Here is a 72,089-nt window from a genome sequence, read left to right as displayed (position 1 = left end):
TCACCGATTTTGTGTCTACTTATTCTGACACCAAATTACCAGTTTCATACTTTTCAACAAATATTAATTATGATTTTTTTTCCTATTTAGGAAGATAAAAAAGACTTTAGAAAGGTAACTCATTTTTGTTTGCTGGGCAATATAAATTTATTGAAAATAAATCTCCTATAAAAGTGCTACAAATTCACCTTCAACATGGACTGCACCAACAAAGCACCTAAACACATTATAGCTAGAGTTTCAGTCATGCAAAAGCTACCTCATTTATTTACCATTTTAAACATCACACATACAAAAGATTATCCAGCATACTTAAGAATGATAGTAACAGATATGAGATCTTGTTAAGAACATAGAATTGTTCCAACAAATGCTAATTAATGCATGAAGCTTTTTTTGGGACTTTTTTTAGGGGGAGTTCTATAATATGCTGGCACAGTTAGAGGGAAAAACATTTGTCTGATTCCTTCAGAGTATATGTAGGGGAGAAGAATACTTGATGCCACCTGAAAAACATGAAAATATTTTTATTAATATGATTCTATATCATAATTATATTTAAGATCTTATATATTTATATCATGTTAATATATAAATGTTTGGTAAAGATACTGACCCAAAGCAATTTAGCCCCATCCCACAAGCGTTTGGGAGAAGGAAATGGAAGTAACAACCGGCCAACGCCATACATTGCAATGAATAAGAAATGAAAGGCTAAGCTTAATGGACGAGGGCATAAACCACAGAGCATAGCGGATGCTCCATATGAAAACATCCCTCCAAGTCTCATATACCCCAAAAAGGTGTGCTGCAGATTCTCCATTGCAGGATTGGACGAGGCACTGAATATTTTCTGTAGGACATTAGCCAGTATATTTATTGTAGATGACATTGGCTGCATGTAGTTAAAGGGAAAAATTATACCTTTTTCATCATTGCCATTCACTTTCAAAATGCATATAAAACATCAAACCACAATACCTTCCTCAGAGTATAAAAAGATTCGAGATATTTGGAAACGGTGAATGCATCGGATAGATCATGCAAGGGTCTTATAAGATCCCTAAGTATTACAACATCAGACAGAGCAACAGTCATTCCCCCTCCGGTTATAGCGTGCCGCATGTTGAGTGCATCTCCAATCAAAAGCGCACCAGGAGTCAGGTGTGGAGCAGCAGCCATGATTTTATTCGGCGATATTCTTATGTTACCCTTCTGTTGAAAGCTGGACTGCAATGCAACATGGAGCCAAAAGCTTGCTACTGTCGAGACCAGCAGCTATCGAGCTTAGCTCATTTTGCTTGGTGCGTACGAATGGTTTTTGAACCGAATGAAGCAACCAACTTTGCTGCTTTGTTTTGATGTAATTTGGTTCAGTTCAACTTTAGTTTGTTTGTAATGCTAGTTAAACTTAAGTTAGTGACAAGATCTTTTGATGTAATGGCTGATTGGTCAGCTATGTTTGATTATTTTTTGGCTAGTGATTAGGTTTGTATTAGTTGGGGCAGTTAAATACATTAGGTAACTGTCAATGTACAATGTAACTCTTTTATATATTTCAAGTTGAATGAAAAATGATGTGTGTTCAGTCACAACATTGCTGAGTATTTTGATTTTTGACCAAATTTTTGCTTTGCTTTGCCTCGATTCTTCTTGCTTCAGTCTTGCAAACACTGAGTTGCAACTTTGTTTTGATGTTTGCTGCTGCCATTGTTCCAACAAATGGTATCATGAGCCCGAGTCTTTGAGGGGCCTTTGTATGCAATCTGTTGTGTTCGAATCAAAACCAACAACAAGTTCAAAATTTGGTAAGATTGAAGCATTTAAAATCAGTTTAGCAGAATGAGTTTCACTCCACCACCTCCACCAGTGTTCACTGGAGAAAACTATCATATTTGGATAGTTAAAATGAAGACTTATCTCCAGGCACATGATCTTTGGAGTGTGATTGAGAATGATGCTGAACCACCTCCATTGAGAGCCAATCCCACCATTGCACAGATGAGGCAACATACTGAGGAGCGAGCCAAGAAGCATAAGGCTATGGCCTGCTTGCAAAATGGAGTCTCTGATGTGATATTTACTCGCATCATGGCCTGTGACTCACCTAAGCAGGCTTGGGAGAAGCTGAAGGAGGAGTTTATGGGGACTGATAAGACAAGGCAACAGCAAGTAATCAACCTCAGGAGAGACTTTGAAAATTTGAGGATGAAGGAGTCTGAGACCATCAAGCAGTACTCAGACAGGATAATGGCCATTGTCAACAGCATTAGGCTCTTGGGAGTGGACTTCACAGAGAGCAGAGTTGTTGAAAAGGTTATTACAACTCTCCCTGAGAAATTTGAGTCTAAAATCTCTTCACTTGAGGACTCGAGGGACTTATCAGCCATTTCATTGTCTGAGCTGATAAATTCCCTGTATGCACTTGAGCAAAGGAGGGCAAATAGGCAGGAGGAGAATCCTGAAGCTGCTTTCCAGGCTAAAGCCAATGAAGGCTCGAGTGTGAGTGCAAAAGGCAAGAAGCCTTGGCACAATAGAAGGGTCAAGTCAGGAAGAGATGAAGCAAAAAGGGTGTTCCCACCATGTGTTCATTGCAAGAAGACAACACATTCAGAAAAGTATTGCTGGTTTAGGCCAGATATTCAGTGTAGAAAATGCAAGCAGTTTGGCCATGTGGAGAAGGTGTGCAATGGCAAACCAAGGGAGGCTACTCTGCAACAAGCTAGACCTGCTGAGGACATTCAAGCTCAGGAGGAGCAAGTGTTCACAGCAACTTGTTTTGTTGGCACAACCAAGGCCAGCAATGATTGGCTACTAGACAGTGGCTGCTCACACCATATGGCAGCAGATGAGAAGCTGTTCAAAAGCCTAGACAGAAGCTTCCACTCGAAGATTAGAATTGGAGATGGTAGGCTGATTGAGGCTAAAGGCAAGGGCAGTGTGTTGATTAGCACTGGTTCAGGTAACAAGCTGATTTCAGATGTGTTTTTTGTACCTGACTTAGACCAGAATTTGCTTAGTGTAGGCCAATTAGTTGAAAAGGGCTATACATTGGTTTTTAAGGATGGTTGCTGTACTGTTCAAGGCATGAATGGTCTGGAGTTAGTCACAGTCTCTATGACTGATAGGTGCTTCATGCTGGATGTTAGCCAAATAGAAAGAAAGGCATACACCAGCCTTGTTGAAAGCACTGACTTGTGGCATAGGAGACTAGGCCATGCAAATTTTAGATCCATCGATCTGTTACATAGGCTGAGTCTGGTTGATGACATTTTAAAAATTGAAGCTAGTGGGAATGTTTGTGAGGTTTGTCAGCTTGGTAAGCAGGCTAGACTGCCTTTTCCTGCTGACAGTGCTTGGAGAGCTCAAGACAAGCTCGAATTGGTGCACTCTAATATTTGTGGCCCTATGAGAACACCTTCAATCAGTGAGAACAGGTACTTTGCCTTGTTTATAGATGATTTAACAAGGTTGTGCTGGGTCTACTTCTTGAAGCAAAAGTCAGAAGTGTTTGAAGCCTTCTGCAAATTCAAGGTTTATGCTGAAAATCAGTCAGGCTGCAAAATTAGAGCCTTGAGGACTGATAATGGCTCTGAATATGTGTCTGAGAAATTTCAGAAGCTTTGTGACAGTGCTGGGATTCACCATCAGCTCACAACAGTCTATACCCCTCAACAGAATGGAGTCTGTGAGAGAAAGAATAGGACTGTACTGAACATGGCCAGGTGCCTCTTGTTTCAAGGCAAGCTTCCAAGTCAGTTTTGGGCTAAGGCAGTCAACACCTCAGTGTATCTGCTCAACAGACTGCCAACTAGAGCAGTCAAGGATAAGACTCCTTTTGAGGCTTGGCATGGAGTCAAACCTGTGGTAACACACTTAAAAGTGTTTGGCTGTGTATGTTATGCACTTATTCCAGTAGAGAAAAGGACCAAGCTTGAGAGCAGAGCAACTCCAGGAATCTTTGTTGGCTACAGCAGCAACAAGAAGGGCTATAGAGTGTATGATCCTACAGCAAAGAAGGTTTTAGTAAGCAGGGATGTTAAGTTTGATGAGGAAAAGGTGTGGAATTGGAATGGTGTTGTGGCTGACTTGTCTGAATTGGACCAGTTAGACTTGGTTGCTGAACCTGCAGAAGAAGGACCAAGTAATGATGCTGTCAATGATATACCAGTGAGGGGCACCAGAACTTTGGCTGATGTCTATCAGAGGTGCAATGTTGCTGTGATTGAGCCCTCAGACTTTGAAGAGGCTGCTAAGAACAGAAGCTGGATGAAAGCTATGGAAGCTGAGTTGGAAATGATCAACAAAAATCAGACTTGGGAGTTGGTGAGCAGACCAGAACACAAGAGGGTCATAGGAGTTAAATGGGTGTATCGGGCCAAGTACAATGCTGATGGCTCACTGAACAAGCACAAGGCCAGGCTTGTGGTGAAGGGCTACAGTCAGCAGTATGGTGTTGACTACCTAGAAACTTTTGCTCCAGTGGCAAGACTGGATACAATTAAGCTGCTGTTTGCTTTAGCAGCTCAGAAGCAATGGAGAGTTCACCAATTGGATGTCAAACCAGCATTCCTGAATGGTTTTCTCAAGGAGGAGATCTTCATCGAGCAACCTGAAGGTTTTGAAGTTGTTGGACATGAAGACAAAGTGTATAAGTTGAGAAAGGCCCTCTATGGCCTGAAACAGGCACCAAGGGCCTGGTATGACAGAGTTGATGCCTACCTGACCAAACTTGGATTTGTAAAGAGCCTTAGTGAGCCTACTTTATATGTTAAAAGGTCAGAACATGAAACCTTGCTGATAGTCTCCTTGTATGTGGATGATTTGCTTGTGACAGGGAGCAAAATCGAGCTCATTGATCAGTTCAAGGTCCAAATGCAGCAAGTGTTTGAGATGACAGATTTGGGGATCATGACTTACTTCCTTGGCATGGAAGTGCACCAATCTGATCGAGGTATCTTCATCAGCCAACACTCATTTGCTTTGAAGATCCTAGACAAATTTTGCATGCATAACTGTAAAGCAGTCAGCACACCTGTGGCTCAAGGAGAAAAGCTGACTAGCAGTGGTGATCAGCAGAGGGTTGATGAGAGGCACTATCGAAGCCTAGTTGGTTGTCTGTTGTATCTAACAGCAACCAGGCCAGATATCATGTTTGGTGTCAGCCTGTTATCGAGATTTATGCATTGTTGCAATGAGGCACATTTGAAGGCAGCAAAGAGGATCCTTAGATACATCAAGGGCACTGCTAGTTTTGGTGTAATGTTTGAAAGTCAGAACCAACTGAAACTAGAAGGCTACTCTGACAGCGACTGGGCAGGATCTCTCGATGACATGAAGAGTACCTCTGGATACTTCTTCACACTTGGATCGGGCATGTTTTGCTGGAGTTCTAAGAAGCAACAAACTGTTGCTCAGTCCACAGCTGAAGCAGAGTACATTGCTGCAACAGGAGCAGTTAATCAGGCCATTTGGCTAAGAAAGCTGCTTTATGATCTTAATGAAACTCAAGATGAAGCAACTGAAATCTGGGTGGACAATCAGTCTGCAGTTGCAATAGCCAAGAACCCTGTGTTCCATGGCAAGACTAAGCATTTTAAGATCAAATTGCATTTTGTTAGAGAGGCTGAACAAGCAAAGGAAGTCAGCCTTGTGCATTGCAGCTCAGGAGCACAATTGGCTGACATAATGACCAAGCCCTTAGGGGCTGCTCGATTTGAATCTTTGAGAAGTGCAATTGGAATGTGTTGCATACAGTCCAAGGAGGAGTGTTGAAAGCTGGACTGCAATGCAACATGGAGCCAAAAGCTTGCTACTGTCGAGACCAGCAGCTATCGAGCTTAGCTCATTTTGCTTGGTGCGCACGAATGGTTTTTGAACCGAATGAAGCAACCAACTTTGCTGCTTTGTTTTGATGTAATTTGGTTCAGTTCAACTTTAGTTTGTTTGTAATGCTAGTTAAACTTAAGTTAGTGACAAGATCTTTTGATGTAATGGCTGATTGGTCAGCTATGTTTGATTATTTTTTGGCTAGTGATTAGGTTTGTATTAGTTGGGGCAGTTAAATACATTAGGTAACTGTCAATGTACAATGTAACTCTTTTATATATTTCAAGTTGAATGAAAAATGATGTGTGTTCAGTCACAACATTGCTGAGTATTTTGATTTTTGACCAAATTTTTGCTTTGCTTTGCCTCGATTCTTCTTGCTTCAGTCTTGCAAACACTGAGTTGCAACTTTGTTTTGATGTTTGCTGCTGCCATTGTTCCAACACCTTCTTCTCTATTGCAGATATAAAGGAATCGTACAATTCAGGAAGAACCTGAAGCGTATTATAAGCCATACAGTTAGTCCATAAATTAAGCCAAATTCCCCTAATGAATGAATAAAAGAAAGATCTAAATATACCTTGGGAGCCACCTGAGTTTTCAAGTAACATGCCATTTCACCATTGGAAACTGAAGGTACCTGTTCACTAGGAACATTCACCATGCAACGAATTTCAGTGCTGCTAATGGGAGAGAATACGATTGGTGAAGGGTGTGCTACTATAATAGCTCCATAATTTTTAATTGGTAGGTTACAGTTCGTCAGTATAAAACCAACAAAATAAGAGGGTATATCAACCTGCAAAAATAATAAAGACCTTTATATATTTTCTCAAAGCATAGAATTTAGGATTTAGTCCCTCTATCATCCTAAAATTAAAATTTAATCTCTTTGCTTTAATTTGGAAAAAAATGATCTCTCAATGTTATTAGTAGGTATCATTTGTAATAAAAAGCAACTAATAATATTATCAATTTAGACATACATTAACATTATAAAATAAATGGATTTAAATTAAATAAAAATAAAGTAGAATGATTAAATATAAAATCTTAGCATAACAGAGAGACGGAAACCATAATTGAACAAATTTAACAAGAATTCCTAAGCATTTTCACCTTAGGAGAGCAAAGAGAGCGTCTCAAATTTGAGAAACAACCATCGCATATAATTGTGAGAGAAGCGTCAGCTGTCAACACTTGACCACTCTCACTTTTATACTGCACTCCTTTGACAATACCATTTTCTTCAATCAGAGATGTTACTGTCCCTTGTTCTAAACTTACGCTACATTATCATAACATCAAAGCATCAAATTGGAGCTTCTAAAGAAAAAGTATAATTTCAAATGTACTCTTTCTAATAAATTGTTGTAACAAGTTAATACAAAATAGAAGTGAACTTGTCAATGTTAACTTAAGCCTAAAATATAACTTGATCAATTCAAGCCTAACTTAGCTTGATTTGACTATAAATGGTCAACAACATAAATCCCTCTAAACCCAACCTCATTTTACTCTAACATAAATTGACCACTCAAACCCGAAATAATCCAAACAAGTAAGTTGAAAATATAAAAAATCGAGGTGACTATAACCTAAAATGACATGAACCTATCATGAGCTGACCTTAAAAACTCGAGCTTCAAGCCCTATTGACCTAAAGCCGAAAGGAATCGAATCCAAACCTGAAACGGTCCAAGTCAGAATTTAACCCAAACCTGAAATGACTAGAATCTAAACTCTCTAAAACCGAATTTACGCAAAAAATTGTAGAACTCAAATGACTCGATCTAGATTGACTTGATCCAAAATCGACTCGACTAGCTCAATTGACAGGTCTAAACAGAAGCAATGAGTTAAAACAAACTAGAAATCACTTAAATCCTTTAAGATAAAATGTTCTGGCATCTTATGTTGATATTGAAGAATGATTGAGAGGAGGGAGAGAAAGTACTTGTGAAGAGATGCAACTTTTTTCCGCAAGCTTTGAACGAAACGACCATTATGAAATGTTCTTCCTGCAACATGAGATTGAGACTTTTCTAAAGGAAAAGATACGTGAGCCTCCTTTCCATCCTTGTATAGAGTATAACCCAAAAGTCGTTGCGCACCAATCTCATCTACACAATCTATAGAACCAACACTCGAAGTAAAATAAGTAATTTTATAAAGAAATAACATTATAACATTATATTACATCTACTATTTAAATCCATGATTTTTCTTGTTTACCCTCAAGGCCTAATTCAATTAACTTTAAGTAGCCCCCTGGTATTAGACTTTCACAGGCCATTCTATTAGGCGCATTTAAGTCCCTTTCTATCGCTCGTACTCGACGTCCATCCTATAACATGTAAGTTGTTAAGAATTGTTACATATGGTATCATATTGAAATCCAAATTTGAAAGCCAATGAAATTCTGGCATTGTTGCTTAGCGCAGAGATTTTGGGTTCTTAAGCACTTAAGTTTGAGTTTTATCATACGTAATTGAGATATATAAATTTCTAATTCTTATTGTGTTTTTTCCCAGTCTTTTTACAAGCTTGATTCCACACTATAACTACTTTGAGCATATATTTAAATAAAGGACATACAAAATCTTTTTTAACTTGCTTATGATTTTTTTTAATTTCACTGGCAGTATACATGACAATAATTCAGATATTTATATGCATTTATATTAAATAAAATCAAATTGGACTGTCAAAATAGATTTTATATTTTTTTAACTACTAATTGGTATTACACAGTTATCAATTAAAAAGAGTCAAATATATATTTTTGAATCGAATCGATAATTAAATTGATTAAATCATTAATTTTTGATTTAATTCGTTCATTTTATTTAAATCAAATAAATTATTAAAAATAAAAATATAAAAATTATAAAATTCGGTTCAAGCCAATACTCTAAATCAAATTTCAAACAGCATTTATGTCATTTTACCATCAAATTAAAATTTGAATTTATTATAAAAAATCAACACAAATCCACGTGAATTTAAATTAAGTTGTTGAAATATTATCTTACCATGTAACACTTCAACCAATAATAATAAAATAAGAACTTAATTAGCAATTGTTCTTTTTAAAAAAATTTGGTAAAAGTATCATGGAGGCCATTGTACTAAGAATTGGATTGCATTTTATTCCTCTACCTAAAAAATAGTAAATTAGTCCCATTATATTAAAAAGTAAACTGGTTCTCAGTTAAAAATTCTATCCATCTCTACAATTTAAAATCGATCCCTATAAGTTAGCATGAGGTACACATGATACACTATGTGTAATTGTCTGGTCAGTTGCACCAATTTTTAACAGTAGAAATGAATGAAATTTTTAACAATTAATACCAATTTTCTATTTAATCTAACATACAAGAACTAATTTACCCATTTTTTGAGTAAAAGAAACAAAATGTAATCTGATCCTAGTACAAGAAATTTACTAAGAACCTCCATGATAATTTTACTAAAAGAATTAGTAATTGTTATATGCTAGAAGAGGAAAATAAGATGATTAAACTATGGTAGAACAAAATAAAGAAAAAATTAGAAATTATGAGACCTTTCCAAGAGAATAGGCAAGAGCAGCACCGGCAACACCGGCGCCGACTATGATAATATCCGCAGTGCCAACACCCTCACTTCCAGTTTTGTTTACACTGTTTTTCTTTGGAAACTCCATTGAAGCTGCTCTGTTTAGCTTCCTCTGTCCCCTAAATCTGATTAGGGAATTGCAGTACAAGAAAACAAACCCCAAAAGAGAGGCTATAACACCTCCAATTACTCCAACCATGTACTGCTCAGCCATTGATTTAAGAACAATGTACGGAAGGAAAAATCAAGAAGAATATCATTTATAGAAGAAAAGCGTGCAATGGCATATAATAATCACCACAATTGACAAATAAGATATTTCAATATGTGCATAATATTTAATCATGTTTACAATACATACCAAACATTTTAAATTATTGTGAGCCCTCTCATCTATACCTCATAAAATCTTAAATATGATATTAGTATTATTATATGTGGACTGTGTCTCGCATTTTAGATGAAATAGGATTGATGTCAGGATGAGGAAGAGACAAGGTTTTGATGAGGGTCACGATGTGGCGACGTGTTCTCTACTAAATCGAGTTTCATCTTCTAGTTAAACTTTGCTATCTTTTTCTAGTTTAGTTCTAATTATTTTGAGGATATTTTAGTCATATTTTCATACGAGTTTCAACATATAAATATGACTTTGAACAACACTAGAGAGATCAATTTAAAAACATAATTAAGAAAGAGTTTTGTGGGAATTTTGGAATAACTTTGTATTTTTGGGTTCAAGTTTGTCTTTTTTTTCTCTATCTTGTACTCCTATTCAATTATTTACCCTTTTAGTGAAGTTTTTTTTTATCCGTAATTTTTTATCCTTTTAAAAGGAATTTTTTTCACATAAAAATTTGTATGTGATTTTTCTCTATTTATTTTTATTCGTTGCTTAACTCGAGTTTACGCCAACATTATACTATATATACCATAAATATAGATAATAAGCAATTAATTTTTGTGTCCTTTCGTATGTCATTTAAATTTAACTAAAAGTAGTGATAGACGATTTCTTTTGGTGCATTACAAGTTAATTTCGGAAAAATACAGAAGCATTGGCAAGTATGAAATCTAAGGAATTTTTGCAATACAGTGATGATGTTATGTGGATGGAAGAATACCCTCTTTTTTTTCCTTGAAGTTCTAATTGCTTATGCTCTAAATGATTAATGAAATGAAGAAAACATTCCTTTAAAAAAAAACTATGATTGATGACTGAAGTACATCCACCACACGTTATGGAAAAAAAGGATGCATTATTATTGCAAAAAGAAAAAAAAAGAGGGAAAAAAGACAAATTAAATTATTTATTTTGTGGGAGTAAAAAGGGGCAAGGCCCTAAACTTAAGAAGCAACCAGTACTAAATGTGGGGCGTTCTGCAATTCGCACATGGAGAGTGTAAGCTTGGAGCACATGAGAAAATTTTCCATATCGGTTTTAAAGGTGATCATCATTTTCGAAACTATTTTTTGAAATCGACTTTTTTATTTTGAAAATAAAAATGAGAGTCGCCACCAATCCTTTTTATACGAAGTGTGATCGGATTACCTCAAAACTTGATCTTTTTAATAAAATGTTTAATTTATTAAAACAATGTTTTTCAGTCTACAAAAATTCAGAAAATGGGTTTGGGAGTCAGTTACGCAAGAGGAAGGATTAGCACACTCATAACGCCCAAAATTGGTACCTAGTTGATTACTTGATGTCTTAGTGTCAAAAATTAAAAATTTGAAGAATTTAAAATATAATCCCTCTTTGTATTAATATATATATTTTTAGTAAAATCCCTTAAATAGATCAAAACATATGTAAAAGGTTTTCTTATCTCGAGATAACAAAAGATTACATCCCGTAAGTTAAGACGCGACGTCTCGAATTCTCAAAAATAAGCTTGCCTTTTATTTTTTTATATTAAATCTCACGTATCTTAATTTTAAAAGGATATTCAATCATCTAGGTTCAACAAGAAAATCGAAACCCTGTAAGTCAGGGTACGACTTCTCAAATCCCGAAATACGAAACATTGCCTTAATTTTTAAAATTTCTTTTATGCATCGCGCAAAAGTTAACGTGACACTTAAATTAGTATTTTAGTTTATTCGGGTATGGTGTAAAAATGGACAAATATGTTTGAATGTAACACTTAGCACAAGTATTAGCACAATATAAAATAACGAATAAAAAAGATGACATAACAAATGGATAAATCATTAAAACGAAAATATTATGCTAGTAAATAATGATAATGGACTATAATGATGATAGAATAACTAAATAAAAAATAACAATTTAATAATAATAACAATAATTATAATATTAACATAAATAATAATAATAATAATAATGTGTAATAAGATGGAATCAAACATTATGAAAATAAAATAAAGGTCAAATAAATAATAAATAAATAATAAAATAATAAAAATGAAAAGTTGAAATTAAATAAATAAAGGAGTCAATTGGAATTAAAATGAAATTAAGGGTATAAATTATAAAAATAAGTAAATAAGTAAAAATAAAAAGATTCATGAAAGGCTAAAATTTCAATAATAAATGAACAAATAATAATAAAATAAAATAAATAAATCTCATGAAAAGCTAAAATTGCAATAATAAATAAATAAATGAATAATAATAAAATAAAAAATTTATGAAAGACTCAAAATTAAATAAATAAATAAGTAAATAATAAAATAAAATAGCTTGTAAAAGGGATTGAAGTTAAATAAACTAAGGATTAAATTGAAATTAGAATAAAATTAGGGAGTATAAATTGTAAATAAAAACTAATAAAACAGAAATAAGGATCAAAATAAAATGCGTGAAAAGAAATAGGGATTAAATGGGAAATTATCCTATTTCAAAATGGACCAAAATGGAAAAAGACAAAATTAAATGGTAAAATTTAAAAAAAGAAAAAAATAGGACAGGATTGGAAACCGCCTAAAAAGCGAAAGGACTAGGGTTTCAATTATACTCTAGTCACAAAAACATGTGGATCCTGAGGTTATTGGGTCAGGTAATCAGGTCAGCCCCCCAAACAACGCCGTTTTGGGCGTTTGGGGGGCTGAGTGAAACGGCGTTGTTTCATTAGGCTATTTAAGCAAAAATTTTGAGAAAAAAAATCATTTGTTCCATGCTTTAGAAAATAAAAGTTTATTCTTTCTATTTCTCTCTGGGCAAAGCCCAGAATTCGGCTATGGCTCCAGATATCGGCCACTGTGGCAGTCACTGGTCACCGGCGATGGTGCCGTCATACACGATGGTCGGAGAACCCCAAAAAATAGTTTTAGACCCCTTTTTGACCCCTCTATTTCAAAAAAAGTAAAAAACACCAAAAACTTTTGATATCCCTCAAAACCGTTGCGCTGAACCTTAATAGGTTCTAGGTTCTCGACACCGGAAAGGGCTTCCAATGACGGAGGGAGACAAAATATCCTAGGTAAATTTTTATCTTATTTCTTATTTTTTATAAAAAATAAAAGATTAAAAACAAAAAAAAAATCATCTTTTTGAATCTGTATCCTTTGTATTCAATTTTCTCTCTTTTTTTTTGTATTCAATTTCATGTTCTTTTTTTTAGAATACATGGTGAATTTGGCTTTTATAGCCGAATAATACATTAGATTTTAATTTTTCTAATGTTTCTACTGTTTCTGCTGCGCTATTCCTTTGTTGTTGTTGTCATTTTTTGTTCTTTTTGTAGGTACCGGCGCGCTATCAATTGAGAGGATAGAAGGGCTACCTTTGCTGTTTTGGTGCAATGACGGCAGGGGCGTCAGGCCTCGGGACGAGGTTCCTCGAGCGACACAAGAGCAGCGGCAGCTAGGTTTTTTTGTTTTACTGGAAATAGTTTAGGTTGTGGGCCATTTGGGCTTTAGGGTTTTGTATTATTTGGGTTTGTAAATTTTGGGCTTTTAGGCCTTGTAAATGGACTTTGGACTTTAATGGATTTATTATTTATTATTTTTATTTTTGGTTTGTATTTTTTTATTTAGTGGGCCTGGCAAATTTGGGCATTTACAATAATCTTTGGTGATGATTCATCAAAGATAAAAAATCCTTTTAGAAATACTTACTGCTGCTTTTACTATTTAGTTAGCTAAAAAATTTCTATCGAATAATATACTTAAGCTCGTAATGTGTCACGATTCAACTTTGTTTACTCAATTGTAAGTTTGTGTGAAATCTGGATGGACGCTTCTGCTCAAGTCACCCATATAAAAGCACCCCATCATCTAGAAAAGCCCTCTCCATCACAAGAGAAATGGGGCTTTAGGATATACGCTAAAGTTGTGCCAAAATGCATTAGTCTTTTATACACCATTTTTAAACGACGTGCAAATCATCCCAACTTTCATGTTGCAACAACAACCACTACAACTAGAGTGGTTGCTTCCCCATATTTGTGCAGTGATCAGAAGAAATGCTAGTGGTTTAACAAGAAAGGTAATTGTCTTGGATTTTTTATCTAATCTTCAACAAAGTTTTATTTGTATAAGCTTTTGTTGAGGATCAACCCGATTAAGTAATGAACAAGTAAAAAATAGCGGAGGAAATTAAGAAATTGAACACTGAAATTTAACATGGAAACCCCCAAAGACGATAAAAAACCATGGGTAAAAATAATTTTACTATAATGACAAAATAAAAAAGAGTACAAAAGATGGAGATAAAAATTAAACCTCGAATCTCGAAAACAAAGAACCCACATAAGCACAAAATTCTCCAAAAGTGTTATGAGTCCTAATCTTTTATGAGTGTATTTTCTAAGGTTGTAAGAGAGGCTATTTATAGGCTAAATTCGTAGGTCAAATAAAAAAAATAATCTAGACTAATCAAAGTTCGACTGAAACAAATAAAGATTATTTCTCAAATTTGACTGAAATATGAGGCATACTTAACAAATCTCCATATTGACTTGTATTTCCACAATGCCATCTTTGCCAAAGTCCGCCACGGGCCTATCTTAAACTATGCAGGGAATTAATTGAGTCAAATCTGTGCTTAGAAGCTGAAAGACTTTTAGCCTTCGACTTGTGCACTGCCAAATCAAAACTAACTCGGGTCTGATTTTCATAAACACACTGCCCTAATTTTTCAAAAGCTCTAATTTTTCAAAACTTTCATCCAAAAGAGAATCTCTCTTCAACGAAATGGTCATATAATTTTCCCTCCTATGACCAAGTTGTCTCCGCCCCAAATGAGTTGACTTTGACTCCGTAATGAATGAGAGATGTCCGGTTTCATCGATCACTGTAGAACCTTCCAGAATATAAAGACTGCTGATCCTTTTACTTTTTAACAAAACGAGAGCATACGAGACACCTTAATGCCGCTTGACTCGATGTTGATTTTGCAACCTTTCGAGTCTAAAATACTCAATGAGATGAGATTCTTTTGTAAATCAGGTACTAACCTGACATCTAAGAGTGTCCTAATCATCTTATCGTGCATCTTAATTTTAACAGTACCAATACCAATTACCTTATTGGATGAATTGTTTCCCATGTGCACAACTCCACCTTCAACTAAATTGTATATGGAGAACTATTCTCTATTGGGACACATGTGGAAAGAACATCCCAAATCTAGGATCCACTTAGACGTAAGCACGAAGCTATCGCTTGTTGACACTGACAAGAAATCATCACCACTTTCATTGGCCAAATTAGCACCAGCTACATCTTCCTTATTACTCTCAACAACCATTTTATTTTGCTTTATAACAATCTACTTTGATGTGACCTAACTTCTTATAGTAGTGACAACTTTTGTCTCGCTTTTTTGATGCTACCAAAAATGAAGCTTGCCTGTCTGCCTTATTATCCGAACCAAACTTATTATCAAGTTTGTCTTTACTCAACAAAGGACCCTTCACATTTTCAAACGAAAGTTTGTCTTTGCCATAAATCAGGGTCCCCTTGAAAGACTTATATAAAGAGGGTAAAAAACACAATAATAGTATAGCTTGATCTTCATCGTCAATCTTAACCTCAACATTTTTTAAATCAATCAAAAAAGTAATAAATTGACTAATGTAATCTCTAAGAAACTTACCTTCATTCATGAGAAACGTAAATAAACGTTGTTTTAACACTAAACGGTTAGTCAGAGACTTAGTCGCATAAAGAGTTTCTAACCTTTTCCACAAGGCGGATGAGGTTTTCTTTCATCAATACGTTCTGCAATACCCTATTTGCGAGGCACAACTGAATTGCAGATGTTGTAGGCCAATTTTAGCCTACCATTACAAAAGGCCCGTTTACAACCTTAACCCATCAAGCCCAATACCCATTACAAACAAACTAACCCACTAACCCAACTTACAAAGCCCAATTACCCAAACCCACTTGAAACCTCAAACCCAAAACAGAAAACACCTAACCCTAGCATTCGGCGCCGAATTAGCCTCCCCACCCAACCACTCCACTGGCCACTAGCCACCAGCCACCTGCCCACTGCAGCACCGCCCCATCACATCCACCACCCTTTACACCTGCAAGACAGTAAAGAGAAGAGACAGAAATGGCAGAGAAAAAAAAAGCTTATAAAAATATGGGCTATAAAGAGCCGAATGTAAAGCAGTTTAAGGGGAATGAAAACATTAGATTTCAACTACCAAAATTAGAAACAATAATTTCACAAATACGAAAGCAGCAAATCAAGGCATTTGAACATCGAAACAGAATCAGATTCGTGAATAAAGGTGATTTTATTATTTTAAATCTGTTTTTTTGGGATACATAGCATACATTTTTAAATCTACCATAAATATATATAAAATAAAAACAAACAAAAAAATAGATTTTTTTACCTTTTCGGCCACCGTGTACGGTGGTCGGCGTCGGTCGTCAGCGGCGAAGGAGGACGCCGGAACCTCACTTGAAATCGCAAAGGCTGAGGGGAGGGGAGAGCTCTCAAACTGTTTTTTTTTAGAAACAAAAAAAAATGGAATTTTTGTAAAAAATTTTGCTTTTATAACATTACAAAACGACGTCGTTTAATTCAAGTGTAAAATGCCCCAAAACGGCGTCGTTTAGGCGCCGACCCGCACGTTGACCCGACCCGCTCCAAGGATCCCCGTGTTTTTGCGGAAGGGTCTAATTGCACTTTTAGCCCTTCCACTTTTCCAAACTTCGACAATTAGATTTTTATTTGTTTTTAATTTGACCCCATAATTTTTTGCGTTTTTCAAATTAGCCCCCCTACTGCGCAGCGTTTTAATAATCTGAAATATTGTGCTTTTGATCCCCCATGGTTCTGTGCGTGTTCAAATAAGCACTCCTCTTTTGTTTTATATTTTAAAATCTATCCCGAACTTTCTATTTTGTTATCGATTCAATCCTTTCTATCATTTTGACATTTTAATAATTAATTTTGTCATTCATTTTTTATTATTACGTTATCTATTGTTATTATTTTTTTTTACGTATATGATATTTATATTATTATTATAACTCCTATTATTATTTCTAATATACATATATTACGTACATGTATATATATAGTATTATCTTTTATTACTTTATTTTTATTATATATATATAGTATGGTTTTTAATTACTTCATTATTTTTATTATATTTTATTATTTTTTTTGTATTTTAAAACCATTATTATTATCATTGTTAATATAGTGAATACTTTGTTATATGTATATATCTTTAGTATTATTACTTATACGTTTTATACTAGTTCTTGTATATGTTCTTATCAATGTTAGTATGTGTTCTATTTTGTGTGTATATCTTTAATATATATGTATGTAGTCATGTATTAATATTAAGAGTTGTCTTTTAGCATTATTTTTAATATGTATATACTATGTAAATATTTTAACATTTTATATATATTGTGTGTATGTATCTTTAAATATTGCATTTTTATATATGTTATGTATATACCTCTAATGCCATATTATTTGTATATTTTTATTTTTCATATCTTCTTGAATAATATTACATATATATATCTCTTTTTAATACCACATCATATATATACTATTATTTTATTTATTTTTATTCCTAGTATATTTATTATTAATATTAGTATACGTATTTTATTATGCATATATATATATTTTATAAATAGTATTATTTTCATATATCCTTCTACTTATTATTTTATTCTAATATTACTAAGTATTTGTTTTAAAATATATGTATATATTTGTGTAGTATTGTTAATGTATATAATTTTTATGTTATTAGTATTTATAATGTATCTTGCATATGTTCATTTTTATATATTATGTAGGTATATATTACGTATGTATTTTAGTATTACTATGTATACACTTTTCACTCTTATCATTACACATACTTTAATATATATATATATAGCACCATTAGTATTTTTAATATTATGTTTACGTTACTTCATTTATTATTATATGTTTATATATATTCATTGTTTTTATTTCGTGTTTGATACTATTATTACGTTTAATATCGCACACATTTTTATCATTTTTTAAAATTATTATCACATTTATTATTTGCTTCAATATATTCTTTCATTTATTTATTTTTATCAATATTGCTTTGCATTACTTCGAAAATCATGTTCTTGTTTTCTAATTAATTTTAATAAATGAGGCAATGTACCGATTTAACATTAAGCCATAGATTTCATCGCTATGTTGGATGAAATTTGTTGACTCGTGTTAAAGATGGAACTACCTTTCTAAAAAATCGAAAAACTAAAATTTCTCATCTTTTCAATCGGATCACGATTAAATCTTACATTGAACTCGTATTTTGAAAATTAAGACAACACTTGTTTATAAGATACCAATTTTGGGCGTCGCGAGGGTGCTAATACCTTCCTCGCGCGTAACCGACTCCCGAACCCAAATTTTTCTCTGGATTTTAACGTAGACCTAAACTCAACCTTTATTTGTTTTAATAAGAGATCTAATAGGTGTTTGATCACACCTAGGAAAAAGGATCGGTGGCGACTCCCTATTTACTTCAAAATCAAACTTCAGTTTTTCAAACTTTAACTAAATCGCCACAATTAGCGACCCCAAACCAATAATTTTTTTTACGTCGCTACAGCAGACAAAGCCTTTTCATCAAGCTCTTCCCATTTTGTCTGATTTAGATTCCTATTTTCATCAATACCTTATTCTCAACATAAATCTATCGGGTTATAGTCAAATATAATAGGAGAATCCATAGCACGAATTAATGATGGTCACTAAACTAACTAAAATTACAACAAAGATAAGCGCACCTATCGAATAATAGTATAACTATGGTGAGTCAGGAATATCGTATCCACGAGGACTAAAAGTACTAGTACTTATTATTTTTCTATTATCTAGTCGATAAATTGAAGGAATTGTTTTTAATCTAAAATTAAGTAAACTAATTATTAAGAACGCAACAGAGAATGAATTAGGAAAAATAATCAAATAAAACCAATGAGATAGGCAATACCCAGGAAAAAATCCACTTAGACTTCACTTATTATTCTGAATTTGAATTAAACGATTTATTCACTTGCGCCTTGATCCGTAGAAATTCCTAAATTATGTTAATATCTCTTTTGAGAGTAAAAACAACTAACTCTAGGTTGATTAATTGAAATCTCTTTCTAATTTAAAACCCCTATTGTCGCATTAGCTCGATCTATGGAATCTACTATTAGATTTGACTCTAATCCAGTAGATTTATGTCGTCCTATTTCTAGGATTGCATGCAACTCCACTTAATTATACCAGATCTACTCTTAAATAGGGACTTTTGCTCCACTGAAATAAGCACATTAAGCATGAATTAATATTCTGAAAATATTAAAACATGAAATAAACATACATAATTGAGACCAAGAATCAAGTATTTATCATGTAATTCAGAAATCAAATAATGAGATTCATATAGGTTTCATCTTCCTTAGGTATCTAGGGAATTTTGTTCATAATCTGGAATAACATCATCTCAAAGTTAGGAAAACAACAAGACATAAAGAAACCCAATAAAACTTCTAAAGAAATTAAATGAAGATCTTTAATCTTGAAGGAGATCCGCTTCTGAAATGAATCTAGTGGCGTTCTTCGAGTCTTTTCTTCATTCTTCTCTGCGTGCCCCATTAGGTCCTCTTCTAGTAGGTATTTATAGACTTTAGAATGCTCAGAAAGCCTAAAAATTGGGTTTTTCTGTGTGTTTGGGAAACAGGGAGCGATATCGACACGGGCTGGCACATGGGCATGTGCCCAGCCCGTGTGAAAAATGCTCAGGCTGTTTGGATCCAGAAAACAGCTTTTTTTGTCCAATTTTGGCCCGTTTTTCGCTCCTTTCACTTCCTATGCTCACTGTCGAAACCATTTTTTTCGTTTTTTTATTTAAAAATGATGGATCGACTTTTCGGAAAGCGAAAATGGAGTCACCATCAATCTTTTCTTGTTTAGGTGTGATCGGATCACCTAGAAATTTGGGTTGTTTTAATAAAACATTTTGGTTTACTAAAACAATGATTTTGGTCTACGAAATTTTGAGAAAAAAGGTTCGGGAGTCGGTTACGTGTGAGGAAGGATTAGCACCCTCATTACGTCCAAAATTGGTACCAAATCGATTAAGTACTGTCCTTATGTCTAAGTTTTAAAAAATGCTTTTGAAATGTGATTCCTTTTTGATAACATTTGAGTAACTCAAGTTAGTCATCAAAATTCTATTGCCTAAGAGGAATATAGCATCACATCCAACACGATAGGACATGATCCTTTAAGCCCTCGAAAACATGATGAATTTTGACTTCAAAAATTTATATGTTGAAAACCGCAAAAGGATGCCCAATTATTTAGTCCAACGAGAGAATCGAAACCCAACACGGTAGGGCACGGTTCTTCGAATTTCCAAACGTTGAACATTGTCTCGCTTCAGAAAACGTGAATGAAATTTAAAGGGATATTCGATTATTTTGCACAAACGAGAAATTACAACCCAGCACGATAGGGCACGTTTCCCCGAATTGCCGAACGTCAAACATTTCCTTCGTTTTAAAATTTTTTTAGAAAACATGAACGAAATTCTAAAGAGACATCCGATTATTTTGGGCAAACAAGAAATTACAACCCAGCATGATAGGGCACGATTCCCCGAATTGCTAAACATCGAACATCGTCTCCGTTTTAAAGAATTTTTAAACGAATAATTATAAACCAGCTTGGAATACACTAATTTAACTTGAATTAGATTTAGAGAATTAGAAATCATAAAGTGATATTTGTAAATCGAAATAAAATAAAAACGGGATAATATACATGAGCATAATAGATGCATTAATATAAAATAAAATAAGAGACGAGAATAACAAAAATTAGCTAACACGCGAAATAATCACAGATCAAATATAACGAAAAGTAAAATAAAAACTTAAGTAAATGATATATATGTAAATAAATAAATAACACAAACAATGATAAAAATAATAATAACAACAACAACAACAACAACAACAACAACAACAATAATAATAATAATAATAATAATAATAATTAATAATAATAATAATGCAATGATAGTAAGAAAGAAAAAAGTGATAACAATAATATGTCAAATAATAAAGATTAATAATAATAATAAATATAGCAAAGATAATGGTAAGAATATATAATATATATAGTATTAGAGGTAAATACACAATACATACATATTAGAAATAATCATAAAAAAAACAACTATTAATAACTATATAAATAGATATATAGTACTTGTATATACATGACATAGTTTAAAAAAAAACATGAACATAAGATAGTATGAGAAATAATAATGTATAAATGATGCAGTATTAAGGTATATGCATAACAATAAAAATGCAATATTAAAAGATATATACACGTAATATAAAAATGTACCCGCATTAAAAATATATACATAATAAAAATGCAATCTTTGAAATATTTACATAGTATATACATGCTAAAAAATAATAAAAAAGATATTAATGATATTACATAGATATATACATATATCAAAATGAACACATGATAGTACTCAAAGCATGTACACAATATATAATATATAAAAAATATATAAATATAATATTTATAAAAAATACATATACGGTATAATGTTAATATGTATGCATAATATGGGGTATGATATAATATTTAAATGTGTATACATGAAATATATATTAGGAATAATAATAATAATAATAGTAAAATCAAAGAGCATCTAAAAAACATAAATAAATGAACTTTTTAGTATAAAAAGTTAAAGGAATAAAGAAATAAGTAGATGAACAAGATAATAAATAAAACAATTTAGTTTGAAATTATAAACAGAAAATAAAATAAATAGAACAAATAAGACAAAAATAATATTGATGGAGCAAAAATGACAACGTGATAATGATATTAATAGTAATAATACAATGAGCAGTTGTAATAAGCCATGAATGTAAAAATAAAGGCAAAAGAATAGTACAAAACAATGGTGAAATAAAAATAAAAAAAAAACAAAAATGGAAACTAAAAGAATTTGAATTAACATAAAAAAATGAAGTCTAAGGCGTAAAATATAGGTAAATTAATAAATATAAAAATAAAATAAAATATAAGGGGTTGAATTTAAAAAGAGTAAGTAAATAAAACACTAAAGAAAAAAAAAATAAAACCAGAATATTGAAAATAATAAAAAAATGAAAAATAAACAAGATTAAATGGTCAAGGAACCGAAAATAAAAAAAAGAAATGAACTTTAAGGGATAAATTAAAAAGTTAGAATTTGAGCTAAAATGAGATACATGTAAGGGAAGAGGGACTCATATTGTAAATAATGAAAAGAAGGCCATCAAGGATCGAAATGAATCACGCTGAAACAACGAGGGACTAGCTGGAAAATATTCCTAGCCTTTTATGCGCAGTGTTTCGAAGGACCCAGATGTAACCCAAACGAAATCTAAGAGCTAAATTAAAAAAAACAAAAGAAAACAAAAAATGGGGCCTGGTCGAATAGAGTTGCAAAGGAGAATGAGTAATCTAGCAAATCTCCCATTTAGGGATAATGCACACCTCACTCCACCAAACACACTCTTTCATCATCATCATTTAAACCAAAAAAAAAAACTTTACTTTTTTTTATTCTATTACCAACTTTCCCTTTTTTATTCCATTACCAATTTTCCCCTTTTTTATTTTTTATTTTATTATTTCATTACCAACCTTCCCCTAACTTTAAACAAAAAGAATAGAGAGCTTCCCTGCTCTCTCTCCCTTTCCCTTCTCTTTTATTTTCTGCCAAGGTTTCAAAAAAACCCATCATTGCCGCCCTTCAACCGCCGCGCCACCGCCACACTCGGTGGCCGGCGATACACCAAAATGGGCTCCTTTAGCTCTCCCCTTTTTTACTTGTTGGAGGCTAGTTCCAAAAACGAAAAGACAAGGGTTCAACCCCCTTTTTAGACTCAACCATGCCGAACGGAGGGGAAGGCTCCGATAACGCGGCGACGGGGCCGGATTTGGTGAGAATCCTTCCTCTTTCCTTTTTTTTTCTTTTTTGTATCTTTGTTTAATAGATTTGTATAAAAAATAAAAGAAATATTAAAGAAGCAAGAAAACGAAAAACGAAAATAAAGAGAACAAAATCGGAGATCAACCTTCTGTGTGTTTTTTGTTTGATTTCTTGAAAAATACACGAGTGATACAATTTTTGGATCCTCCCTTTTACTATGAAAAATTGAAGGTTTTATAGCCAAAAACCATACATTTTCTACCTATTTCTTTGCTCCAATTGCAGGTGTTGAAGTTGTGGAGAACGAGGGGCGTGAAACATTGGCAAAAACATGGAGCGGGGTATACGGGGATCCTGTCTGGAGTGCTGACGTGGGGGTTGAATTTGTAGTCTGCTGAAAATTTTTGAGATAGTGGGCTGGTAGGGTTAGTTTAGGTTGTGGGCTGATGGGAGTTTTAATTTGGGCCATGTATTATTAATTGGACTGTTTTATTATTATTTTTGGATTTTTTTTATTTGGGCTCGGGCTAAGGTTGAAATTAGGTTTGGTTTTATTGGGCCTCAGGCAAAATTTGGGCCTTACACTCACCTAAGTATAGAAACACGAATTTAAAGGATTAGGGGCATCAAATTCATTAATTTATATAATAAATCATCCAAAAACGAGTCAAAAATGGGATTAAAAACATGTTACTTTTATGGTTTATCAATTAATGTGATAATATGAGTTTTAATTAGAAAGAAATTTTAATTAATCAACCTAGAGTCAGTGCTCTTATGCTCGAAAAATATTTGTATAATTTAGGGATTTCTATGTATGAATATACTAAGTAGAGAAAGCTGACTCATTTTTGTTTACTCGGCAATATAAATTTATTGAAAATAAATCTCTTATAAAAGTGCTACAAATTCACCTGGACTGCACCAGCAAAGCACCTAAAGACATTATAGCTAGTTTTTCAGTCATGCAAAGGCTAACTCATTTATTTACCATTTTAAACATCACACATATAAATAGCACGAACACAAATGATTATCCAGCCTAATAAAGAATGCAAGTAACAGATATATGAGATTTTGTTATGAACATAGAATTGTTCCAACAAATACTGCTAATTAATGCATGAAGTTTTTTTTGTCCTTATTTTCAGGGGGAGTTCTATAATATGCTGGCACAGTTAGAGGGAAGAACATTTGTCTGGTTCCTTCAGAGTACATGTAGGGGAGAAGAATACTTGATGCCACCTGAAAAACATGAAAATATTTTTATTAATATGATTCTATGTCATAATCATATTTAAGATCTCATATATTTATTCCATGTTATTATATAAATGTTTGGTTAAGATACTGACCCAAAGCAATTTAGCCCCATCCCACAAGCGTCTGGGAGAAGGAAATGGAAGTAACAATCGGCCAACGCCATATATTGCAATGGAAAAGAAATGAAATGCTAAGCTTAATGGAGAAGGGCATAAACCACAGAGCATAGCGGATGCTCCATATGAAAACATCCCTCCAAGTCTCAAATACCCCAAAAAGGTGTGCTGCAGATTCTCCATTGCAGGATTGGACGAGGCACTGAATATCTTCTGTAGGACATTAGCTAGTATATTTATTGTAGATGACATTGGCTGCATGTAGTTAAAGGGAAAAATTATACCTTTTTCATCATTGCCATTCACTTCAAAATGCATATAAAACATGAAACTACAATACCTTCCTCAGGGTATAAAAAGATTCGAGATATTTAGAAATGGGGGATGCATCGGATAGATCATGCAAGGGTCTTAGAAGATCCCTAAGTATTACAACATCAGACAGAGCAACAGTCATTCCCCCTCCGGTTATAGCGTGCCGCATGTTGAGTGCATCTCCAATCAAAAGCGCACCAGGAGTCAGGTGTGGAGCAGCAGCCATGATTTTATTCGGCGCTATTCTTATGTTACCCTTCTTCTCTATTGCAGATATAAAGGAATCGTACAATTCAGGAAGAACCTGAAGTGTATTATAAGCCATACAGTTAGTCCATAAACTAAGCCAAATTCCCCTAATGAATGAATAAAAGAAAGATCTAAATATACCTTGGGAGCCACCTGACTTTTCAAGTAACATGCCATTTCACCATTGGAAACTGAAGGTAACTTTTCACTAGGAACATTCACCATGCAACGAATTTCAGTGCTGCTAATTTGATAAAATACGATTGGTGAAGGGTTTGCTAATATAATAGCTCCATAATTTTCTTTTGGAAGGTTACAGTTTGTCAGTGTAAGACCAACAAAATTAGAGGGTATATCAACCTGCAGAAAAAAAAACTATAGACCTTAAAATATTTTCTCAAAGCATAGAATTTAGGATTAGTCCCTCTATTATCCTATAATTAGAATTTAATCTTTTTTCTTTAATTGCGAAAAAAAAATATCTCTCAATGTTATTAGTAGGTATCATTTGTAATAAAAAGGAATTAATAATATTATCAATTAGGACATACAATAACATTATAAAAATAAATAGATTTAAATTAAATCAAAATAAAGTAGAATGATTAAATATAAAATTTTAGCATAATAGAGAAACAGAAACCATAATTGAACAAATTTAACAAGAATTTCTAAGCATTTTCACCTTAGGATAGCAAAGAGAGCGTCTCAAATTTGAGAAACAACCATCACATACAATGGTGAGAGGAGCGTAAGTTGTCAATGGTTTACCACTCCCATTTTTGTAGTGCACTCCTTTGACAATACCATTTTCTTCAATAAGAGATGTTACTGTCCCTTGTTCTAAACTTACGCTACATTATCATAACATCAAAGCATCAAATTGGATCTTGTAAAGAAAAAGTATAATTTCAAATGTACTCTTTCTAATAAATTGTTGTAACAAGTTAATAAAGTAGAAACGAACTTGTCCGTGTTAACTTAAGCCTAAAATATAACTTGATCAATTCAAACCTAAACTTGGCTTGATTTGACTATAAATGGTCAACAACATGAATCCCTCTAAACCGAACCTCGTTTTACCCTAACATAAATTGACCACTCAAACCTGAAATGATCCAAACAAGTAAGTTAAAAATATAAAAAATCGAGGTGACTATAACCTTAAATGACATGAACCTATCATTAGCTGACCTTAAAAACTCGAGCTTCAAGCCCTATTGACCTAAACCCAAAAAGACTCGAATCCAAACTTGTAACGGTCCAAACCAGAATTTAACCCAAACCTAAAATGACTTGAATCTAAGCTCACTAAAACCGAATTTACGTAAAAAAATTGTATAACTTGAATGACTTGATCTAGATTGACTTGACTCAAAATCGACTCAACTAGCTCAATTGACAGGTCTAAACAAAAACAATGAGTTAAAACAAACTACAAATCACTTAATCCTTTAAGATAAAATGTTCTGGCATCTTATGTTGATATTGAAGAATGATTGAGAGGAGGGAGAGAAAGTACTTGTGAAGAGATGCAACTTTTTTCCTCAACCTTTGAATGAAACGACCATTATGAAATGTTCTTCCTGCAACATGAGACTGAAACTTTTCCAAAGGAAAAGATACGCGAGCCTCCTTTCCATCCTTGTATAGAGTATAACCTAAAAGCTGTTGCGCATCTATCTCATCTACACAATCTATAGAACCAACACTCAAAGTAAAATAAATAATTATATAAAGAAATAACATTATAACATTATATTACATCTACTATTTAAATCCATGATTTTTCATGTTTACCCTCAAGGCCTAATTCAATTAACTTTAAGTAGCCCCCTGGTGTTAGACTTTCACCAGCCATTCTATTAGGCGCATTTAAGTCCCTTTCTATTACTCGCACTTGACGTCCATCCTATAAAATGTAAGTTGTTAAGAATTGTTACGTATGGTATCACAGTGAAATACAAATTTGAATGCCAGTGAAATCTTGGCAGTGTTGCTTAATGCAGAGACTCTGAATTCTTAAGCACCCAAGTTTAAGTTCAATCATGCACAATTGCAAAATATAAATCTCTAATTCCATCATGTGTGTACGCCATGTATGTTTTTTATTTAGATTCATTCTGATTGTTTTCTTTTTGTCCTTTTACAAGTTTAATTCTACAATATAATTACTTGAGCATATATTATACTTTTACATTTACTCTATTTGTAATAATAAACTTTTCAAAAAAAATTTCTACAAGTAAATATTATCAAATTACCAAATGCGCTTAAATTACATTTTAAAAAATAAGAACTAATAAATAAAGGACATACATATTACAATTTTATATTTTAAATTACATGCATAAAATCAAATTGGACTGTCAAAATAGATTTTATATTTTTTTAACTACTACTTGATATTACACCGTTATAGTTATTATTTTTAAATCGGATCGGTAGTTAAATTGATCAAATTATTGATTTTCAATTCAATCTGTTCATCTTATTTAAATCAAATAAATTATTAAACCAGTATTTTAAATTAACTCCCAAATTGAACCGATCCAATTTCAAACAACATTGATTATTTCATTTTACCATCAAATTAAAATTTGAATTTATTATAAAAAAATCAACACAAATCCACGTGAACTTCAATTAAGTTATCGGAATATTATCTTCCCATATAACACTTCAACCAATAATAATAAAATGCGAACTTAATTAGTAATTGTTCCTTTCAAAAAAATTGGTAAAAGTATCACGGAGGTTTTTGTACTAAGAATTGGATTGTATTTTGTCTCTCAATTTAAAAAATAATAATTTAGTCCCATTAGATTAAAAAGCAATATGATTCTCTGTTAAAAATTCTATCCACTTCTATTACTTAAAATTAGTTCTTGTACGTTAGCATGAGGTACACATAATACAGTGTGTGTAACTGTTTGGTTACACCATCAACCACGCTAAATTTTAACAGTAAAAATAGATGGAATTTTTAACAGAAAGTACCAGTTTATTATTTAATCTAACCTACAAAAAGTAATTTACCTATTTTTTAAGTAAAAGGGATAAAATACAATGCGACTCTTAATATAAAAATTTACTAGGAACCTCTTTAATACTTTTACTAAAAAAAATTAGCAATTGTTATATGCTAGGAAAATAAGATGATTAAATTAGGGTAAAACAAAATAAAGAAAAAAGGAGAATTTATGAGACCTTTCCAAGAGAATAGGCAAGAGCAGCACCGGCAACACCGGCGCCGACTATGATAATATCCGTAGTGCCAACACCCTCACTCTTTCCAGTTTTGTTTACACTGTTCCTCTTTGGAAAATCCATTGAAGCTGCTCTGTTTAGCTTCCTCAGTCCCCTAAATCTGATTAGGGAATTGCGGTACAAGAAAACAAACCCCAAAAGAGAGGCTATAACACCTCCAAGTACTCCAACCATGTACTGCTCAGCCATTGATTTAAGAACAATGTATGGAATGAATAATCAAGAAGAGCATCATTTATAGAAGATAAGCGTGCAATGGCATATAATAATCACCACAATTGACAAATAAGATATTTCAATATGTGTATAATATGTTTACAATATGTCAATATCAAGCATGTTAAATTATTGTGATTTGCAAATCTGATTTGGGCCCTCGCATTTTAGATGAAATAGGGTTGACGTTTGGACGAGAAAGAGACAATGTCTTGAGGATGCGAAGAATGACGTATCGACAAGGCAATACGCCACATCACAACGTGACGACATGTTCTCTACTAAACTAAATTTTATCTCATAGTTAAACTCTGTTATCTTTTTTTAGTCTAACTCTGATTATTCTAGAGATGTTTTATATTTTCTCACGGATAAGAGAGAGTTTTGTGGGAATTTCGTAAGAACTTTGTATTTTTGAGTTCGAATTTGTTTTTTGTTTCTCTATCTTGTATTCCTCTTCAGTTATTTGCCATTCTAGTGAAGTTTTTTTTTACCTGTGACTTTTTATCTTCTTAAGAGAAGTTTTTTCATGTAAATATTTGTATCGGATTTGTCTCTATTTATTCTTATTCGTTGCTTAACTCGAGTTTTTTTTTTCTTCATTTAAAACCGCATTGTTGTCAAAGAAAATACAGACTAGCAACCAAACAATTCAAACTTACAGCAAACAGAACTTAGAACACAGACCATGAAAAGATATAAACAACCCGCTAATTCTACAAAACAAAATTTCACCACCAAACTTTAAACATTTGCGTCCGATTAAGACCTCCCATCGCCAAAAAAAAAGCCATATCGTTACCATTCTTACCGTTCGTTGCTTAACTGGAGTTTACCCAACATTATACTATATAGATAATAAAAATAACCTCTCCAAAAGTAATATATTTATATAGGCAATTACTTTTTGTGTCCTTTTGTATTTCATTTAAATTTAACTAAAAGTAGTAATAGACGATTTCTTTTGGTGCATTACAATTTAATTTCGGAAAAATACAGAAGCATTGGCAAGTATGAAAGCTAAGGAATTTTTGCAATACAGTGATGATGTTATGTGGATGGAAGAATACCCTCTTTTTTTCATGAAGTTGTAATTGCTTATGCTCTAAATGATTAATGAAATGAAGAAGACATTTCTCTAGCAAAAACTATGATTGATGACTGAAGTACCTCCACCACACGCTATGGAAAAAAAAGGATGCATTATTATTGCAAAAAGAAACAAAAAAGGAAAAAAGACAGATTAAATTATTTATTTTGTGGGACTAAAGAGGGACAAGGCCCTAAAAAGACAATCACTAAATGTGGGGAGTTCTGCAATTCGCACAGGTAGAGTGTAAGTTTGGAGCACATGAGAGAATTTTCCATATCGGCTTTAAAGGTGATCATGGTCTTTGATGATGATTCATCGAAGATAAAAAATCTTTTTAGGAATACTTAATGCTGCTTTTACTATCCAGTTAGCTAAAAAAATTTCTATCTAAGAATATACTTAAGCTCATAATGTGTCACGGACTCAACTTTGTTTACTCGATTGTAAGTTCGTGCAGAATTTGGATGGGCGCTTCTGCTCAAGTCACCCGTATAAAAGCACCCCCTCATCTAGAAAAGCCCTCTCCATCACAAGAGAAGAGGGGCTTTAGGATATAAGCCAAAGTTGTGCCAAAATGCATTAGACTTTTATACACCATTTTTAAACCATGTGAAGCACCACTGCAAATCATCCCAACTTCTATGTTGCAACAAGAACCACTACAACTAGTGTGGTTGCTTCCCCATATTTGAGCAGTGATCAGAAGAAACGCTAGTGGTTTAACAAGAAAGGCAATTGTCTTGGATCTTTGATCTAATCTTCAACAAAGTTTTATTTGCATAAGCTTTATTACTTTTATCATTAATATGCAAATGTTGATAATGTGATCATCCATTAATTCTTGTTATCACACTGTTTTGATGCATGACTTTGCTTGAATACTGCATCTTATTGAATTTCATTAATGTTTAATTGGCACATTTTCTTATAGAAATTAAATGATATTTATTTCTTGCTTATGTATTGCAAAAAGTTTGAAACTAAATTTTTTCAATGAATGTTTGATTGAGGGTAATCATATTTTGAAAATTTTTAAATGATTTAAAAGGGAATTTTTGAAATGTTATTATAATTTTTTAATTAATATTAATATAAATACTATTATAAAATCATAATTATTTATTGATATTGCATTAAATGAATTATTGTTTAATTATTAGTTTAAAAAAATATTTAGATATATTTTAGGGTGTAATTTATCAATTAAACCTTTTAAAAAATAAAAATTAATAAATAAAGGACCTACAAAATTTATTAAACTTATTTATAGATTTCTTTTAATAATCTCATTATAAGTTCTGATTATATATAGTATTTTTTTGAAACAATGCTTAGAACCAACTGTAATGGGCCATTTTTACCCGACCCATTAGAAACCCAAAAAAAAAACAAAACAAAAAATAAAAGTCCAATATTAAACTTAACCAAAATCTAACCCAAATACAAGACCAAAAAATTCAAATCATAACAATCCAGTTTACTATCCAATTACAAAAACTTGTGGCCCAACTGCAAGATCAGGCCCGAAAAGCCCAAAATGTCAAGGTTTCAGAAACCCTAGGGCCCTCTCCCTCGTGCCGCAGCCAAGCCCCAGCCCTCGCACCGTACGACGCACCAACTACCTCTGTACGCCTCAGCAGCCCCCAGCGCACAACCCCCGTACGCCCCACGCCAAGCGCCAGCATACCCCGTACCTGTAAAAGGACGAACACAACAGCAGCAAAAAAAGAAAGAGAAACATTGCATTTTGTTTTATTCTTTTTCTGTTTCGACTATAAAGCCAAGAATACAGCGATTGTAAGGGTCTTCCTTTTTTTTTACGCAACACACGCATATAGAACAGAGAAAAAGAAATCAAAATAGTAAAGGTGATTTCAAGCTTCTTTGTCCCTTTTTCTTTCGATTTATTTTTTCTTTTCATTGGCTTGATTTCTTTTTTAACATGTGAATCGACACTGATGAAAGGCCAAAAACTTCTCGAAAATACAGAGATTCGGGCGAGGGTCGAATGTTTTGATGCTTTTGAATTTATGCTTTGTTTTTAAAAGGAATAATGCATGACTTGAGTTTTCTTAAGAAGAAAAAGAAAAGGAAAGAGCTTACCTCCATGGGCGTGTACCAGATCTGGCCGTCGTTCGCGCCATTGGCCATCAAGTTAATGGAGGTTTAGTGGCTGCGCAATGAGCCAAACCCTAGCAGAGCAGGGGTTCTCCTTTCTTTTCTTTTTCATCTGCGTTTTGGGAAAGAAAATAAGTGGGAGTAGGAACCTTTAACATTAAAAAAAAACTGTTGCAGGCCAATTTTGGCCTACCACAAATTAAACCCATTTACAACTAAAAAAAAAAACCACCTAACTTACCCAAACCTCAATCAGCCCACATCCATCTAAATTAACCCAATTACCCAAACCCAAAATTAAAAAAAATATAAAAATTCCTAGCCCAATAATATAGCCCAAATTAGAAAAAAAAAAAGAAAGAAGGGAAAACCTAACCCTAGCCTCAACTTTCGGTGCCACTTGCCTCTGACAACCCCACCTGTCACTTCCATACCTTGCAAAAAGTAAAGCAAACAAGCAAGATAAAAAAAAATAGCAAAAGTAGTAATAAAAAAACTTGTAAAATGGCTATAAAAAGCCAAGCAAAAAGAAAAAAGGGGAGGATTTTTTTAGTTTTGATTTCCTTTGGTTGTTGTTCTGTTTTGAAAAAAAGAAAAAGACTGTTAGACAAATGTATTGAAAATCAAAAAGCAAAACAACAGAAGAAAAAAGGTGGATTTTAATCTCTATTTCTCTTATTCCTTTAGTTTATTTCTTTCCTTTTTTTTTGTTTTCTTTCGATTCAATCTCATAGTTTTTCATTATAAATCGTTTTTAAATAAAAAGAAAAAAGAAAAATTTACCTGGATCTTGGTGGCCCTGACCACTGTCGACGGTGGAAGCCCCGGCGACTTCAAAGAGCCACAATGAAGGCGGCAAAAATGAGTTTAGAAACCTTAACCGAAAAAGGGGAAAAGAGGTAGGGTGTTCTTTGTTTGCTTAAACAAAAATGAAGTAAAGAATAAAAAATAAAAAAAATAACAAAGATGAAATGGCGTCACAAATACTAGGCCAAGCATGTTTTTGCTTTTGGGACAAATTGTGTAAATGGTCTCTCCTCCTTTCTGGTCCTTTCAAATCAGCTCATTATTACTTTTAAATTCCGCCCAAAATATTATTTTAATTACATTTTAGTACTGGTTGGAGTGGCACCGTTTTGATGGTATGGGAATATTCCCAATTCGGTCCTCCACTTTTGCGCTTATTTCATTTCAGACTCTTTTTTTTTGTTTATTCATATGTTTGTTACATTATATCCCTCACATATATATTAAGGACTTTAATGCTTACTTTCTAAATATTTGTTGTTCTTATTATCTTCATTTAAATATTTGTTATTTTATCATTTTCACGTTGCTAATATTTATTTATTTGTCTATCCATCTATTATTTATTTCCTTCTATATATTTCCCCGTATTTCCCTTTCATTGTTTTCCTTTTACTTTACTATTATTATTATCATATTATTAAATTAATTAGCTTTGCATTATTATTATTATTACTATTATATTTCTTTTGTATTTATTTATCTATTCCTTTTTTTACATACATTTATTTTACTTTGTTTTACCATTTGTTTATGTCCCTTTATGATTTTAAAACTTTGGTTATTATTAATTGTTATTTTTCTCAACCTTCACATATTATTATTATTATTTTTACTATCTAATATATTATTATACTTATTTTTACCCCTGTTATATTTATTATTAATATTAGTATATATTTTATTGTACGTATATATATACTTTTATATATAGTATTATTTTTATATATCATTATATTTATTATTATGCTTATTATTTTCACTATTGTTACTTATTATTTTATTTTAGTATTATTATGTATTATTTGGTATACATACATCTTTCTGTACATATTGTTATTATACATATATTATTTTATTATGGTATTAATACATTTTTACTTTTTTTCTTTTATTATAAATATTATTTGTTATTACTCTAATATCTTAATATTATGTTATAATGTTTTTTATTAATCACTTCATTATATCATGTTTGCACCGTTTATTTATTTATGAATTTTTATTTTAAAAAATAGTTTATTCATTTTTTCTTCTTCTTTTTATTTATAAATAAGGCAACGTGCCGATTTAATATTAAGCCATTGATTTCATCGCTATGTTGGGTGAATATCATCAGCTAGTGTTAAAAATGGAACGTCCTTTTTAAAAAAATCGAAAAATTTAAAAATTCTCGTGTTTTGAATTAAGATATTTATTTTTGTGATTATTGGTAAGTGATCAAACTTTATTTTTAAAATGTAGATGAGGATATGTAATTTGTCAAAATTCTAATGCTGTAAACTTTTCGCGTTTCCAAAATTTTTCGTGTTTTAAAAAAAAATTCGGATCCCAAAAATTTTTGTGTTTTCAAAATTTTCCTGTTTTAAAAAATTCTCGTTTTTCAATCGGATTACGGTTAAATGGCAAATTGAATTCGTATTTTTGAAAATCAAGACAACACGTGTTTAATAAAGATACCAATTTTGGGTGTCATGAGGGTGCTAATACTTTTCTCGTGCGTAATTGACTCCCAAACCCTATTTTTCTCAGGATTTTTGCGTAGACCCAAGTTTGGCCTTCGTTTTTGTTCAAGAATAAACTTTCTTTTCTAAAAAAGATGATTTATTAGGTGTCCGATCACACCTAGAAAAAAGATCGGTGGCGACTCCCTTTTTTTTAAACCAAAATTCCATTTTCAAATTTTCAAATAATCGCCTCAATTAGCGACCGAAAGCGAAATTTTTACGTCGCTACAAAAACGGCGCCTTTCAGCTATTAGGATCAACGCGCCAACCCGAATAGCAAGCCGGATCCGCGCCTATTGTTCAAAATGGGTTAATTATGCATCTGGTCCTCCCTATTCGTATAATGGCTCAATGGGCTGCCATTTGTTTCATTTCTTTTTAATTCAGCCTTTATAATTCACGCGCGTTTCATTTTAGTCCGTAATGAAACACAACGTTTTGGGGCTTGGAATAATTCTAGTTTTAGTCCTTGTGTATTTGTACACATTACGTGCCGGTCCTTATTTTGTTACCCGCAGTTTAATGTATTTGTAAATTATTCTCTTTATTTTAATTTGATTTCAATTAAGTTTCTTTTTAGATTTATTTCAAGTTTTTTTATTCGTGTTATTTATTTGTGTTGATTGTACTATTTGTATCGTTTGCTTACTTATTTATTGACATTCGGGTGATTGTATTTTCACATTTTGTACACTATTTCGTGTAAAATTTATTTATACACTATTATACATATATATATACTTTATATTAAAGTTAATTTCATTTCATATATATTATTAACCTTATTTTTTTTATACATATGATTTCTCTTAAATTTATTCTTATATTTTATTATATAGTCCTACATAATATATCTTTTAAGTTATTATCATATATGTACACATATTTATTGATACTCATATTTAATCTATATATATTATTAAATCCATGTATTTTATACATATAGTTCTCCTTATATATATTATAGCGACGTAAAAATTTTTCGCTTTCGGTCGCTAGTTGAGGCGATTATTTGAAAATTTGAAAATGGAATTTCGGTTTTTTAAAAAGAAAAAAGAGTCGCCATCGATCGTCTTTCTTAGGTGTGATCGGACACCTAATAAATCCTCTTTTTTAAAAGAAAATTTATTTTTTAAATAAAAAGAAAGCCGAGTTTAGGTCTACGTCAAAAGCCAGAGTAAAGTTGGGTTCGGGAGTCGGTTACGTGCGAGGAAGGTATTAGCACCCTTGCGACACCCAAAATTGGTATCTTATTAAACACGTGTTGTCTTGATTTTCAAAAATATGAATTCAATTTGAATTTTAATTGTGATCCGATCAAAACATGAGAATTTTTAAAATGTCAGTTTCTTTTGAGAAGAGCGTTTCGTTTTTAACACGAGCCGGTGATATTCACCCAATATAGCGATGAAATCAACGACTTAATGTTAAATCGGCACATTGCCTTATTTATTGAAATTAATTAAAAAATATGAATAAAACATTATTATAATAAGAATTCGTAAATAATGCAAACAATGATACAATTAATAAAAAAATATTAAAATCTAAGAATATTAAAATAACAATAACAATATTTACAATAAAAGAAAATACCAATATGTACATAAATATAAATATATATATATATGTGTGTGTGTATATATATGTTAATAATGATGAAAAGAAAATAATGATTATACTAATAATAGTGATAATGGTAATGATCGAAGTAGTAATGAAATAAGTATAAGTATGCAAAAAAATAAAAATAATATAATATAAAGTGGAAAAAAATAATGATAATAATATATTAATAAAAGAAATATATATATACATACATATACCAAAAATATATTCATAATAATAGTATTGAGTATTAAAAGTATATATATAATATAGGCAAAAATATATGCATAATATAGTATTGAAAGTATTTATGGGATAATATAAAAAATATATGAATAATGTGATATTAAAAAATATATAAATAATTTATATAAAAAATATAATATTAAAAATATATATACATATAATATATACATAATATATACATAATATAGTATTAAAATATATACATGATATATACATATTAGAAATAATAATAATGTTACAAAACAATTATTAATAATACTGCATAAATATAGATGTCGAAATCATCTTTTTTCAAAATTTTGGATCTAATGAAAAAACGGGGGAAATTGACTTTTTGAAAATAAAACGTGGAATCGCCACTGAGCTTTTTATTTTGGCGAGATCGGATCACCTAAGAATTTGGTTATTTTAATAAAACATTTTTTATTTACTAAAACAACGATTTTGGTCTACGAATTTTTGAGAAAACGGGTTCGGGAGTCGGTTACGCATGAGGAAGGATTAGCACCCTCACTATGCCCAAAATTGGTACCAAATCGATTAAATGCTGTCCTTTTGTAAAACGTTTTTGAAATGTGGTTCCTTTTCGATAACATTTGAATAACCCGAGTTGGTTATCAAAATTCTCTTGCTTAAGAGGAATATAGCATCACATCTAGCACGATAGGACACGATCCTTTATACCCTCGAAAACATGATAAGTTTTGAGTTCCAGAAGTTTATATGTTGAAAACCGTAAAAGGATGCCCAATTATCTAGTCCAACGAGAAAATCGAAACCCAGCACAATAGGACACGACTCCTCGAATTTCTAGATATCAGACATTGCCTTATTTTTAGAATTTTAAAAAACATGAGTGAAATTCTAAAGGAATATTAGATTATTTTGAACAAACAGGAAATTGCAACCTAGCACGATAGGGCACGATTCCCCAAGTTGCCAAACATCGAATATTACCTTCGTTTTGAAGAGTTTTTAAAGATATGAGTGGAATTCCAAAGGAATCTTCGATTGTTTCGAACAAACGAGAAATCGCAACCCAGCACGATAGGGCACGATTCTCAAATTGCCAAGCACTGAGTATTGCCTTCGTTTTAAAGAGATTTTAGAAAACGTAAGTGAAATTCAGAAGGGACCTTTGATTATTTTGAAGAAACAAGAGATTGCAACCCAGCACGATAGGGCACGATTCCGCGAATTGCCAAATATCAAACATTGCCTTTATTTAGGATTTAGAAAAACACAAGTGAGATTCTAAAGGAACATTCGATTATTTTGAACAAATGAGAAATCAAAACCCAGCACGATAGGGCATGATTCTCGAATTTTCAAGCAATCAAATATTGCCTTCGTTTTAAGGAATTTTCAAACAAATAATTGTAAAACCGGCTTAAGACACATTAATTTGACTTGAAATAAAATGGAATAATTAGTTTTGAAGAGTTGGAAATTAATAAGTGATATTTGTAAACCAAAAAGGAAAAATAAACATGGGATAATATGCATTTATTAAATACTATGATAGATGAATGAAGATAATATAATTCACTTAATCAACCAACAAAATGAACAATTAAATTCAACCGATCTAGGAAAAATATTATCAATTTCTTAGGCATGAATGAAGAATAATCAATATAATAATAATACAAAACGAAAATAACATACATAGCCTAATACAATATGATCAAATGCGAAATATGCAAAACAAAATAAAATTAAAAAAGAGATAATGTGTATAAGACAAAATTAAAAGGATGAACGCATAATATGTTATAAATGAACTGTTGAATTTGAAACTTTTTGTAAAAACAAACTAAAGATATATATATACATTCACTAAAATATATGTTAGAATGAAAACTTTTAAATCAAATAATATATAAATGTCAAAAAATATTTATTAAAATACACTCGATAAAGAAAAATTTAATAATATATAGAATACGAAAGTATAGCAGGAATACATAATAAGATATAATTTTAGGAGGTATACACAGTAGATTTGCAAAATATATGTTTATAAATAGTTTTGGAAATAATTAGTTGTGAAAATTGCATGAGATTAAGAATGTATATGAGACTAAATTAAATTTTCTATATGTAACAGATTTAAAAAAAAAACATAATTATGTACACAATAGATTAAAAAACATATACATGTGTACAAATAAATTTAGAAGTAAGTATATATAAAAATAGCATGGAATTAAACATGAGTCTAATATGCATCGATGTACATAAAAACATTTAAAAAAATACTATATAAAATGTTAAATAATATGATATAAGAAAAACTTCAAAATGGTGATTTTATAAAACATAAAATAGAGTTATTAAGGTATCTCACATATATATAAAATATTAAGTACTTTAGAACAACAAGCATTTACAAATTAAAACCTCAATCAAAATAATATATGTACTAATATATATAGAATATTTGAAGAAATATTACACAAAACGTCAAAATAATAAGATAAAAGAAACTTCAAAAATAATTGTATAAAAAAATAACAAACTAAATTATCAAAATGGATCAAACACATAAAAATATTAAATGTATTTTAAAATGGCAAGTTATACGAATAGAGGACTGAATTAAAATGGAATTAAAATGAGAGAGATAATTTAAAAATAAAGAAACCAACATGGGGACCAGCGTGCAACGTGCATAAATGCATAAGGAGTAAAACTGGAAATATTCTAGATCCTTGTTGAGGCACGGAACCAGTTGGAAATAAGCACAAATTACAAGACCAAATTAAAAAACAAATGAAATAAACAAGGTGCAATCAAAGACTTGTGCGATGGGGGAGGGCTTGGCATGCAATTATCCCTCTCCATTTCAAGGCTACAAATACAAGCCATAAACGGCGTCACTTTGTGCTGCGCTTCTTAAAAGCCAAATATTTTGGCAGAACAAATTGAAAAAGCCAAAAACCTAGAAGTTTGCTCCTATTCGGCCGCCACTCAACCTTCCTTCCAACACCACGATGCCTTTACATCCCCTTTCGGCTTCGATTTTAACGGAGCGAACCGAGATCCATGGCCGATGTAGTGACCAATTTTTGCCCGGGCCCGCTAAAACCCCAAACACATATATACATATAAAACATGTACAAATAAATAAATGAATAAAACAAAGTCCATTTAGTTAGTGTCTTATTACAAGCCCAAACAGCCCACTAAAATTAATACCCTAGCCCATTTACAAAATAGTCCAAAGCTTCGAGGCCCAAAACAGCTCAAAAGTTGAAACAACTTCAGTAACCCTAGGTCACTCCTCCTTCCTGCGCCGCAACAACAATCGGACAGCAGCTTCGTGCCTCCGTACGCCCCAACGTTTCAGCAGCCCCAGCCTCCGTACTCCTCACGCCAAGCGCCAGCACGATCCCCGTACACGCACCCGTACCTGCAAACAAACAAGGCAGACACAACAGCAAATGAAAACAAAAGAAAAAAACATTGTATTTTTATTAATTTTTCCTCTTTCTTTTCGGCTATAAAGCCAGATTTTAATCTTGTAATGGTTTTTTTTTTACGAACAGAAGAATACAAGCAATAGAAAGCAAAAAAAAAGAAAGGTGATTTTTTGATTCAAAGATCTCTAAACGTCTTATTCGTTTTAGTTTTTATTCTGTCGGATTTGTGATTCTTTTTTTTTAAAAAAAAGGAAAGAAAAAGTGTAAAGCTTACCTTCGCATACGAGCCGTCGGGATCCTCATCTCCTTCGTTGACATCAAAGTCGAAGATGGGATTTTGGGGCTAAAATCAACGGCCTTTGAGGCTAGGCTCCAACCGGAGAGCATTAAGGCGCCTTTGTGCGCCTTCACCCATTGATAAGGTGGTGAAACAATGGCTGAGCGGCGGACCGAATGAGAGTTTTGGGGGAGGGGGGAGACCTTTGGTCTGCTTGTTTTCTTTTCAAATGGACGGGTATCAGCTTAGGGTTTCCCTGGATTTTGGCTTTTATTTAACGAAGGAAACGATGCCGTTTTAAGCCAATCCCTATGGCTTCAAAACGACACCGTTCGGCAGTCCTATACCCGATGACCCGACCCGCGCTAGGCTGAAACCCGCGCACTGGGTCCTTGAGGGTTATTTTTCATTTAGTCCCCCCTATTTGCATGGCGGTTCAATCATTTGTTATTTGCTTTATTTCCTTTTTTAATTTAGCCTTGAAACATGCACATATTTTCATTTTCGCCCGCACTTGTACACTGCGTTTTGGGGTCTGGATTATTTCCAAATTTGGTCCTGCGCATTTACCCATGTTGCGCGCTAGTCCTTCCTTTTCATTTTTAACAGTTTATTTATTTAAACTATCCTCCATACTTTAATTTGATTTCAATTTGGCTTCTTTCTAAATTCATTTAATTGTTTTTATTTTTATTTTGTTCTTGTTTATTATTCGTATAGGTTACAACATCTGCACCATTTACCCACTTATTTATCATAATTTTGATAACCGTATTTTCATACTTTGTATATTATTTTTTATGAATGTTTTTATATATATACTATTATGTAGATATATACATGTACTTTATAATAAAGTCATTTTTTATTTCAAGCTTATTATTAATATTATATTATTTTATATACAATGAAATTTTCTTTAAACATATTCTTATCTTATATTACGTAATTCTTATAATATATCTTTTAAATCATCGTTTTAAAATTCTTCTTGCATTAAGCTATTTTAATATTCTTATATATAACCTCTTGTCTAAACATTAATATATATATACACATATACTTTGTATTAAAGCTGTTTTTTATATATATGTATACTAGTATCAACCTTATATTATTTTTATACATGTGATTCCTTAAATAATTTTCTTCTTGTATTCTATTATATAATCTTACGAAATACATCTTTTAAATTATTACTATATATGTATATATATAAATTCATCGATACCTATATTTGATCTATATATTATTAAACCCGTGTATTTTAATAAATATTTTTGTTATTCAAATATGCTTTGTATATATATTTTACATAAAATTCGAGTTATTTTATAGCCATTTATATTAGTACATGTTTTGACTTACATGCATTATCAAACCTACATTTTATATACATAGGCTTCTTTATACATAAGTATGCTTTCAAGTCCATCATAATTTATAATAAAAATAACTCAATCTTGAGTACGTTTCTATGGTATTTTTTACAAGCAATTATTTCTAGTTTATTTATATACATATATATAATTTATGATAAAATCAATCTTTTTTACATAATTCATATTTTAATTCTATGTTATTTTTGTATATAATTGCTTCAAAATTCACTCAAACGTATATATATATTCTTAATTTTTCTTTTATAAATTATTTCAAACTCTAGCTTATATTATTTGATTGTTAGTCCATCATTTTTTAGTCCATTATTCTTGTGTCGTGTTGATCCTATACCGTTTGGTATCCCATGTGCTAATTATCTTCACGATATTTCTTGTATATTTGCTACATCGTGCTTGCTCATTTTTATATATTATCACATCAATTATTCTCCATGCGTGATTGTAATCGGATTATGTTCCTTAGGTTAGTTATATTTAATTTCTTTTTAGGTTCACTAATCGATTGTATCTCATACACATATTGCCCCAAATTTTATGATTAATTTCGTCTTATTTCAAATCGAATTAATACGTTTTAAGCTAGTTTTATAATCATTCATTCAAAAATTCTTTAAAACGAAGGGGATATTTGATATTTGGCAATTCGCGGGATCGTGCCCTAACGTGCTGGGTTGCAATTTCGCGTTTGCTCAAAATAATCGAATATCACTTCAAAATTTCACTTATTTCTTTTAAAATCCCTTAAACGAAGGTGATGTGCGATATTTGGCAATTCGTGGAATCGTGCCCTAACGTGTTGGGTTGCAATTTCTCGATTGCTTAAGATAATCAAATATCCCTTCAAAATTTCACTCAGGTCTTCTAAAAATCCTTTAAAACGAAGGTAATACTCGGTGTTTAATAATTCGGGAATCATGCCCTATCGTGCTGGGTTGTGATTTCTCATTGTTCAAAATAATCGAATATTCCTTTAAGTTTTCATTCATGTTTATTAAAAACCTTTCAAAACGAAGGCGATGTTCGATGTTTGGCGATTTGAGAATCGAGCCCTATCGTGCTGGGTTGCGCTTTTTCATTTGTTCAAAACAATCGAAGATCCCTCCGGAATTCCACTCGTATTTCCTAAGACGAGGCAATGTTCAATGTTTGGAAATTCAAGGAATCGTGCCCTACTGTGCTGGGTTTCAGTTTTTCGTTGGACCAAATAGTTGAGTATCCTTTTGTGATTTTCAAATTATAAACTTTTGGACGTCGAAACGAGAAGATTTTTGGCAATCAACTCGGGTTATTCAAATGATTATCGAAAAGGAACCACATTTCAAAAATGTTTTACAAAAGGACAGTATTTAATCGATTTGGTACCAATTTTGGGCGTAGTGAGGGTGCTAATCCTTCCTCATGCGTAACCGACTCCCGAACCCATTTTCTCAAAAATTCGTAGACCAAAATCGTTGTTTTAGTAAACCAAAAATGTTTTATTAAAATAACCAAATTCTTAGGTGATCCGATCACACCAAAACAAAAGATCAGTGGCGACTTCATGTTTTATTTTCAAAAAGTCGATTCCCCTTTTTTATTACATTTAAAATTTTGAAAAAAAGATGGTTTCGACAGCCGATTCGCAAGGTAAGGTTTGCTTTTTCCCCTCCTTTGTTTTAAAATGAAAATGATGAAAACAATCGATGGAAAATAGATAAAAATGACAGAAAGATTAAAAAGACTAAGAAAGATCACCTCTTCAGAAATTGTTTTTGAATGTTTCTATTCAGTTTTTGTATAATGTATGTGTGTTTGCCCCCCCTCTTTTTTTCCATGAACATAGGGCTTCTATATAGCCGAAAATAAAAGAAAAATACAAGGAATTTTTTGTTTTTTTCTCTCAGCTGCTGTTTTGCTGTGCTATTCTTGTTTGTTTGCAGGTGTGTGTGGCCCGTGGAGGCCATACGGTACTAGGTACGGAGGTATGGAGGGGGCAGTCGACGTTGGAGGCTGCTAGGGTTTCCAGTGACCAAAATTTTAGGTTGTTTGGGCTTGTTTTGGGCATTGGGCCATTGTGTTGGGCCCGGACGGATTTGGCCCATTACAATAGACATATATATATATTAAAGATATATACATATATAATAAAACATATAATAATAATAAAGATGTAATATCATAAATAATATTAGAGTAATACTAAGTATAATATAATATAACAATAACTATAATAAAGTACAAAAACTAAGTAATATACATTATTTATATTAAATATAAAATAGCAAAATTAAAAAAAAATAAAAAAATGAGTAAAAAGGACTAAAATTGAACTAAAAACTAAATTTTGCGGTCAAATCAGAAATAAAAAAGAGAATAGGGGCCCCTTTGAAGTGCGCGAATGATATGGGGGACTAAAAGGGAGGTTTTCCCTTCCCTCCAAAACACTGCACTTAAGAGAGGACCAAAATGAACACGAAACAAAATCATGGGGCCAAATTAAAAGCACAATAAATCTAATTGCAAAACCATAAAAAAGCGGAGGGGCTAAAAATGCAATTAGCCCCTCCAATGAAAAACACGCGGATCTCAGCCTATTGGGTCGGGTCAAATCCGGGTCGCATCAAAACGACGTCGTTTTGGGTGTTTAAGGCCAACCCCAAAACGACGTCATTTTAGGGGCGTATATAAGTCAGATTTTTTTTAAAAATTCATTCTTTCCTTTGCTTTTTTAAAAAAACTTCCTTTCCCTTCTTTTTTTTCTCTGCAGGTTCAATGGCCCGGTCAGCAAATCCGGTGACCCGCCACCGTCCACCGCTGCATCTCCGCCGTCACCGGCCACCGCGCACGGTGGCCGAAAAATCGAGAAGGTAGGTTTTTTTATATTATATTTGTATTATTATTTTTATATATTTGTAATATATATATTCATGCAAACGAATAAATTCAAAAATAAAAAAATAAAAAAAATGAAAAAAAATAAAATCACCTTGGGTTTTGGGCTTGATCTTCAGTATATTTTTTTGATTTGAGACTATCCCCGAATGTTTTGTATTTTTGCAAAGAAAAAAAAGAGGCCCCTTTTGTGTTATATTTCTCTAGCTTTATAGCCAATTTGGATACATATTATATTGTTCCTTTGCTACTGCTCTGTGTTGTCTGTTGCGTGTTCGTCTCTCTTTTGCAGGTGATGGAACGGGAGTAGGTGGTGGCAGCAGGCTAGGAGGAGGCGTGTGGGCATGCTGGTACGATGGCTGAACTTAAGGGGGGCTAGGGTTTTTCTTTTTCTGATTTTGTTTGGGCTAGGGTTAGGTTAGGCTATTGGGTTTAGGTAATGGTTAGGTGGGCTGAAATTTTGGGCTTCGAGTTTTAATGGGTTTAAACTTTGTTTAGGTTGGGGTAGGTTTAGTGGGTTTTGATGTAAACGGGCCAAAATTGACCTACAACATATATAGGTATGTTTTTAAATCTATTATGTATATAATCTATAATAAAATTAATTTAATCCTATACATATTATCATTTCTATGTCGTTTTCACATGTAATTACTTTTAAATTTATATATATATATATGTGTGTGTATGCTTTTAATCCATTATGTATATAATATATTTTCTAAAATTCTATTTATCATGCATCTTGGCTACCTATTCATGTTTATATATTATTAAATTCTCCTTTATTGTATGTTTTTTTAAAATGTTTTGACACCTTGTACATTATTTGATTTTAATATATTTATTTTATAACACGTATTTTAATAATTATGTATATATATTTCTAGTTTGTTTTTACAAATTATTTTAAATTCATCAATTCATACATTATGTGTATTATGTCTTCACCAAGTCATCATTATCTTAAGATTGTCTTATATCACATTAACTTTTAATTGCTATTTTGCTTTATACATCTTGCATCGATTGTTTTATATTGTGCCATACATTGTCGTTGCATATTATTTATTCATTGTTTTGTATTATTATATCGATTATTTTCCATGCATGATCGTAATCGGGTTATATTTTTTAGGTTAGTTTTACTTAATTATTAGTTTGTTAATTGATTGTATCTCATGTGTGTACATCATCCCATATCATTGTTTTCCACTTGGTTTACGAAATTTGGTTTTATAAGGTCCAAATCTTTAAGATTAATTTCGTTTTATTTCAAGTTGCATTAACGCGTTTTAAGCTATTTTTATAATTATTCATTTAAAAATTCTTTAAAACGAAGGCAATACTCGATGTTTGACAATTCGGGAATCGTGCCCTATTGTGCTGGGTTGCGATTTCTCGCTTGTTCAAAATAATCGAATATTCCTTTTGTTTTTCACCCATGTCTTTAAAAATTCTTCAAAACGAAGTTAATGTTTGATGTTTGGCAATTCGGGGAATAGTGCCCTATCATGCTGGGTTGCGATTTCCTGTTTGTTCAAAATAATCGAATATCCCTTTAGAATTTCACTCATGTTCTCTAAACTCTAAAATAAGGCAATGTTCAAAGTTTGGAAATTCGGGGAATCGTACCCTACCGTGCTGGGTTTCGATTTTTCATTGGACTGAATAATTGGGCATCCTTTTGTAATTTTCAATGTATAAGCTTTCGGAAGTCAAAACTCATCGTTATTTTCGGGGGTATAAAGGATCGTGTCCTATCGTGCTAGATGTGATGCTGCATTCCTCCGAAACAAGAGAATTTTGACAACCAACTCGAGCCATTCAAACGCTTCAAAAGGAATCACATTTCAAAAACTCTTTTAAATCTCAGACATAAGGACAGTATTTAATTGATTTGGTACCGATTTTGGGCGTAGTGAGGGTGCTAATCCTTCCTCATACGTAACCGACTCCCGAACCTGTTTTCTCATATTTGCGTAGACCAAAATCGTTGTTTTAGTAAGCCAAAGTATTTTATTAGAATGACCAAACTTCTTGGTGATCCAATCACACCTAAATAAAAAGATTGGTGGCGACTCCACGTTTTATTTTCAAAAAGTCGATTCCTCATTTTTCTTTAAATTTGAAAGATGGTTTCGACACTAACTATAGCTCCTCCCCAACCCATAAATAAGAAAATAATACGCTTTAGCGCATTGACAATAATACTCATACCAATTGAGCTAAGACTTAATCGAGATTTATAGAATTTTTTCTAACTAATAATATAAATGATAATAATTCAAATGCTTATATCCATTTATAGTAAATAAAATTAAATCCGACTGTCAAAATAAATTATATATATTTTAACTATTAGTACTTCATATTGTGCCTTACCAATTATAAAAAATTCATATATATATATATTTAGTTACAAATATGTTTTCTACATTGATGGTGAAATTAGTCAAATCATCAATTTTTGATTTATTTGTTTATCTTATTTAAGATAAATAAACTATTAAAAAATTTAAAAAATAAAAATAAAAAAATTATAAAATCTGGATCAACAAATTCAATCACCGATTTAATTAGTTTATACTATTCATGAGTCAAATGATTTTTATTTCTTTTGGACCAACTGTAATCAATTCTCAATTAGAACCAATCCAATTTAAGAAAATATTGAATATTTCATTCTGCTATCAAATTAAAATTTGAATTTATTATAAAAGATAAACACAGATCCACATGAAATTAAATTAACTTATCGAAATATTATCTTCCCATATAATACTTCAACCAATAATAATAAAATGCAAATTTAATTAGTAATTGTTCCTCAAAAAAAATTGGTAAAAGCATCATGGAGGGCCTTGTACTAAGAGTCGAATTGTGTTTATCCCCTCTACTAAAAAATGAACAAATTAGTCCTTATACAATAGATCTAAGAGCAAATTAGTCCTCTGTTAAAAAATCCATCAATTCCTACTACTAAAAATTGGTCCCTATACATTAACATAAGGTATGGCACACTATGTGTAACTATTTGTATTCTGTCAGCCACATCAATTTTAACTATAAAAGTGGATTAAATTTTTAATAGAAATAATCAGTTTACTACTTGATCTAATATAAAGAGAATAATTTATATGCAATTCGACTTTTAGTAAGAGGTGAACATCGTATTTTTACCCAAAAAAAAAAAAAGGTAGTTGTTATATGCTGGAAGAGGAAAATAAGATGATTAAAACTATGGAAGAACAAAAAAAAGACCAAGGAGAAAAAATGGGACCTTTCCAAGAGAATAGGCAAGAGCAGCACCGGTAACACCGGCGCCGACTATGATAATATCCGTAGTGCCAGCACCCTCACTATTTCCAGTTTTGTTTACACTGTTCCCCTTTGGAAACTCCATTGAAGCTGCTCTTTTTAGCTTCCTCAGTCCCCTAAATCTTATGAGGGAATTGCAGTACAAGAAAAGGAACCCCAAAAGGGAGGCTATAACACCTCCAACTCCAATTATGTACTGCTCAGCCATTGATTTAATAACAATGTGTGGAACGAATAATCAAGAAGAACATGATTTATAGAAGAAAAGGGAGGAATCGAGGGTGAGTGAATAAGCACGTGTTGGGATATCATTCTATTATTGTTGAAGGAGATGCTCTCCAAATCATCTCTAATTTGGAAGACAGTAAACAAGAGTAGCCAAACATATATGTGTGCATGCTTGGAGAGCATGGGAGAATTTTCCCTAAATGTGAGAAGGCAACTCCTTTCACGTCAATTTTAAGGGTGGCCATGATCTCTGGTGATGGTTCATCAAAGGTAAACATCTTTAGTAAATAGATAGAAAATGTCTTTAAAAAAAACGAACCTCTTCTTTAGCAAATGGAAGGTATTTGCGATTAGGGATTTTGGGAGATTAAAAACATCGAAATAGGGTGTGAGTTACTGAATTATTTTTAGTTTTTTTTAGGAGTTTCAGTTTTTTATTAAATTATTTATTTAATATAAATTAATTTTATAATTAAATTAATTATCTGGATTGGATTGAATTTTAAATGTTTATTTAGGTTGGGTTAGTGGACCTGTGCTAGGTAGTGGCTAGGGCTTGGATGGGTTGTAGGCTGCTAATATATATTTTATATAATATATATTATTTATTTTAGTTAATTCAATTAATTAACTGATTCTGAATAGAATTAATTAATAATCAAATTTCTAAAAAATTATTAATTGATTTCCGTCTGAATTAGATTGGTTAATGAACGGATTAATCAAATTAGATTGGTTTGGTTAGTTAATTCGGTTTCAATAGAAATTTGAACACCTCTATGTGATGTAACATTACATTACCAAAACAACCCAGGCTAACTTACATTTTGAACACATCAGTCAATGTATAGTAATCATTTCAATTCATTTATTTCATATAACATATTCATACACATTCTTAATATATAATATCATAATTTATCAAAATGTGAGGTTGATTTAAGAGTTAAGATTCGAATTCAAACTCAATTTCCAAGTTTTCACATGATATCTTGAGACATGCCACATTTCATTTTTGAGAATTTTGCTTCGATTTTAGCATATCTTGGGACAAGGTCTTTCATTTTTCGAGATTGACGTCACCCATTTTCTTATTTTAGCTTTGATGCATCATTGTCTCTAGACATGTGTCCAATTGTCTTAAGACCTAACAGGTTAGTCTTGCGACCAAGGCCATTTCAACATCCCAAATAGTAAACACTTATTCTTAGGGTTTTAAGACATGTTCTTCTTGTCTCAAGACTAAATAGTAAAATGACCCTATTTACTTAATTTTAAGCATCCAAACCATACATATAAAACCATCAACATACCTAAACAACATGCCTAAACTTTACATTAATACAAAAGCCTCAAATTGACACATATAAACTTAATCAAACATAAATTCATAGTAATTTATGCATCAATGCCCAATCAACTAATTCGCATATTCAAACTCATATGAACTAACAGAATTACCTATTGGTCAAACGATGAAATTCAACTTTATAAACCATATAGGCCAAGTTACCAAGCATGCCAAAATGCAAGCTCAACACCAAGTCATAAATACCCTAGGTACATGGTGTATAGCCCAAACTTATATATACATACAAAAGAAGTAACAAGATGTATCTCGAGTTAAGCTGTTGAGTTGGATGCTTGATCAATTTAAATCTATGTTTACTTACGTCCGAGACCTACACATGAAAACAAACATAACCATATGCTGAGTGTTGAATACTCAGTAGTGCTAATATAATTCAAATTCAAACATATTGCATTAAAAATAAATAAGCAATATAATTCAAATTCAAACATATTGCTTTAAAAATAAATAAGCAAGTATATATAACACCTGCAACTCCAACTATATATACTGTTCATCTATTGATTTAAGAACAATGTATGGAATGAATATTTAAGAAGAACAACATTTATAGAAGAAAGGGGAGCAATTAATGACCAGTGAGTGAAGAAACACCGCCTGTCTTTGTACTTCATATCTCTACTTGTTTTAATCTAGCGTAAAGGGGCAGTAATTTATAATTTAATTTGTTTGTGTTCATGTGTCATGAGCTGCAGATCAAAGCCTATAATGAATGTATACAAAGCATCACATAGAGGTCAATTGATTAAATGGGGTTCATTTGACCCACTTAAACTGGTCCGATTTGTAGAACATATGGAGAAGCCCATCTACTTGAAGTCTTGGTCGCCGTGTGGAGCACTCTAGTAAAACTAAAGTTACCAAGGTAAATATTTTGTAATCCTAATGGATAAGATTCTATAGAGTTTAAATCCCTTAGGACTCTCATCTTGATATGCTTAGTTTTCTAGTGGCTTTTCTATTTGTTTTTTCCTTTTTCGTTTGAGAGTTTGCTTCAGTTTTTTTTTGCGCCTTAGAGAATTTTTGTGATAATTATAAACTTTTGAGAGTTTGCCATGTGACCCACACGGGTATATGGTAGGCCATGTCAATTTTCACGAGATTACACATCGAACTGTGAAAAATCACGATTTTTAGGTTTTTTGGGCATTTTAAGACGTATATATGACAAAAATAAGAAGAAAGGAGTGAGTTGTTAGAGAATATTCAAGAAAACCACTAGATAAAACACCAGTAAAATTGATTTTGAAGCAGATTTCTGTCAAGATTGAAGATTCACATTGATTTCTTAGGAAATTGTCATGAGTTTCTTTATTTCTTTTGGTTATACTGTATCTGGGATGATTTTATTTTCAAGCATAAACTAATTTTCTAAATACCTAGGGAGATGAACCTTGTGATGGATTATGTCTTTCAATTTTTATTTTACACAATAAATACTTTGTAACACCCCCAACCCTATCACGTCACCGAAACAGAATTATGGAGTATTACCGGTCATTACAATTCGATTACAATTAAAACATAAATAATTATTACACAGTTCATAAAGTCTTCTTATTGTTCCTTTAATGGGCCTCGAGACCCGAGATAGAAGATAAACATAAATCGGAACTGTAACACCCCCTACACATATTCCGAGCCTAGAATAGGGTACGAGGCATTACCGAACTTAATATGATCAATCATGTAAAAAAAATCAGCCATAAAATTTCTTCTAAATTAAAAACTTTCATACATATGTTTAACGTCCCTTATATGGGCCTACGAGGCCCAAAACATACATTCAGGGTGGTTCGGGACCAAACCGTAAACATATGAAACTTTTGCAACACTTAAAAAAATTTTCACACTTTGGAGAGTCACACGCTCGTGTTTTCAACCCGTGTAACTCTCTGTTTATAACTTCATCACCCTTGTCAGTTGTACACTTCATATAAATAACAAGAAACGTGTATGGGCTTAATTCTCATTAAATTTCTCATATATATACAAAATTTCACGTTATGTAACCATACAACATATATCAGCCATATCTCTGTAATCTAAATATATTTTCATAACAACTTAGCTTGATTTCATACTATTTCATATTTAAGCTTAAATAACCAAAGTATTTGAAATATCATCTTTATGCAAATAGTACACATAAGGTATATAATTCTATAATTATGAATAAAAACATTTATCAAACATTTTCCATATTCATATATCAATGTCTCATGTCTCCATATATCAATAACCGCCATTTTCATAAATTCCAAGTTCAATTTCATAATTATTTGTCTCGTGTTCAATTTATTCCATATCGGAATTTTATTCATTAAAACATTTGAATTATCAATACATATGGACAGTACATTCAAGATGAACAATTATATAATCACAAATGAATTCATTTATCAAACAAGTTTTATACTCGTATCTTATCAACTCGTACTTCCTTGTATCACATAATTCCATGTAACACTTACCAAACTTTGTCAAATTAGTAAACGTCTTACGGAATTGAGTACTTCGTTTTCTCGATGCCATAGTTCAACTATGGTCTTACACATCTTCACATAATGATGCCATAGCCTAGCTATGGTCTTACACATATTCATATATCGATGCCATAGCCCAACTATGGTCTTCCACGAATCACATATCTCACTGATGCCATATCCCAGATATGGTCTTATACAGTAGCATATATCACACAGATGCCATATCCCAGATATGGTCTTATACGGAAATCACTTGTCACTTGTAGCCGAAGCTACCACTATTCACTGATCAAGTAGCCGGAGCTACCATTTTTCATTGATCAGGTAGCCGGAGCTACCACTTTTCACTGATCAGGTAGCCGGAGCTACCACTTTTCACTAATTAGGTAGCAGAAGCTACCACTTTTCACTGATCAGGTAGCTGAAGCTACCACTTTTCACTGATCTGGTAGCTGAAGCTACAACTTTTCACTTGTCATTTGTCATTGATCAGATAAGTGTAGCCGAAGCTATCACTTATCACTTGTTGCCATGGTCCAACCATGGTCTTTTCCTTCAATTCATCTTGTCACTGAACTCAAATGCTCAATTTGATCATTTATTCAATTTTCATGCTTTTACATTATAACGATTTTATCATCAATACATATAAAATAACACATCATGAAATTCATAAAATTAACAAATAATCCCTAAAATTTAGCCATATAAACTCACAAGTTCAATTTTTGTATTATAACGATAATCATAATTTCATAATAAATATTCCAAATAAAACATTATATCATTTCTAATCCAACACTTATCAATTATAATCAGGCATGTGATTAATTTATACACGATTCATTCATATATTTTTGTATATTTTCCTCCTCCTCCTCTCCATCCAAATCCTTAGTATAAACAACACACTTGTAGGTAACATTATCCATAATTTTCACTATCTACTTATGTGAATATTCAAGCTGTCCATCTGTGTCATAGTCACTAAATTATTTTTATCTTGAGCTACAGAACTCAAAATTAAGATCCATAAATTTTCTCAGAAATTAGACTCATATGTATTCTTACCATAAAAATTTCATAATTTTTGGTTGGGCCAATTAATACAATTTATTCATTGAAGTCTCCCCTGTTCTGCTGTTTGACAGTTCCGACCCTTCTTCACTAAAAATTAATTATCTTCTCGTACAAGATTCGAATGATGTCCTCGTTGTTTCTCTTGAAAATAGACTCATTCAGGATTCTAAACATATAAATTTAAGCCTCTAATTATTTTTATCCAATTTTTTATGATTTTCCAAATTCAGAACAGGGGAACCCGAAATCATTCTGACCTTGTCTCACAAAAGTTATTGTATCTCATAATTTACAATTCCATTGCTTACATAATTTCTTTTATAAGAAAATAGACTCAATAAGATTTAATTTCATATTTTATTCATCCTCTAATTCGATTTCTAAAATTTTTGGTGATTTTTCAAAGTTAAACTACTGCTGCTGCCCAAAACAGTTTTAGTGCAAAATGTTGATTTCCATTTCACCCCAAATTTCACAATTCATACAATTCAGTCCTTGCTCAATTAACACCTCAATTAAGATAATTTTATCAATTAATACTTTTTCTAGACATTATAAGTTATTTCATAACTATTTAAATTCATAATTTTCACATAAAACTCTAACTTCAAACTCTTTTACAATTAGGTCCCAAACATTCACTTTCTATTCAATTCTTTCAATAAAATCAGAATATAAACAATTTAAAACTCTAATTACATGCCAAATCATCATATACTTCCAGTACTCATCCATAACAACTTCAAAAATTAGACATGAAATCAAAAACTAATGAAATAGTAAGTTGGACCCAATTGTAAAAGTACAAAAACATAAAAATTTCAAGGAGAAAGCAAGAATTAAACTTACATGAAGCTAGAGTATGAAAACCAGCTTGAACCCTCCTCCATGGCTGTTTTTCAACTGATGAATATGAGGAGAAATAAAGAGAATTCTAGATATTCCAATTTAGTCCCATTTTTATTTAGCCAATTTTGGCAATTTTCCAATTTTGCCCTTATCTCACCCATTTCTTGATTTTTCTCAGCAATTGCCGCCCAAAATATCTCCTCATTTGACAATTGAGCTATTTAATCCTTTTAGCAACTTTTACACCCTTTTCAATTTAGTCCTTTTTATTTAATTAACCATCCAAACGTCAAAATTTTCTGACTAAATTTTATTACTACCTCACCAACACTCCATAAATATTTCTAAAAATATTTATGGGTCAATTTATGAATTCGAGATCTCGATACCTCATTCTCGACCCAATTTACCTAATTAATTCTTTTAAATCACCAAATTCACTAATTCAAAAATGCTTTTATATTCACATTTGACTCATAGGTATTAATTTATTAAATTTTCAACTCACCCGTCGGATTTAGTGATCTCAAATCTCTATTCCCGATACCATTAAAAATTAGGTTGTTACAGGAACTCAATCGGAAGCTTATAAAATTTTTCATAATGTTCTTAAAATTTCCTTTAATGAATAGTACCACACGCACGTGTGGCCTAGGAGGCACTCCCGTGTCTCCATAACATGCCCATGCTGTCACTCCGTGTGACTCATACGGCTTGGACATGCCCGTGTCCTTTACCCACGTACAACACTGCCTTATTACTTATGAACAAACTAATTTCACACGGCCAAGTCACACGCCCGTGTGCTCAGCCCGTGTGGTATTCTGTTTTACAAGGTTTAGGTACAGGGGACACACGGCCTATCAACATGTCTGTGTTCAAGCCGTGTGTTTTACACGGTTTGATCACACACCCATGTGACAAGTTGTGTGGACTCAAAATGAACCTTATAGTTCAAGTTTTCCAACCCTGCAAACCTTGAATAACAAGCAAATTTGAATATAATCTTTCAACTAGTTCAAAACATGATTAAACATATTTAATACACATTTATTATACTAATATAACAATCTAACATTAGTATATTATCGACCGTTAAACAAAGCAACTTCAAATTTATACTTAAGAACCATTCAAATTAGTTCAAAATGAACTATGTTATATCATTCACTTTACATCTATGAGCTAGCTATTAACATTCCTCACTAATTTCTCTTATATTCAAAATAATATCAAAGACAACCTAGGTACATGCCATTCCTAAGGATAAGATACATCACCAAATATTTGAGTTCGGGAGTTGGCTTGGATGCTGAGATGATAGCCACTTTGTACCTAATCTGCGTACGAAAACAAACCGTACGCTGAGTATACACTCAGTGGTATTTCTGTAAACCAATACTTAATATGCAGTTAAAATATAACCATAAATTCTAACAATAAAAACTTTATAAATTATCATTCAATTATCCTTATATCATAGTAATAATTATCAATAAAATCATATTCAATAAGAAAATATAGTAACAACAGTATCTTTCTATGTTCAGTACAGTAATTTACCCTATTAACATAATCCGGACATGGACGGATATAAGGATCCAACCCACACATCGGGATAGTATACAGTGTTTCATCGACCGAAGCCGGAATACACCGTAACAGTATCAGTAACAGTAACAGTATCGGTACACAGAGTACCTCATCAGAACGAATCTGGAATAGTAACAGTAACAGTATGGCACACAAGGTGCCTTATCTACACAAAGTCGAATATCCTTGAACACTTCCAATCCTATGACATGCCAACTATATCCGACTAGCCCGACACTGTTAATAGGGTTTTCATTTCACTTTCAATTCTTCATCATCAACCAATATACATTTCAATTCAAATATACATTGTAATGGGCCAAATCCGCTCGGGCCCAACAACCAAAGAATAATCCCAAAACAAAAAATAATATATAGTCCATTAAATGTCTATTTACAGACTTTGGTCCAATACATACCCTAGACCCAATAACTAAAACCCCACGGCCCAAGGACTGACCCAATACTCGAAATGAGCCCAAATGGCCCAGAAATTTTAGAAACCCTAGGGTTCCTTTCTTTCTCCTGCGCTGCAACAGCAACCTCCCTACGCCTTCGCCTCCGTACTCCTCACGCCAAGCGCCAGCACGCCTCCGTACTCCTCACGCCAAGCGCCAGCATGACACCCGTAAACGAACGCGCACCCGTACCTGCAAGAAGGAAACAAAAACAGCAGCGAATAGAAACAAAGACATATTGTATATTTTCGGTTTATTTTTCTTTTCTTTCGGCTATAAAAGCCCAACTTTTAGTCCTTGTAAAGGTTACGAACGCACATTTACGCATACAGATATTGAATACAAAGCAAGAAAACAGAGGAAGGTGATTTTCCTTTCTTTGAATCTCCGAATTTGTTGCGTTTTTCTCTGGATCTATTCATTTCGACTTTTTTTTTTCATTTTTCGCATCAAAATAATAAAAAAAGAAAAGAAAAGAGTGAAATGAAACCTTACTTCGCAAATCCTCCGTTGGTTCTTCCTTGCCTCGTCGAAGTTGAAGGTGGAGGAGGAATCTTGAGGCCAAAAATCGTCTTCAAAAGGCGAATACGCCTGTGGTTGGGGACAATGAGGGTGAGGGCCAAATGATTTGGCTAAAGGCCGCCTAAAAAAAACAAAATGGGGGCTAGGGTTTTGAAATGGCTGAATAACCAAATTTAGGGTCTTTTAAAGGTCTGAATACGGCGTCGTTTTGGGCCTGATTCAGTGGCTCCAAAAACGGCGTCGTTTAGATGTTGGAGCTCCGCGCGTCGACCGGTCCCAGGACCCGGATCCGCGCCTCTGTGCCTCGAATGGGGAATTTGCAATATCAGTCATTCCCTTTGTGCGCGCATTCCATTGGAGTCCTTATGCGATTTTAATATTTGAACTTTATACTTTTAGTTCCGTTTTGATTTCAATTTAGTCTTTCCTTTAATTTCAGCAGTGTATTTTATTTATTAAATACCCTTTTAGTTTATTTTTCATTTTAATTGAGTCCTTTTAATTTGTGTAGTTCATTATCTTTTTAATTCGTTTAGCACTTATTTTATTTTTATATACATTTTAAATTACTTTGACAATTCACTCTTTTTTTATAAAACTATTATCTTAAAATTACTTTGTATATCATGTTGTTGTCAAAATTTTGTATAATATTTAATTTATATTTAACTTATATTAATACATATATGATTTATGACAAAATTAGTTTTATTTTATACACATGATTAGTTTCACGTTATTTTACACATATAACTTCTTTTAAATCTGTTTATTTGTATTTCCCTTCAAATTTATTTCGTATCTAGTTTATTCTTTGAAAAAATATGTTTTATTACTTTCTTGTTATTTAAGATTATTTCATATATATGTATTGTTATACTCTATATTAATTTGTCATTCTGTCATATATGTTGTCATTTCTTTATTTTTATTATATCTTCATTATATTGTTTACATTGTCTTTTCATTATTGTATGTATATCATCACCATTAAATAGATATGTTTTTTTAAAATATTTTTGCATGTCATTTGTTCCAAATCTCTTCTTTCACTTGTAATATTATTTATTAGTTTTATTTTTATATATGCAAATCATTTCAAACCCTCTCATATGTTGCTCATTTATAATTTTTCATATTAAATAGTTTTCAAATTGTTTCCATGTTGTTTTGTATATTATTTATATTGTTTTGTTATAAATTTGTTTTCATACTTATATATACGTAAATGTTTCTTATATTATCAGTTTTGAATGGTTGAACATTGTGTTTTTACATGCATTGTTGATCTTCTATTGTTTTATGTATTTTCCTTTAAATCTATTTCATTGTACATTTCCTTTTAAATCAATATTTCTATATATACATATATATATATTAAGAAAATTTTTATAGTTCATTACACAAGAACATACTTTATTACATATTCTTTTGTTATTTAAGAACCTTTCATGTTTTGTATATTATTTAAGTTTTCTTTTATTTTGTATGAATATTGTCAACTTAAGATAGATGTATTATCTTGCATGTTATTCGATTCAAAATCTTTTTTATATTAATAATTATTTATATAGTATTTTTATCCATGTAAATTATTTCAAATTCAAGCATGTAGTATTCGTTCATCGATTCATCATTTTTTATTGTTTTGCATCATATTAGTTTTATTTTGTTTGGTACATTATATGGTAATTGTTTTTATGTTATTTCATGTCTATTGGTTGCACATTATTAATTCGCCTTCTTATGTATTATTGTATCAATCGTTGTTCACCCATGCATGTTATCGTTGCATTATTTATTTGTTCATTATTTTATATTGCCATGTTAATTATTCTCCATGCATGATTGAGATTCAGCTATATTTTCAAGTTAGTTGTACTTAATTGTAAATGTTTGTTAGTTGGTTAAATAAATTGTATCCCCCCCCACTCTTCCGTTGTCGTGTTTTATGCGTACACATATTACCCAATATCATCGCTTTCCGCTTGATTTTCGAAATATGGTTTTATAAAATCCAAAATTTATGATTAATTTCGTCTTATTTCAAATCAAATTAATGCGTTTTAAGCTAGTTTCACAACTATTAAAAATTCTTTAAAACGAAGGCAATACTCGGTGTTTGATAATTCGAGAATCGTGCCCTATCGTGCTGGGTTGTGATTTCTCGTTTGTTCAAAACAATCGAATATTCCTTTAGGTTTTCACTCGTATTTATTAAAAACCTTCCAAAACGAATACAATACTCGGTGTTTGATAATTCGGGAATCGTGCCCTAACGTGTTGGGTTGTGATTTCTCGTTTTTTTCAAAACAATCGAAGATTCCTTCGAAATTTCACTCACGTTTTCTAAAAACCCTTTCAAACGGAGGCGATATTCGATGCTTGGCAATTCGGGGAATAGTACCCTATCGTGCTGGGTTGCAATTTCCCGTTTGTTCAAAATAATCGAATATCTCTTCGGAATTTCACTCGTATTTTCTAAGGTGAGGCAATGTCTGATGTTCGAAAATTCGAGGAATCGTGCCCTACTGTGCTAGGTTTCGGTCTTTCGTTAGACCAAATAGTTGGGCATCCTTTTGTTAATTTCAAATTATAAACTTTCGGACGTCGAAACAAAAAGATTTTTGGCAACCAACTCGGGTTATTCAAATGTTATTAACAAGAACCATATTTCAAAAACATTTTACATAAGGATAGCATTTAATCGATTTGGAACCAATTTTGGGCGTAGTGAGGGTGCTAATCCTTCCTCATGCGTAACCAACTCCCGAACCCGTTTTCTCAAAAGTTCGTAAACCAAAATCGTTGTTTTAGTAAATCAAAAATATTTTATTAAAATAACCAAATTCTTAGGTGATCCGATCACACTAAAACAAAAGGATCGGTGGCGACTCCACGTTTATTTTCAAACAGTCGATTCCCCTATTTTTTGTTAAAATTAAAATTTTGAAAGATGGTTTCGACATTCATAATTCAACACTATACTACAATATCAATACTTATCTTAATTTCAATAGCCATACATAATATCAATAATATGTATCAAAATAACTATTAAGTTTGGTTATAGAAATACAAACCGTGGTTCTTGAGTTTACTCGTTATCTTCGCTCACTTTCTCTTTTTCCTTCTTTGATGACGTTTCTGGTGCTACGTTAGTTACGGAAAAATTACCATTTAAAATCATCAATACATATCATTTAATAACACACTCTTCTATTTTCCATGTAACTTTTACATAAATTCCAATTTAGTCCTTCCACCATAACCAATCTTTCTCTTCAAATAACTCTCATATTTTCATTCAATTATCACTTTAAACCATTCCAACTCTTAATATTCAATATAAAACATCAATTCTACAATTTAAACAATTTAATCTCTACTATGACAAAACTTATATCTCTCTTTACAATTCAATCCTTCTCCCACTTCTAACTTGAATTCCTATCAATTAAACCCATAATTCTTCAATTTATTCAACTTAATCAACATCTAAAAATTCAATAACTTTCTAAATTTTAACATAACTTAAATAGTATCTCTTCCTAGGATTCCATAGACACCAATATTACAAGAAAAGAAATTAAATTGACTTACCACTTAAAGCTTAAAACTTAAAACTCCAAATTTCCTTTTCTTTTCTTTCCCTTTTTCTTTCCTTCAATTTTCGTTACTACTCTGTTCTGTTTCTTTCTTTTATTTCTTTATTCTTTTTATTTATTTTACTTTATATTATTATATTATATTTTTAATTATAATTATTATTTCTTAAATAATAAACAAATACATATATATACATACATTTGTACCAATTAAAATAATACTCATGTATTTATACTTACCATTCACTTGTTACATAAGGCTTATTTGCTAATTTAGTGTCTTGACTTTTCTATAGTTTATAATTAAACTTTTACCGTATATTCAATCTAGTCCTTTCACTAAATTAGCCTTAATTCAAGCTAATTCACTTAGCTAAAAATCTAATTAATCACACTACTTACTTCGTAAATATTTCTAATAATTATTTACAAATTTATCTTATAAAAATGGTAACATGGAAAAACACTTTTCCAATACTCATAAACTTTGGGTCGTTACATTTAGTTTTTTGTTCTTAATTATGCGTGCTTAATTCTTGGTTTAATATTTTTAGATTATTAATCCATGTTTGATGTGCTTAAATCGGAGGTTGAATAAACCCTATTTAAGGGTAGATCTTGCGTAATTAAGTGGAGTTGCATGCAATCCTAGAAATAAGACAATATATATCTAACGGATTAGAGTCAAATCTAATAGGGGAATCCATAGCATAAATTAATACGATAATATGAGTTTTAATTAGAAAGAAATTTCAATTAATCAGCCTAAAATCAATGCTCTTATGCTCGAATGAGATATTTGTATAATTTAAGTGTTTATACGGATCAATATACTAAATAGAAAAAGCTGACTTATTTTTGTTTACTCGGCAATATAAATTTATTGAAAACAAATCTCTTATAGAAGTGCTACAAATTCACACAAAGTTCAACATGGCCTGAACCAGCAAAGCACCTAAAGACATTATAGCTAGTGTTTGAGTCATGCAAAAGCTAACTCATTTATTTAGCATTTTAAACATCACATATATAAATAGCACGAACACAGAAGATTATCCAGCTAGCCTACCTAAGAATGCAAGTAACAGATATATGAGATTTTGTTATAAACATAGAATTGTTCCAACAAATACTGCTAATTAATGCATGAAGTTTTTTTTGTCCTCATTTTCAGGGGGAGCTCTATAATATGCTGGCACAGTTAGAGGGAAGAATGTTTGTCTGATTCCTTCGGAGTATATGTAGGGGAGAAGAATACTTGATGCCAACTGAAAAACAAGAAAATATTTTTATTAATATGATCCTATATCATAATCATATTTAAGATATTACATATTTATATCATGTTAATATATAAATGTTTGGTAAATATACTGACCCAAAGGAATTCAGCCCCATCCCACAAGCGTTTGGGAGAAGGAAATGGAAGTAACAATCGGCCGATGCCATATATTGCAATGGAAAAGAAATGAAATGCTATGCTTAATGGACGAGGGCATAAACCAAAGAGCATTGCTGATATTCCATATGAAAAGACCCCTCCAAGTCTCAAATACCCGAGAAAGGTGTGCTGCATATTCTCCATTGCAGGATTGGATGAGGCACTGAATACCTTCTGTAGGACATTAGCCAGTATATTTATTGTAGATGACATTGGCTGCATGTAGTTAAAGGGCAAAATTATACCGTTTTCATCATTGCCATTCACTTTCAAAATGCATATAAAACATGAAACTACATTACCTTCCTCAGAGTATAAAAAGATTCGAGATATTTGGAAATGGTGAATGCATCGGATAGATCATGCAAGGGTCTTAGAAGATCCCTAAGTATAACAACATCAGACAGAGCAACAGTCATTCCCCCTCCGGTTATAGGGTGCCGCATGTTGAGTGCATCTCCAATCAAAAGCGCACCAGGAGTCAGGTGTGGAGCAGCAGCCATGATTTTAGTCGGCATTATTCTTATTTTACCCTTCTTCTCTATTGCAGATATAAAGGAATTGTACACTTCAGGAAAAACCTGAAAGATATTATAAGCCATACAGTTAGTCCATAAATTAAGCCAAATTCCCCTACTGAATGAATAAAATAAAGATCAAAATATACCTTGGGAGCCACCAGAGTTTTCAAGTAACATGCCATATCACCATTGGAAACTGAAGGTACCTTTTCACTAGGAACATTCACCATGCAACGAATTTCAGTGCTGCTAATTGGATACCATATGATTGGTGAAGGGTGTGCCAATATAATAGCTCCATAATTTTTTTTTGGAAGGCTACAGTTTGTCAGTGTAAGAGCAACAAGATAAGAGGGTATATCAACCTGCAGAAAAAAATATATAGACCTTAATACATTTTCATAGAATAGAATTTAACAAGTCTAATAAAAGTTTTAGTCCCTCTATTATCCTAAAATTGGAATTTAATCCCTTTTCTTTAATTTGGAAAGAAAAAATGGCCTCTTGCTTTTAAATGTTATTAGTAGATGCAAATTGATAACACAAATAATTGTTGCCATAAAGTGATGACATTGACATTTTAAAAAAAAATTTAATGTCAACATATAAATTTATTGTTAATTGAATATGGTTGAGAATATGGTTGATAGAAATTTTAAGTGGCCTTCACTGTGATGGACTAAAAATAAAAACAATTTTACTTCATTACTCTAACAAAAGGCAACTAATGATGTTATCATTTTGCACATTATAAAAACATTATAAAAAAAATAAATGAATCAAATTAAGCTAAATTAAAGTAGAATGTTGAAATATAAAATTAGAGAGACGAAAACCATAATTAGACCAATTTAACACTAATTCTTAAGCATTTTTACCTTAGGATAGCAAAGAGAGCGTCTCAAATTTGAGAAACAACCATCGCATACAATTGTGAGAGGAGCGTAAGCTGTCAACACTTGACCACTCTCATTTTTGTAATGCACTCCTTTGACAATACCATTTTCTTCAATAAGAGATGTTACTGTCCCTTGTTCTAGAGTTACACTACATTCTCATAACATCAATGCATTCAAATTGGATCTTGTAAAGAAAAGTATAATTTCAAGTGTATTATTTCTAATAAATTGTTGTAACAAGTTGAAGCAAAGTAATACATATAGAAGTAAACTTTTAAATTTTAACCTTAACCTAAAACCTAACTTAATCAATTCAAACCTAAACTTGACTTGATTTTATTATAAAGGATCAACAACATGAACTTCTCTAACTCGAACCTTATTTCACCCTAACATAAATTTTTCGCTCCAACTTGAAATGATTCAAACAACTTGAAAGACCAGAAATTGAGGTGGTTAAAACCTAAAATGACATAAACCTATCATAACTCGACCCAAAAAACTCGAGCTTCAAACCATTCTAATCTGAACTCAAAATGACTCGAGTCCAAACCTAAAGTGACTTGAATCTAAACACACTAATACCATATTTACTCAAAGAATTTTGAAACTTGAATGGCTTGATCTAGATTGACATGACCCAAAATCTATTCAACTAACTCAATTGCCAAGTCTAATGATCAAAACAAAATGCAAGTCATTTAATTTATTAAGACAAACGTTAGACATCTTATGTTGAATTTGAAAAATGATTAAGAGGAAGGGGAGAAAATACTTGTGAAGAGATGCAGCTTTCTTTCGCAGCCTTTGAACGAAACGACCATTATGGGAGGTTCTTCCTGAAATATGAGACTGAAACTTTTCCATTGGATAAGATATGGGAGTCTCCTTTCCATTCTTGTATAGACTATAACCCAAAAATTGTTGAGCATCAATCTCATCTACACAATCTATAGTACCAATATTCAAAGTAAAAAAAAAAAGTTATTGTATAAATAACTAACATTGTAATATTATATTGCATCTACTATTTAAATCCACAATTTTCTTGTTTACCCTCAAGGCCTAATTCAATTAGCTTTATGTAGCCCCCTGGTAATAGAACTTCACCAACAATTCTATTAGGCGTATTTAAGTCCCTCTCTATCACTTGCACTCGACGTCCGTCCTGTAACATGAAAATTGTGAAGAATTGTGAAGAATTGTTATGTATGATATCATGTTAAATTCAAATTTGAAGACAGATGAGGTTTTGGTATTGTTACTTAAGTGAGAGGCTCTGGATTTTTAAGTACCTAGATTCGAGTTCTATCATATATAATTGCGATACGTGAGTTTCTTATTCCATCATGTGCATATGACATGTATGTTTTTCTATTTTCGTCCTTGTATAAGTTTAATTCCACACTATAATTGCTTGGGCATATATTATACTTGTGTATGTACTCTATTTGTAGTAGTAAATTTTCAACAACAACAAAAATACAAAACGGCATTATCAAGTCATGGAATGTGCTTAAATTATATTTATAAAAAAGACTTAATTGACAAATTGCACTCTAAACAATACCTCTTTTTTCAACTTGGTGTCTAAAATTTTTTTTAGTTAGAATTGAAACTTAAACTATTGCTCCATTACCCAAATAATTTCAAATCTTAACATGATAAGAGCAAATTGGTTCTCTGTTAAAAAATCCATCAATTCCTACTTTTAAAAACATATAGCGTGAGGTACACATGGCATGTTATGTATAACTATTTGATTATTCCATTAGCCACACTAATTTTAACCATAAAAATAGATTAATTAATTTTTAATAGAAATAATTCGTTTGCTACTTAATTTAACATAAAGAGACTAATTTATCAAATTTTTGAATAAATAAGGATATATGTAAGTTGACTCCTAATAAGAGGCCATCATGGTATTTTTACAAAAAAAAAAAAAGAAAAAAGAAGGTAGTAATTGTTATATGCTGGAAGAGGAAAATAAGATGATTAAAACTATGGTAGAACAAAATAAAGAACAAGGAGAAAAAATGGGACCTTTCCAAGAGAATAGGCAAGAGCAGCACCGGCAACACCGGCGCCGACTATGATAATATCCGTAGTGCCAACACCCTCACTATTTCCAGTTTTGTTTACACTGTTCCCCTTTGGAGTAGCTGCTCTTTTTAGCTTCCTCAGTCCCCTAAATTTTGTGAGGGAATTGCAGTACAAGAAAAGGAACCCCAAAAGAGAGGCTATAACAGCTCCAACTCCAACTATGTACTGCTCAGCCATTAATTTAATAATAATGTGTGGAACGAATAATCAAGAAGAACATGATTTATAGGGGAGGAATGGAGGGTGAGTGAATAAGGACGTGTTGGGATATTATTCTATTTTGTTGAGGGAGATGCTGTCCAAATCATCTCTGATTTGGAAGACAGTAAAAAAGAGTAGCCATCACTATGACCGCAAAGCAACGCAGTTGATAAAAATGACTAGACTTGGTCTATTTTTTGTGATGTTATTTGGGTGGAAAAATACCCACATTTTATCCATGAAGTTGTAATTACTCTCCACCACACGTAATGGTAAAACAAAAGGATATGTTATTATTGGGAAAAAAAAAACAAAAGAAGAAGGCATTAAAAGAAACAAAAAGGAAAGACAAAATAATTTACTTTTTGGTATGATAGAAGAACTTAATAAGCAACAATTAAACGTGGGGTATCCTGCTATACGCTTGGGGGGTGTATCAAATTTCTTAAGTTTTTACCGACATTTCTAATATATACCAATACTAATATTTCTAACAAAAATAGCATTAGAAAAGTTGGTAAAAATTACATATACGTGTGCATGCTTGGAGCGCAAGGGAGAATTTTCTCTAAATGTGGGAAGGCAAATCCTTTCATATCAGTTTTAAGGGTGACCATGATCTCTGGTGGTGGTTCATCAAAAGTAGAGATCATTTTAAGAATATTTAATGCTACTTTTTTCATCCAGTTAGCTTAAAAGATTTTTTATCGAGGAATATATTAAGCTCGTAATGTGTTACGGACTCAACTTTATTCACTCGGTTGTGAGCATGTGCAAAACTTGAATGAATGTTTCCACTCAAGTCACCCATATCAAAGTTCGTCGTCATCACCACAAGAAATGCTTTATGATACGTGCTAAAGTTGTTCCGAATCCCTCCCAAAGAACTCTCCAAGAGACCCCTATGCATCATCATTTTTAGTGCTCTTCGTACCCCTACGATGTCAACCACCACTACAAATCACCGCAACTTTTACTTTGCCTACATAAACAAACTTATGTCAACAGCAAGGCTACATAAATAAAAGGTCAAAAACAAAATAAAAAGGAATAAAAGGTATTGGAGACAATGTTGTAGAGTTTATTGTGTGACTACCTCATTTACCCCTCAAACATACCCTTATAATGTTGAAAATTTGAGTAGAGACGATAGAACTGGAGACTTGTATGGAAATAAACAGTAGAATTCGAGGCACGAATGACGCTTTTCAAAAAGAACTATTTACCCCCACACAAAATTGTAAGAGGGTTAAGACAAAGGTCCTCTCGAGTTTCAACGAAGTTTTAAATTTTCTTTGATTAGCAAAATCGAGGAATTCCCTAACTCTTGCTCTAGTTTTTGAAAATAAGATTGATTGTAATTGTATTTTTATGAGTACCATAATGCCTCTATTTATATGCATTCAATGAATACAATTTGAAGAGCCACAACCATTCATATTGAACATACTCCTTGGGAGAAACATGTCCTATAGAAATGTATTCATTGGATTATAAATCATCATTTTTAATTTGAATAATGCTTATGAATAATTAAATTTGTAAGATGATAAATCATCACTTTTGAATAGTGCTCATGTTAATTTGCAATTTATACTTTCCATTATATAAGCCATGCCTTCATTATTTATATAGATCTCCTAATATGTATCTAACCTAACTGAGCATGCAAGACTACATAAAAAAAGAGCTCTCAAATTTGTTTTTTCATGCTCGGCTACAAGGCATCATATTTTACCTTCTATGCTTTGAGAAAATATAATTAGACTTAAATTCTATGCTTTGAAAAAATATACATATAAAGGTCTCGATTATTTGTGCAGCTAGTTTAAAATGTTTACAATGTTTTTTTAGTTGATAAAGCTCATTTGAAAGTGTTCTACAATTACTTTTATGTATTTTTACACAACGATCCATCCTTGGGAGCAATGTCCAAGATCAATCCCCCTTCTAGTAGCTAAATGAAGAATATAAAAGGGGAAAGGATCAATCCCCTCGACTAACATCTACATTTTTCTTATCTTTTCAAACATGAGTTTTTCACATTCCTGTAGTCTTATTTCATGCCAACAAATTCAAGTAGCTAGAAACCGATTTATTGGTATAAATATACATCAATAACACTACAAAAAGCAAAAAGAGAAAATCCAAGCATGAATGCAGAGATTTTACAATAAGTTCCAATAGAACTTTCATTTATTTCTCTTTGTATAGATTTCGTGGGCTAAGTAGAATATTTTTCTTCAAGTTTTTATATACATTCTAGAGAGCCTTCACCTTTTAGAGGCTCATATTTGTTTGCACCATTTCTCTTTAAGTAAAAGGGAGTACTTAAGGCTTATGGATAGAATAACTTTAAGAGGATTAAATGTTTTATCTTAGCCATATAAAAGATATGGAGTTGCAGAGATTAGCAAGTGATATTGAAACCTCTCTCTAAATCTTATGTAACAATTTTTCTCTACCTTTTTCAGCTTGGTAAAAGAATTCACTAAATCACCCCCTCTCGATGATTATCCAATTATTTGAGCTTTACAAACTTGTTTGTTTCATTTCAATTCTTTTGGTAATTTTTTAGGGAAAAAGTATATATAATATATATATGTGTGTGTGTGTGTGTGTGTGAATGAGTAAAAGCAGTACGAATATAATACTTACTGAACCTACTTACAAACGCTAACTCGTTAGTTCAATATTTCAAACAAGCTACATAAAAATAACACCAATACAAGAATTACTAAACGTTTTTTTTAGAATTTTAAACAAGACACATAAAAATAATATGAGTTCAAACGACCATCAAGCCTACTTAAGAATGCTAACTAGAAACAAATATGAAAATTTGTTGCGAATATAGGATTGTTCAGCACAAATGCATGGAGTTTCCTCTTAGATTTTTTTACCCTTAGGGGGGGTTCTATAATATGCTGGCACAGATAGAGGGAAAAACATTTGTCTGACTCCTTCAGAGTGTATAATGGGGAGAAAAACACTTGATGCAACCTGAAAAAACAAAAAAAATAACAAGTCATTCTTAAATTATTATATATTTTTATCGTGTTAGTGATCATGATATATGAGAAATGACTGGTAGAGATACTGACCCAAAGGAGTTTAGCCCCATCCAACAAGCGTTTGGGAGAAGGAAATGGAAGCAACAACTGGCCAACACCATATATTGCCATGACAAAGAAATGAAATGCTAAGCTTAATGGACGAGGGCATAAACCAGAGAGCATAGCTGATACTCCAGATGAAAAAAACCCTCCAAGCTTCAAATAGCCCAACAATGTTTGTTGCATATTCTCCATCGCAGGATCGGACGAGGCACTAAATACCTTATGGAAGACATTGGCTAGTGTATTTATCATAGATGACATTGGCTGCATGCAGTTAAAAGTGAAAAATTATGCCATTTTTGTTCCTTTTTATTCATTTTAAAAAATTCATATAGAACATGAAACTACAATACCTTCCTCAGAGTGTAAAAGGATTCGAGATATTTGCAAATGGCGGATGCATCAGATAGATCATGCAAGGGTCTTAGAAGATCCCTAAGTATCACAACATCAGATAAAGCACAGTCATTCCCCCTCCAGTTATAGCATGCCGCATATTGAATGCATCGCCGATCAAAAAAGCACCAGGAGTGAGGTTGTTGAAAGCTGGACTGCAATGCAACATGGAGCCAGAAGCATGCTACTGTCGAGACCAGCAGCTATCGAGCTCAGCTCATTTTGCTTGGCGCGCACGAATGGTTTTTGGACCAAATGAAGCAACTGACATTGCTGTTTTGTTTTGATGTAATTTAGTTTAGTTCAACTTTAACTAGTTTCCAAAGTTAGTTGGATTAAGTTTGTGATTGGATTGATGATGTAAAAGCTGATATGTCAGCTTATTTTGTATTTGACTTAAGCTTGTATTAGTTTAGTTTAAGTGGGAGCAGTTATGTCATTAGGTAACTGTCAAATGAATCAAAATTTGTAACTCTTTTATATATTCAAATTTTGAATGAAAATTGGTAATGTTCAGTTACAATTTGCTGAGTATTCAATTTTGTTCACTGCTTTTGCTTTGCTTTGTTTTCTTTTGCTTCGATACTTCTTGCTTCAGTTTTGCAAATTCTGTTTTGCAACTTTGTTTGATTTTTACTACTGCCATTGTTCCTACAAATGGTATCAGAGCCCGAGTCTTTGAGGGGTCTTTGCTTGCATTCTGTTGATTTCAATTTAAAATCTACAGCAAAGCTTAAAACTAAAAAGGATCGAAGCACTTAAACTCAGTCTAGCAAGATGAGTTTCACTCCACCACCTCCACCAGTGTTCACTGGAGAAAACTATCACATTTGGATAGTTAAAATGAAGACTTATCTTCAGGTACACGATCTTTGGAGTGTGATTGAGAATGATGCTGAACCACCTCCATTGAGAGCCAATCCCACCATTGCACAGATGAGGCAGCATGCTGAGGAGCGAGCCAAGAAGCATAAGGCTATGGCCTGCTTGCAAAATGGAGTCTCTGATGTGATATTCACTCGCATCATGGCCTGTGACTCACCAAAACAGGCCTGGGAGAAGCTGAAGGAGGAGTTCATGGGGACTGAAAAGACAAGGCAACAGCAAGTGATCAACCTCAGGAGAGATTTTGAAAATTTGAGGATGAAGGAGTCTGAGACCATCAAGCAGTACTCAGACAGGATAATGGCCATTGTCAACAGCATTAGGCTCCTGGGAGTGGACTTCACAGAGAGCAGAGTTGTTGAAAAGGCCATTACAACTCTCCCTGAGAAATTTGAGTCTAAAATCTCTTCACTTGAGGACTCGAGGGACTTATCAACCATTTCGTTGTCTGAGCTGATAAACTCCCTGTATGCACTTGAGCAAAGGAGGGCAAATAGGCAGGAGGAGAATTCTGAAGCTGCTTTCCAGGTTAAAGCCAGTGAAGGCTCAAGTATGAGTGCAAAAGGCAAGAAGCCTTGGCACAATAGAAAGGCCAAGTCAGGAAGAGATGAAGCAAAAAGGGTGTTTCCACCATGTGTTCACTGCAAGAAGACAACACATTCAGAAAAATATTACTGGTTTAGGCCAGATATCCAGTGCAGAAAGTGCAAGCAGTTTGGTCATGTAGAGAATGTGTGCAAGGGCAAACCAATGGAGGCTGCTCTACAACAAGCTAGACCAGCTGAGGACATACAAGCTCAGGAGGAGCATGTGTTTACAGCAACCTATTTTGTTGGCACAACAAAAACCAGCAATGATTGGCTACTAGACAGTGGCTGCTCACACCATATGGTAGCAGATGAGAAGTTGTTCAAGGGCTTAGACAGAAGCTTCCACTCTAGGATCAGAATTGGATATGGCAAGCTGATTGAGGCTAAGGGCAAGGGCGGTGTACTGGTTAGCACTGGTTCAGGTAACAAGCTGATCTCAGATGTGCTTTTTGTACCTGACTTAGACCAGAATTTGCTTAGTGTAGGCCAATTAGTTGAAAAGGGCTATACATTGGTTTTTAAGGATGGTTGCTGTACTGTTCAAGACATGAATGGTCTGGAGTTAATCTCAGTCTCCATGACTGATAGATGCTTCATGCTGGATGTTAGCCAAGTAGAAAGAAATGCATACACCAGCCTTGCTGACAGCACTGACTTGTGGCATAGGAGACTAGGCCATGCCAATTTCAGATTGCTTGATCTGCTACATAGGCTGAATTTGGTTGATTACATTTCAAAAGTTGAGGTTAGTGGGAATGTTTGTGAGGTTTGTCAGCTTGGTAAGCAGGCTAGACTGCCTTTTCCTGCTGACAGTGCTTGGAGAGCTCAAAACAAGCTCAAATTGGTGCACTCTGATGTTTGTGGTCCTATGAGAACACCTTAAATCAGTGAGAACAGGTACTTTTCCCTATTTATAGATGATTTAACAAGGTTATGCTGGGTCTACTTCTTGAGGCAAAAGTCAGAAGTGTTTGAAGCCTTCTGTAAATTCAAGGCTTATGCTGAAAATCAGTCAGGCTGCAAAATTAGAGCTTTGAGGACTGATAATGGCTCTGAATATGTGTCTGAGAGATTTCAAAAGCTTTGTGACAGTGATGGGATTCATCATCAGCTCACAACAGTCTATACTCCTCAACAGAATGGAGTCTGTGAGAGGAAGAATAGGACTGTGCTGAACATGGCCAGGTGCCTCTTGTTTCAAGGCAAGCTTCCAAGTCAGTTTTGGGCTGAGGCAGTTAACACCTCAGTGTATCTGCTCAATAGACTGCCAACTAGAGCAGTCAAGGATAAGACTCCTTATGAGGCTTGGCATAGAGTTAAACCTGTAGTAACACACTTGAAAGTGTTTGGTTGTGTGTGTTATGCTCTTGTTCCAGTGGAAAAGAGAACCAAGCTCGAGAGCAGGGCCACTCTAGGAATCTTTGTTGGCTATAGCAGCAACAAGAAGGGCTATAGAGTTTATGATCCTATAGCAAAGAAAGTCTTAGTCAGCAGGGATGTAAAATTTGATGAAGAAAAGGTGTGGAATTGGAATAGTGCTGAAGCTAACATGTTTGAAATGGATCAGTTGGACTTGGTTGCTGAGCCTACAAAAGAGGAACCAAGTGAAGATGCCGTAGATGACACACCAGTGAGGGGCACTAGAACTTTGGCTGATGTCTATCAGAGGTGCAATGTTGCTATGATTGAGCCCTCAGACTTTGAAGAGGCTGCCAAGGACAGAAGCTGGATGGAAGCTATGGAAGCTGAGCTGGAAATGATCAATAAAAATGAAACATGGGAGTTGGTGAGCAGACCAGAAAATAAGAAGGTTATTGGGGTTAAATGGGTGTACCGGACCAAGTACAATGTTGATGGCTCACTGAACAAGCACAAGGCCAGGCTTGTGGTGAAGGGTTACAGTCAGCAGTATGGTGTGGACTTCTTGGAAACTTTTTCTCCAGTGGCAAGACTGGACACAATCAAGCTACTGTTTGCTTTAGCAGCTCAGAAGCAGTGGAAAGTTCACCAATTGGATGTCAAATCAGCATTCCTGAATGGTTTTCTCAAGGAGGAGATCTTCATTGAGCAACCTGAAGGTTTTGAAGTTGCTAGACATGAAGACAAAGTGTACAAGTTAAGAAAGGCCCTCTATGGCCTGAAACAGGCTCCAAGGGCCTGGTATGACAGAGTTGATGCTTATCTGACCAAGCTTGGATTTGTGAAGAGCCTTAGTGAACCTACTCTATATGTTAAGAGGTCAGAATTTGAAACCTTGCTGATTGTCTCATTGTATGTGGATGACTTGTTAGTGACAGGGAGCAAAGTTGAGCTCATTGATGAGTTCAAGATTCAAATGCAGCAAGTGTTTGAGATGACAGATTTAGGGGTCATGACTTACTTCCTTGGCATGGAAGTTCACCAGTCTGATCGGGGCATCTTCATCAGCCAACAAACATTTGCCTTGAAGATTCTTGGCAAATTTTGCATGCAAAATTGTAAAGCAGTAAGTACACCAGTGGCACAG

General features: G+C 32.5%; 3 protein-coding genes, 2 long non-coding RNA genes and 1 pseudogene across 6 annotated transcripts; 1 reads left to right on the top strand and 5 right to left on the bottom strand.

The window, feature by feature from the left end:
- Window positions 1-244: 244 nt before the first annotated feature.
- On the bottom strand, window positions 245-9,905 carry LOC107934916 (squalene monooxygenase SE1). 2 transcript variants are annotated; one of them, XM_041111682.1, is made up of 9 exons: window positions 9,401-9,905; window positions 8,065-8,176; window positions 7,787-7,961; window positions 6,949-7,117; window positions 6,410-6,628; window positions 6,276-6,323; window positions 982-1,212; window positions 617-895; window positions 245-506 (listed from the first exon to the last, which is right to left on the bottom strand). In XM_041111682.1, the coding sequence occupies exons 1-9, from the start codon at window positions 9,644-9,646 to the stop codon at window positions 378-380; spliced, it is 1,608 nt and encodes a 535-aa protein (XP_040967616.1). In that variant the 5' UTR covers window positions 9,647-9,905; the 3' UTR covers window positions 245-377. The 2 variants fall into 2 exon arrangements, with proteins under 2 accessions (XP_040967616.1, XP_040967617.1); XM_041111683.1 differs by lacking the exon at window positions 6,949-7,117 and having other exon boundaries at window positions 6,410-6,476; window positions 9,401-9,857.
- A 12,625-nt stretch (window positions 9,906-22,530) lies between these two features.
- Window positions 22,531-23,532, top strand: LOC107934944 (uncharacterized). Its single transcript, XR_001694113.2, has 2 exons — window positions 22,531-22,911; window positions 23,187-23,532. It is a non-coding gene; the product is annotated as an uncharacterized lncRNA (long non-coding RNA).
- Window positions 23,533-23,960: 428 nt separating this feature from the next.
- On the bottom strand, window positions 23,961-28,401 carry LOC107934884 (squalene monooxygenase SE1). Its single transcript, XM_041111681.1, has 8 exons — window positions 28,055-28,401; window positions 26,645-26,756; window positions 26,367-26,541; window positions 25,530-25,698; window positions 24,986-25,204; window positions 24,621-24,899; window positions 24,257-24,535; window positions 23,961-24,146 (listed from the first exon to the last, which is right to left on the bottom strand). The coding sequence occupies exons 1-8, from the start codon at window positions 28,301-28,303 to the stop codon at window positions 24,018-24,020; spliced, it is 1,611 nt and encodes a 536-aa protein (XP_040967615.1). The 5' UTR covers window positions 28,304-28,401; the 3' UTR covers window positions 23,961-24,017.
- Window positions 28,402-39,063: 10,662 nt separating this feature from the next.
- On the bottom strand, window positions 39,064-40,218 carry LOC107934938 (uncharacterized). The gene is made up of 2 exons (XR_001694107.2): window positions 39,629-40,218; window positions 39,064-39,344 (listed from the first exon to the last, which is right to left on the bottom strand). It is a non-coding gene; the product is annotated as an uncharacterized lncRNA (long non-coding RNA).
- A 20,086-nt stretch (window positions 40,219-60,304) lies between these two features.
- Window positions 60,305-64,765, bottom strand: LOC107934890 (squalene monooxygenase SE1). Its single transcript, XM_016867411.2, has 8 exons — window positions 64,333-64,765; window positions 63,343-63,454; window positions 63,062-63,236; window positions 62,266-62,434; window positions 61,534-61,752; window positions 61,169-61,447; window positions 60,804-61,082; window positions 60,305-60,693 (listed from the first exon to the last, which is right to left on the bottom strand). The coding sequence occupies exons 1-8, from the start codon at window positions 64,567-64,569 to the stop codon at window positions 60,565-60,567; spliced, it is 1,599 nt and encodes a 532-aa protein (XP_016722900.1). The 5' UTR covers window positions 64,570-64,765; the 3' UTR covers window positions 60,305-60,564.
- Window positions 64,766-67,458: 2,693 nt separating this feature from the next.
- LOC107934931 (squalene monooxygenase SE1-like) overlaps window positions 67,459-72,089 on the bottom strand; it is an 11,584-nt pseudogene continuing 6,953 nt past the window's right edge.

The sequence above is a fragment of the Gossypium hirsutum genome, chromosome A04, assembly GCF_007990345.1.
Source record: "Gossypium hirsutum isolate 1008001.06 chromosome A04, Gossypium_hirsutum_v2.1, whole genome shotgun sequence".
NCBI classification, from domain to species: domain Eukaryota; kingdom Viridiplantae; phylum Streptophyta; class Magnoliopsida; order Malvales; family Malvaceae; genus Gossypium; species Gossypium hirsutum.
Note: the sequence above shows the minus strand (reverse complement) of the source record. Positions and strands in the feature narration are given on the sequence as shown.

Bases quoted from the DNA above. Each gene is read 5' to 3' on its own strand.
- LOC107934916 (XM_041111682.1), bottom strand. From the start codon at position 9,646: ATGGCTGAGCAGTACATGGTTGGAGTAATTGGAGGTGTTATAGCCTCT. The intron at 7,118-7,786 runs GTACTTTCTCTC...ATGATAATGTAG, and splicing joins AAAGTTGCATCTCTTCACAA to CGTAAGTTTAGAACAAGGGA. The intron at 6,324-6,409 runs GTATATTTAGAT...AATACGCTTCAG, and splicing joins AAACTCAGGTGGCTCCCAAG to GTTCTTCCTGAATTGTACGA.
- LOC107934884 (XM_041111681.1), bottom strand. From the start codon at position 28,303: ATGGCTGAGCAGTACATGGTTGGAGTACTTGGAGGTGTTATAGCCTCT. The intron at 24,900-24,985 runs GTATATTTAGAT...AATACACTTCAG, and splicing joins AAAGTCAGGTGGCTCCCAAG to GTTCTTCCTGAATTGTACGA. The intron at 24,536-24,620 runs GTATTGTAGTTT...AACTACATGCAG, and splicing joins CTTTTTATACCCTGAGGAAG to CCAATGTCATCTACAATAAA.
- LOC107934890 (XM_016867411.2), bottom strand. From the start codon at position 64,569: ATGGCTGAGCAGTACATAGTTGGAGTTGGAGCTGTTATAGCCTCTCTT. The intron at 63,455-64,332 runs GTCCCATTTTTT...TTCATGTTACAG, and splicing joins TTGCCTATTCTCTTGGAAAG to GACGGACGTCGAGTGCAAGT. The intron at 60,694-60,803 runs GTCAGTATATTT...CTTGTTTTTCAG, and splicing joins ATGGGGCTGAATTCCTTTGG to TTGGCATCAAGTATTCTTCT.